Source organism: Magnolia sinica, chromosome 10 (assembly GCF_029962835.1).
Source record: "Magnolia sinica isolate HGM2019 chromosome 10, MsV1, whole genome shotgun sequence".
Classification (NCBI taxonomy): Eukaryota; Viridiplantae; Streptophyta; class Magnoliopsida; order Magnoliales; family Magnoliaceae; genus Magnolia; species Magnolia sinica.
This window is the reverse complement of record NC_080582.1, coordinates 88,487,431-88,541,654: the sequence shown is the minus strand read 5'-3', so window position 1 is coordinate 88,541,654 and position 54,224 is coordinate 88,487,431. Positions and strand designations below refer to the sequence as shown.

Here is a 54,224-nt window from a genome sequence, read left to right as displayed (position 1 = left end):
TTTCTAGTGATCCAAACCTTTGACATTGGCCATTTCGATGGATAAAAATCGTTGACATGCTTGAGCCATTCAGTGGATAAAAATTGTTCATATCATTGGGCTCATTCGATGATCCAAACTCATCATACGATTGAAGCTAACTTTTCATGATCCAAACTCAACATATGATTGAAGCTGCTTTTCATAATCCAAACTCATCATATGGTAGAAACTGCTTTTCATAATCCATGCAAGTGGTTGTGCTAAGTTGATTCATGCCTTAAAACCCTCTTCTATTCTATACGCAATTCAATCAATCAAATTTCCTTTTATAACGATCCAACTTCATATGATTCAGCCTATTTCTTGTGATCCAAACCTTTGACATTGGCCATTTCGATGGATAAAAATCATTGACATGCTTGAGCCATTCAATGGATCCAAATTGTTCATATGATTAGGCTCATATGGTGATTGAAGCTGCTTTTCATGATAAAAAAGCATCATATGCTTCAAGCTGCTTTTCATGATCCATGATAGTGGATATGCTAAGTTGATCCATGCGATAAAACCCTCTTCTGTTTAATAAACAATTTAATCAAGAAGGTTTCTTTTTACAACGATCTAAATAAATATGATTCGGCCCATTTCTAGTGATCCGAACCTTTGACATTGGCCATTTCAATGGATAGAAATCATTGACATACTTGAGCCATATGATCCAAACTCATCATACGATCAAGTTGCTTTTCATGATCGATGGCAATATATGATTGAAGCTGCTTTTCATGATCCAAACTCATCATATGGTAGAAGTTGCTTTTCATGTTCCATGGCAATGGATGTGCTAAGTTGATCCATGCCTTAAAACCCTCTTCTGTTCTATACACAATTCAATGAATCGGGTTTCCTTTTATAACAATCCAAATTAATATGATTTGGCCCATTTCTAGTGATCCAAACCTTTGACATTGGCCATTTCAATGGATAAAAATCATTGACATGCTTGAGCCATTCAGTAGGTCAAAATTGTTCATATAATTAGGCTCATTCGATGATCCAAAAACATCATACGATTGAAGCTGCTTTTCATGATCCAAACTTAAGATATGATTGAAGCTGCTTTTCATGATACAAACTCAACGTATGATTGAAGCTGCTTTTCATGATCCATGGCAATGGATGTGCTAAGTTGATTCATGCACTAAAACCCTCTTCTGTTCGATTACACGATTCAATCAATCAGGTTTCTTTTTTCGACGATCCAAATAAATATGATTCGGCCCATTTCTAGTGATCCAAACCTTTGACATTGGCCATTTTGATGGATAAAAATCATTGACATGTTTGAGCCCCTCAGTGGATAAAAATTATTCATAACTTTAGGCTCATTCGACGAGGCAAACTCAACATATGATTGAAGCTGCTTTTCATGATACAAACTCACGATTGAAGCTGCATTTCATGATCCATACCCAACATATGATTGAAGCTGCTAGTCATGATCCAAACTCATCATATGGTAGAAGTTGCTTTTCATGTTCCATGGCAATGGATGTGCTAACTTGATCCATGCATTAAAACCCTCTTCTGTTCTATACACAATTCAAACAATCAGGTTTCTTTTTACAATGATCCAAATTAATATGATTTGGCCCATTTCTAGTGATCCAAACCTTTGACATTGACCATTTTGATGGATAAAAATCATTGACATGCTTTAGCCATTCAGTGGATCCAAATTGCTCATATGATTAGGCTCATTTCGCGATCCAAATTCATCATACGATTGAGAGGATCCATGCGCTAAAACACTCTTCTGTTCGATTACACAATTCAATCAATCAGGTTTCTTTTTATAATGATCCAAATAAATTTGATTCGGCCCATTTCTATCATTAGGCTCATTCGTCAATCCAAACTCATCATACGATCGAAGATGCATTTCATGATCCAAACTCAACGTATGCTTGAAGCTACTTTTCATGATACAAACTCAACATATGATTGAAGTTGCTTTTCATGATCCATGGCAATGGATATGCTAAGGGGATCCATGCGCTAAAACCCTCTTCTGTTCGATTACACAATCCAATCGAACAGGTTTCTTTTTACAACGATCCAAATAAATATGATTCGGCCCATTTCTAGTGATCCAAACCTTTGACATTGGCCATTTCGATGGACGAAAATCATTGGCATGCTTGAGCCATTCTGTGGATAAAAATTGTTCATATCATTAGGCTCATTCGACGATCCAAACTCATCATAAGATTGAAGCTGCTTTTCATGATCCAAACTCAACATATGATTGAAGCTGCTTTTCATGATACAAACTCAACAAATGATTGAAGCTGCTTTTCCTGATCCATCGCAATGGATATGCTAAGTTGATCCATGTGCTAAAACCATCTTCTGTTGGATTACACAATTCAATCAATCCAGTTTCTTTTTACAACGATCCAAATAAATTTGATTCGGCCCATTTCTAGTGATCCAAACCTTTGATATTGGCCTTTTCGATGGATAAAAATCATTGACATGCTTGAGCCATTCAGTGGATAAAAATTGTTCATATCATTCAGCTCATTCGACGATCCAAACTCAACATATGATTGAAGCTGCTTTTCATGATCCAAACTCAACATATGATTGAACCTGCGTTTCATGATCCATGGCAATGGATATGCTAAGAGGATCCATGCGCTAAAACCCTCTTCTGTTCGATTACACAATCCAATCGAACAGGTTTCTTTTTACAACGATCCAAATAAATATGATTCGGCCCATTTCTAGTGATCCAAACCTTTGACATTGGCCATTTCGATGGACGAAAATCATTGGCATGCTTGAGCCATTCTGTGGATAAAAATTGTTCATATCATTAGGCTCATTCGACGATCCAAACTCATCATAAGATTGAAGCTGCTTTTCATGATCCAAACTCAACATATGATTGAAGCTGCTTTTCATGATACAAACTCAACAAATGATTGAAGCTGCTTTTCCTGATCCATCGCAAATGGATATGCTAAGTTGATCCATGTGCTAAAACCCTCTTCTGTTCGATTACACAATCCAATCGAACAGGTTTCTTTTTACAACGATCCAAATAAATATGATTCGGCCCATTTCTAGTGATCCAAACCTTTGACATTGGCCATTTCGATGGATGAAAGTCATTGACATGCTTGAGTCATTCAATGGATAAAAATTGTTCATATCATTAGGCTCATTCGACAATCCAAACTCATCATACGATTGAAGCTACTTTTCATGATCGAAACTCAGCATATGATTGAAGCTGCTTTTCAAGATCCAAACTCAACATATGATTGAAGTTGTTTTTCATGATCCATGGCAATGCGTATTCTAAGTTGATCCATGCGCTAAAACCCTCTTCTGTTGGATTACACAATTCAATCAATCATGTTTCTTTTTACAACGAGCCAAATAAATTTGATTCGGCCCATTTCTAGTGATCCGAACCTTTGACATTGGCCATTTCGATGGATAAAAATCATTGACATGCTTGAGCCATTCAGTGGATAAAAATTGTTCATATCATTAGGCTCATTCGACGATCCAAACTCATCATACGATTGAAGCTGCTTTTCATGATCCAAACTCAACATATGATTGAAGTTGCTTTTCATGATCCAAACTCATCATATGGTAGCTTTTCATGATCCATGCAATGGATATGCTAAGTTGATCCATGCCTTAAAACCTCTTCTATTCGATTACACAATTCAATCAATCGGGTTTCTTTTATAACGATCCAAATTAATATGATTCGGCCCATTTCTAATCCAAACCTTTGACATTGGCCATTTTGATGGATAAAAATCATTGACATGCTTGAGCGGTGGATCCAAATTGTTCATATGATTAGGCTCATTTCGAGATCCAAATTCCATCATATGATTAAGGCTGCTTTTCATGATCCAAACTCAACATATGATTGAAGTGCTTTTCATGATCCAAACTCAACATATGGTGAACTGCTTTTCATGATCCATGGCAATGGATATCTAAGTTGATCCATGCCTTAAAACCCTCTTTTTGTTGTATTACACAATTCAATCAATCAGGTTTCTTTTTACAACGATCCAAATAAATTTGATTTGGCCCATTTCTAGTGATCCAAACCTTTGACATTGGCCATTTTGATGGATAAAAATCATTGACATGCTTGAGTCATTCAATGGATAAAAATTGTTCATATCATTAGGCTCATTCGACGATCCAAACTCATCATACGATTGAAGTTGCTTTTAAACTCATCATACGATTGAAGCTGCTTTTCATGATCCAAACTCAACATATGATTGAAGCTGCTTTTCATGATCCATGGCAATGGATATGCTAAGTTGATCCATGCACTAAAACCCTCTTCTATTAGATTACACAATTCAATCAATCAGGTTTCTTTTTACAACGATCCAAATAAATATGATTCGGCCCATTTCTAGTGATCCAAACCTTTGACATTGGCCATTTCGATGGATAAAAATCATTGACATGCTTGAGCCATTCAATGGATAAAAATTGTTCATATCATTAGGCTCATTCGACGATCCAAACTCATCATACGATTGAAGCTGCTTTTCATTATCCAAACTCTGCTTTTCATGATCCAAACTCAACATATGATTGAAGCTGCTTTTCATGATCCAAACTCAACATATGATTGAAGCTGCTTTTCATGATCCATGGCAATGGATATGCTAAGAGGATCCATGCGCTAAAACCCTCTTTTGTTCGATTACACAATTCAATCAATCAGGTTTCTTTTTACAACAATCCAAATTAATATGATTTGGCCCATTTCTAGTGATCCAAACCTTTGACATTGGCCATTTGATGGATAAAAATCATTGACATGCTTGAGCCATTCGGATAAATTGTTCATATCATTAGGCTCATTCGCGATCCAAACTTCATCATACGATTGAAGCTTCCAAGATCCAAACTCAACATATGATTGAAGGCTTTTCATGATTCAAACTCAACATATGATTGAAGTTGCTTTTCATGATCCATGGCAAATGATATGCTAAGTTGATACATGACCTAAACCTTCTTCTGTTCTATACACAATTCAAAGAAAACGTTTCCTTTTATAACGATCTAAATTAATATGATCTAGCCCATCTCTAGTGATCCAAACCTTTGACATTGGCCATTTCGATGGATAAAAATCATTGACATGCTTGAGCCATTCAGTGGATCCAAATTGTTCGTATGATTAGGCTCATTCGTGATCCAAACTCAACATATGGTTGAAGCTGCTTTTCATGATCCAAACTCATCCTATGGTTGAAGCTACTTTTCATGATCCAAACTCATCGTATGATTGATGTTGCTTTTCGTGATCCATGCCAATGGATACTGTAAGTTGATCCATGCGCTAAAACCCTCTTCTGTTCGATTACACAATTCAATCAATCAGGTTTCTTTTTACAACGATCCAAGTAAATATGATTCGGCCCATTTCTATTGATCCAAACCTTTGGCATTGTCCATTTTGATGGATGAAAATCATTGACATGCTTGAGCCATTCAGTGGATAAAAATTGTTCATATCATTAGACTCATTCGACAATCCAAACTCTTCATACGATTGAAGTTGTTTTTCATTATCCAAACTCAACATATGATTGATGCTGCAACATATGATTGAAGCTGCTTTTCATGATCCATTGCAATGGATATGCTAAGTTGATCCATGTGCTATAACCCTCTTCTGTTCGATTACACAATTCAATCAATCAGGTTTCTTTTTACAACGATCCAAATAAATATGATTCGGCCCATTTCTACTGATCCAAACCTTTGACATTATCCATTTTGATGGATAAAAATCATTAACATGCTTCAGCCATTCAGTGGATAAAAATTGTTCATATCATTAGGCTCATTCGATGAAACTCATTCTACGATCCAAACTCAACATATGATTGAACATGCTTTTCATGATCCAAACTAGCCTTTCATGATCCAAGGTAATGATGGATATGCTAAGTTGATCCATGGGATAAAGTGGATTTTATAGAATCATCATGCCAAATTAATATGATTTACCCCATTTCTAGTGATCCAAACCTTTGACATTGGCCATGAATGGATAAAAATCATTGACATGCCATTCGCCATTAAAAATGGATAATTGTTCATATCGGCAGGCTATCATTCGATCGATTGAAGCTTTGCCAAACTCAACATATGATTGAACAAGTGCTTTTCATGATCCATGGCAATGGATTGCTAAGTTGATCCATGCGCTAAAACCCTCTTTTGTTCGATTACCTGTTCTATCGGTTTCTTTTTACAACGATCCAAATAAATATGATTCGTCCCATTTCTTGATGAACCAAACCTTTGACATTGGCCATGATGGATAAAAATCATTGACATTTGAGCCATTTAGTGGATAAAAATTGTTCATATCATTAGGCTCATTCGATCAGAACATTATACGATTGAAACCAAAACTCAACATATGATATCATTTTCATGATCTATTGAAGAGATATCTGTTTCTTTTCATGATCCCCATTTCTAGTGATCGAACCTTTGACATTGGCCACGATGGATAAAAATCATTGACATTCTTGAGCCATATTGAAGCTACTTTTCATGATCAATGGCAATGGATATGCTAAGTTGATCCATGCACTAAAACCCGCTTCTGTGACACAATTTAATCAATCAGGTTTCTTTTTACAACGATCCAAATAAATATGATTCGTCTCATTTCTAGTGATCCAAACCTTTGACATTGGCCATTTCGATGGATAAAAATCATTGACATGCTTGAGCCATTCAGTGGATAAAAATTGTTCATATCATTAGGCTCATTCGACGATCCAAACTCATCATAAGATTGAAGCTGCTTTTCATGATCCAAACTCAACATATGATTGAAGCTGCTTTTCATGATCTAAACTCAACATATGATTGAAGCTGCTTTTCATGATCCATGCAAATGGATATGCTAAGGGGATCCATGCGCTAAAACCCTCTTCTGTTCGATTACACAATCCAATCGAACAGGTTTCTTTTTACAACGATCCAAATAAATAAGATTCGGCCCATTTCTAGTGATCCAAACCTTTGACATTGGCCATTTCGATGGACGAAAATCATTGGCATGCTTGAGCCATTCTGTGGATAAAAATTGTTCATATCATTAGGCTCATTCGACGATCCAAACTCATCATATGATTAAAGCTTTTCATGATCCAAACTCAACATATGATTGAAGCTGCTTTTCATAATCCAAACTCATCATATGGTAGAAGCTGCTTTTCATGATCCATGCAAATGGTTGTGCTAAGTTGATCCATGCCTTAAAACCCTCTTCTGTTCTAAACACAATTCAATCAATCAGGTTTCCTTTTATAACGATCCAACTTAATATGATTCGGCCTATTTCTAGTGATCCAAACCTTTGACATTGGCCATTTCGATGGATAAAAATCATTGACATGCTTGAGTCATTCAATGGATCCAAATTGTTCGTATGATTAGGCTCATTTGCCAATCCAAATTTATCATATGATTGAAGTTGCTTTTCATGATCCAAACTCAACATAAAATTGAAGCTGCTTTTCATGATCCAATATGGTTGAAGCTGCTTTTCATGATCCACGGCAATGCATATGCTAAGTTGATCCATGCGATAAAACCCTCTTTTGTTCGATACACAATTCAATCAAGCGAGTTTCTTTTTACAACGATCCAGATAAATATAATTCGGCTCATTTCTAGTGATCCAAACCTTTGACATTGGCCATTTCGATGGATAAAAATCATTGACATGCTTGAGCTATTCAATGGATACAAATTGTTCATATGATTAGGCTCATTCGGCGATCCAAACTCATCATATGATTGAAGCTACTTTTTATTATCCAAACTCAACATAGGATTAAAGCTACTTTTCATGAAGCTCATTATATGGTTGAAGCTGCTTTTCATGATCCATGGCAATGGATATGCTAAGTTGATCCATGCCCTAAAACCCTCTTCTGTTATATACACACTTCAATCAATCATGTTTCTTTTTACAACGATCCAAATTAATATCATTAGGCCCATTTGTTGTTATCCAAACCTTTGACATTGACCATTTTGATGGATAAAAATCATTGACATACTTGAGCCATTCAGTGGATCCAAATTGTTCGTATGATTAGGCTCATTTCGCGATCCAAAAAAATCATACGATTGAAGCCGCTTTTCAAGATCTAAACTCATTATATGGTTGAAGCTGCTTTTCATGATCCATGGCAATGGATATGCTAAGTTGATCCATGATCCTCTTCTGTTATATACACACTTCAATCAATCATGTTTCTTTTTACAACGATCCAAATTAATATCATTAGGCCCATTTGTTGTTATCCAAACCTTTGACATTGGCTATTTCGATGGATAAAAATCATTGACATGCTTGAACTATTCAGTGGATCTAAATTGTTCATATCATTAGGCTCATTCGGCGATCGAAACTCATCATACGATTGAATCTGCTTTTCATGATCCAAACTCAACATATGATTGAAGCTGTTTTTCATGATCCAAACTCAACATATGATTGATCCATGGCAATGGATATGCTAAGAGGATCCATGCGCTAAAACCCTCTTCTGTTCGATTACACAATTCAATCAATCAAGTTTTTTTTACAACGATCCAAATAAATATGATTCGGCCCATTTCTAGTGATCCAAACCTTTGACATTGGCCATTTCGATGGATAAAAATCATTGACATGCTTGAGCCATTCAGTGGATAAAAATTGTTCATATCATTAGGCTCATTCGACGATCCAAACTCAACATACGATTGAAGCTACTTTTCATAATCCAAACTCATCATATGGTAGAAACTACTTTTCATAATCCAAACTCATCATATGGTAGAAACTGCTTTTCATAATCCATGCAAGTGGTTGTGCTAAGTTGATTCATGCCTTAAAACCCTCTTCTATTCTATACGCAATTCAATTCATCAAGTTTCCTTTTATAACGATCCAAATTAATATGATTCAGCCTATTTCTTGTGATCCAAACCTTTGACATTGGCCATTTCGATGGATAAAAATCATTGACATGCTTGAGCCATTCAATGGATCCAAATTGTTCATATGATTAGGCTCATTTGCCAATCCAAATTTATCATATGATTGAAGCTGCTTTTCATGATAAAAAATAATCATATGCTTCAAGCTACTTTTCATGATCCATGACAGTGGATATGCTAAGTTGATCCATGCGATAAAACCCTCTTCTGTTTGATAAACAATTTAATCAAGAAGGTTTCTTTTTACAACGATCTAAATAAATATGATTCGGCCCATTTCTAGTGATCCGAACCTTTGACATTGGCCATTTCAATGGATAAAAATCATTGACATGCTTGAGCCATTCAATGGATCTAATTTGTTCATATCATTAGGTTCATTCCACGATCCAAACTCATCATACGATTGAAGCTGCTTTCCATGATCCAAACTCATCATACGATCGAAGTTGCTTTTCACGATTCAAACTCATCATATGGTAGAAGTTGCTTTTCATGTTCCATGGCAATGGATGTGCTAAGTTGATCCATGCCTTAAAACCCTCTTCTGTTCTATACACAATTCAATGAATCGGGTTTCCTTTTATAACAATCCAAATTAATATGATTTGGCCCATCTAGTGATCCAAACCTTTGACATTGACCATTTTGATGGATAAAAATCATTGACATACTTGAGCCATTCAGTGGATCCAAATTGTTCGTATGATTAGGCTCATTTCGCGATCCAAATTCATCATACGATTGAAGCTGCTTTTCAAGATCCAAACTCAACATATGATTGAAGCTGCTTTTCATGATCCAAACTCAACATATGATTGAAGCTGCTTTTCATGATCCATGGCAATGGATATGCTAAGTTGATCCATGCGCTAAAACCCTCTTCTGTTCGATTGCACAATTCAATCAATCAGGTTTCTTTTTACAACGATCCAAATAAATATGATTCGGCCCATTTCTAGTGATCCAAACCTTTGACATTGGCCATTTCGATGGATAAAAATCATTGACATGCTTGAGCCATTCAGTGGATAAAAATTGTTCATATCATTAGGCTCATTCGACGATCCAAACTCATCATACGATTGAAGCTGCTTTTCATGATCCAAACTCAACATATGATTGAACCTGCTTTTCATGATCCATGGCAATGGATATGCTAAGAAAATCCATGCGCTAAAACCCTCTTCTGTTCGATTACAAAATTCAATCAATCAGGTTTCTTTTTACAACGATCCAAATCAATATCATTCGGCCCATTTCTACTGATCCAAACCTTTGACATTATCCATTTTGATGGATAAAAATCATTAACATGCTTCAGCCATTCAGTGGATAAAAATTGTTCATATCATTAGGCTCATTCGATGATCCGAACTCGTCATACGATTGAAGCTGCTTTTCATGATCCAAACTCAACAAATGATTGAACATGCTTTTCATGATCCATGGCAATGGATATGCTAAGAGAATCCATGCGCTAAAACCCTCTTTTGTTCGATTACACAATTCAATCAATCAGGTTTCTTTTTACAACGATCCAAATAAATATGATTCGGCCCATTTCTAGTGATCCAAACCTTTGACATTGGCCATTTCGATGGATAAAAATCATTGACATGCTTGAGCCCCTCGGTGAATAAAAACTATTCATATCTTTAGGCTCATTCGACGATGCAAACTCATCATACGATTGAAGCTACTTTTCATGATCCAAACTCAACATATGATTGAAGCTGCTTTTCATGATACAAACTCAACATATGATTGAAGCTGCTTTTCATGATACAAACTCAACATATGATTGAAGCTGCTTTTCATGATACAAACTCAACATATGATTGAAGCTGCTTTTCATAATCCATGGCAATGGATATGCTAAGTTGATCCATGCATTAAAACCCTTTTTCTTTCGATTACACAATTCAATCAATCATGTTTTTTTTACAACGATTCAATTAAATATGATTCGGCCCATTTTTCATGATCCAAACCTTTGACATTGGCCATTTCGATCGATAAAAATCATTGACGTGCTTGAGCAACTTAGTGGATAAAAATTGTTCATATCTTTAGGCTCATTCGACGATGCAAACTCATCACACGATTGAAGCTGCTTTTCATGATCCAAACTCAAGATATGATTGAAGTTGCTTTTCATGATACAAATTCAACATATGATTGAAGCTGCTTTTCATGATCCATGGCAATGGATATACTAAGTTGATCCATGCGCTAAAACCCTCTTCTGTTCGATTACACAATTCAATCAATCAGGTTTCTTTTTACAATGATCCAAATAAATATCATTCGGCCCATTTCTAGTGATCCAAACCTTTGACATTGTCCATTTCGATGGATAAAAATTATTAACATGCTTCAACCATTCAGTGGATAAAAATTATTCATATCTTTAGGCTCATTCGACGATGCAAACTCATCATACGATTGAAGCTGTTTTTCCTGATCCAAACTCAACATATGATTGAAGTTGCTTTTCATGATACAAACTCAACATATGATTGAAGCTGCTTTTCATGATCCATGGCAATGGATATGCTAAGTTGATCCATGCATTAAAACCCTCTTCCGTTCGATTACACAATTCAATCAATCTTGTTTTTTTTACAACGATCCAAATAAATATGATTCGGCTCATTTTTCGTGATCCAAACCTTTGACATTGGCTATTTCGATGGATAAAAATCATTGACATGCTTGAACTTTTCAGTGGATCTAAATTGTTCATATCATGATCAAAACTCAACATATGATTGATGCTGCTTTTCATGATCCAAACTCAACATATGATTGAAGATGTTTTTCATGATCCAAACTCAACATATGATTGAACCTGCGTTTCTTGATCCATGGCAATGGATATGCTAAGAAGATCCATGCGCTAAAACCCTCTTCTGTTCGATTACACAATTCAATCAATCAGGCTTTTTTTAACAACGATCCAAATAAATATGATTCGACCCATTTTTAGTGATCCAAACCTTTGACGTTGGCCATTTTGATGGATAAAAATCATTGACATGCTTGAGCCCCTCTGTGGATAAAAATTATTCATATCTTTAGGCTTATTCGACGATTCAAACTCATCATACGATTGAAGCTGCTTTTCATGATCCAAACTCAACATATGATTGAAGCTGCTTTTCATGATCCAAACTCAACATATGATTGAAGCTGCTTTTCATGATCCATGGCAATGGATATGCTAAGTTGATCCATGCATTAAAACCCTCTTCCGTTCGATTACACAATTCAATCAATCATGCTTTTTTTACAACGATCCAAATAAATATGATTCGGCCCATGTTTCGTGATCCAAACCTTTGACATTGGCCATTTCGATGGATAAAAATCATTGACATGCTTGAGCAACTCAGTGGATAAAAATTGTTCATATCTTTAGGCTCATTCGACGATACAAACTCATCACACGATTGAAGCTGCTTTTCATAAACCAAACTCAAGATATGATTGAAGCTGCTTTTCATGATCCATGGCAATGGATATGCTAAGTTGATCCATGCGCTAAAACCCTCTTCTGTTCGATTACACAATTCAATCAATTAGGTTTCTTTTTACAACGATACAAATAAATATGATTCGGCACATTTCTAGTGATCCAAACATTTGATATTGGCCATTTCTATAGATAAAAATCATTGACATGCTTGAGCCATTCAGTTGATAAAAATTGTTCTTATCATTAGGCTCATTTGACGATCCAAACTTATCATACGATTGAAGGTGCTTTTCACTATCCAAACTCAACATATGATTGAAGCTGCTTTTCATGATCCAAACTCATCATATGGCAGAAGTTGCTTTTCATGCTCCATTGCAAAGGATGTGCTAAGTTGATCCATGCCTTAAAACCCTCTTCTGTTCTATACACAATTCAATGAATCGGGTTTCCTTTTATAGCGATCCAAATTAATATAATTTAGCCCATTTCTAGTGATCCAAACCTTTGACATTGACCATTTTCATGGATAAAAATCATTGACATACTTGAGCCATTCAGTGGATCCAAATTGTTCGTATAATTAGGCTCATTTCTCGATCCAAATTCATCATACGATTTAAGCTGCTTTTCATGATCCATGGCAATGGATATGCTAAGTTGATCCATGCATTAAAACCCTCTTCTGTTCGATTGCACAATTCAATCAATCAGGTTTCTTTTTACAACGATTCAAATAAATATGATTTGGCCCATTTCTAGTGATCCAAACCATCATCATTGGCCATTTCGATGGATAAAAATCATTGACATGCTTGAGCCATTCAGTGGATAAAAATTGTTCATATCATTAGGCTCATTCGACGATCCAAACTCGTCATACGATTGAAGCTGCTTTTCATGATCCAAACTCAACATATGATTGAACCTGCTTTTCATGATCCATGGCAATGGATATGCTAAGAGAATCCATGCGCTAAAACCCTCTTCTGTTCGATTACACAATTCAATCAATCAGGTTTCTTTTTACAACGATCCAAATAAATATGATTCGGCCCATTTCTAGTGATCCAAACCTTTGACATTGGCCATTTCGATGGATGAAAATCATTGACATGCTTGAGCCATTCAGTGGATAAAAATTGTTCATATCATTAAGCTCGTTGGACGATCCAAACTCATCATACGATTGAAGCTGCATTTCATGATCCAAACTCAACATAAGATTGAAGCTGTTTTTCATGATACAAACTCAACATATGATTGAAGCTACTTTTCATGATCCATTGCAATGGATATGCTAAGTTGATCCATGTGCTAAAACCCTCTTTTGTTCGATTACACAATTCGATCTATCAAGTTTCTTTTTACAACGATACAAATAAATATGATTCGTCCCATTTCTAGTGATCCAAACCTTTAACATGGGCCATTTCGATGGATAAAAATCATTGACATGCTTGAGCCATTCTGTGGATAAAAATTGTTCATATCATTAGGCTCATTCGACGATCCGAACTCGTCATACGATTGAAGCTACTTTTCCTGATCCAAACTCAACATATGATTGAAGTTGCTTTTCATAATCCAAACTCATCATATGGTAGAAGCTGCTTTTCATGATCCGTGCAAGTGGTTGTGCTAAGTTGATCCATGCCTTAAAACCCTCTTCTGTTCTATATACAATTCAATCAATCAGGTTTCCTTTTATAACGATCCAACTTCATATGATTCGGCCTATTTCTAGTGATCCAAATCTTTGACATTGGCCATTTCCATGGATAAAAATCATTGACATACTTGAGCCATTCAATGGATCCAAATTGTTCGTATGATTAGGCTCATTTGCCAATCTAAAATTATCGTATGATTGAAGCTGCTTTTCATGGTCCCAACTCAACATATGATTGATGTTGCTTTTCATAATCGAAAAGCATCATATGCTTCAAGCTGCTTTTCATGATCCATGACAATGGATATGCTAAGTTGATCCATGCGACAAAACCCTCTTCTATTTGATACACAATTCAATCACGCAGGTTTCTATTTACAACGATCTAAATAAATATGATTCGGCCCATATCTAGTGATCCGAACCTTTGACATTGGCCATTTCAATGGATAAAAATCATTGACATGCTTGAGCCATTCAATGGATCAAATTTGTTCATATCATTAGGTTCATTCCGTGATCCAAACTCATCATACGATTGAAGCTGCTTTCCATGATCCAAACACATCATACGATTGAAGTTGCTTTTCACACTTCAAACTCAACATATGATTGAAGGAACTTTTCATGATCCAAACTCCTCATATGGTAAAAGTTGCTTTTCATGTTCTATGCCAATGGATGTGCTAAGTTGATCCATGCCTTAAAACCCTCCTCTTATATACACAATTCAATGAATCTGATTTCCTTTTATAACGATCCATATTAATATGATTTGGCCCATCTAGTGATCCAAACCTTTGACATTGACCATTTTGATGGATAATAATCATTCACATACTTGAGCCATTCAATGGATCCAAATTGTTCGTATGATTAGGCTCATTTCGCAATCCAAATTCAGCATACGATTGAAGCTGCTTTTCATGATCCATGGCAATGGATATGCTAATTTGATCCATGCGCTAAAACCCTCTTCTGTTGGATTACACAATTCAATCAATCAGGTTTCTTTTTACAACGATCCAAATAAATTTGATACGGCCCATTTCTAATGATCCAAACCTTTGACATTGGCCATTTCGATGGATAAAAAACATTGACATGCATGAGCCATTCAGTGGATAAAAATTGTTCATATCATTAGGCTCATTCAACGATCCAAACTCATCATACGATTGAAGCTGCTTTTCATGATCCAACCACAACATATGATTGAACCTGCTTTTCATGATCCAAACTCAACATATGATTGAACCTGCGTTTCATGAACCATGGCAATGGATATGCTAAGTTGATCCATGCGCTAAAACCCTCTTCTGTTCGATTACACAGTTCAGTCAATTAGGTTTTTTTTACAACGATACAAATAAATATGATTCGGCCCATTTCTAGTGATCCAAACCTTTGACATTGGCCATTTCGATGGATAAAAATCATTGACATGCTTGAGCCATTCAGTAGATAAAAATTGTTCTTATCATTAGGCTCATTCAACGATCCAAACTTATCATACGATTGAAGGTGCTTTTCACTATCCAAACTCAACATATGATTGAAGCTACTTTTCATGATCCAAACTCATCTTATGGTAGAAGTTGCTTTTCATGTTCCATGCCAATGGATGTGCTAAGTTGATCCATTCCTTGAAACCCTCTTCTGTTCTATACACAATTCAATGAATCAGGTTTCCTTTTATAACGATCCAAATTAATATGATTTAGCCCATTTCTAGTGATCCAAACCTTTGACATTGACCATTTTGATGGATAAAAATCATTCACATACTTGAGCCATTCAGTGGATCCAAATTGTTCTTATGATTAGGATCATTTCCCGATGCAAATTCATCATACGATTGAAGCTGCTTTTCAAGATCCAAACCCAACATATGATTGAACCTGCTTTTCATGATCCAATCTCAACACATGATTGAAGCTGCTTTTCATGATCCATGGCAATGGATATGCTAAGTTGATCCACGCGCTAAAACCCTCTTCTGTTGCATTACACAATTCAATCATTCAGGTTTATTTTTACAACGATCCAAATATATTTGATTCGGCCCATTTCTTGTGATCCAAACCTTTGACATTGGTCATTTCGATGGATAAAAATTATTGACATGCTTGAGCCATTCAGTGGATAAAAATTGTTCATATCCTTAGGCTCATTCGACGATCCAAACTCATCATACGATTGAAGCTGCTCTTCATGATCCAAACTCAACATATGATTGAACCTGTTTTTCTTGATCAATGGCAATGGATATCCTAAGTTGATCCATGTGCTAAAACACTCTTCTGTTCGATTACACAATTCAATTAATCAGGTTTCTTTTTACAATGATCCAAATAAATTTGATTCGGCCCATTTCATGTGATCCAAACCGTTGACATTGGCCATTTCGATGGATTAAAATCATTGACATGCTTGACCCATTCAGTGGATAAAAATTGTTCATATCTTTAGGCTCATTCGTCGATCCAAACTCATCATACGATTGAAGCTGCATTTCATGAATCAAACTCAACATATGATTGAAGCTGCTTTTCATGATACAAACTCAACATATGATTGAAGCTGCTTTTCATGATCCATTGCAATCGATATGCTAAGTCGATCCATGCGCTAAAACCCTCTTCTTTTCGATTACACAATTCAATCAATCAAGTTTCCTTTTACAACAATTCAAATAAATATGATTCGGCCATTTCTAGCAATCTAAACCTTTCACATTGGCCATTTCGATGGATAAAAATCATTGACATGCTTGACCCAACATATGATTGAAGCTGCCTTTCGTGATCCATGGCAATGGATATGCTAAGTTGATCCATGCGCTAAAACCCTCTTCTGTTCGATTACACAATTCAGTCAATTAGGTTTTTTTTTATAACGATACAAATAAATATGATTCGGCCCATTTATAGTGATCCAAACCTTTGATATTGGCCATTTCGATGGATAAAAATCATTGACATGCTTGAGCCATTCAGTAGATAAAAATTGTTCTTATCATTAGGGTCATTCGACGATCCAAACTTATCATACGATTGAAGGTGCTTTTCACTATCCAAACTCAACATATGATTGAAGCTGCTTTTCATGGTCCAAACTCATCTTATGGTAGAAGTTGCTTTTCATGTTCCATGCCAATGGATGTGCTAAGTTGTTCCATGCCTTAAAACCCTCTTCTGTTCTATACACAATTCAATGAATCGGGTTTCCTTTTATAACGATCCAAATTAATATGATTTAGCCCATTTCTAGTGATCCAAACCTTTGACATTGACCATTTTGATGGATAAAAATCATTCACATACTTGAGCCATTCAGTGGATCCAAATTGTTCTTATGATTAGGATCATTTCCCGATGCAAATTCATCATACGATTGAAGCTGCTTTTCAAGATCCAAACCCAACATATGATTGAACCTGCTTTTCATGATCCAATCTCAACACATGATTGAAGCTGCTTTTCATGATCCATGGCAATGGATATGCTAAGTTGATCCACGCGCTAAAACCCTCTTCTGTTGCATTACACAATTCAATCATTCAGGTTTATTTTTACAACGATCCAAATATATTTGATTCGGCCCATTTCTTGTGATCCAAACCTTTGACATTGGTCATTTCGATGGATAAAAATTATTGACATGCTTGAGCCATTCAGTGGATAAAAATTGTTCATATCCTTAGGCTCATTCGACGATCCAAACTCATCATACGATTGAAGCTGCTCTTCATGATCCAAACTCAACATATGATTGAACCTGCTTTTCATGATCCAAACTCAACATATGATTGAACCTGTTTTTCTTGATCAATGGCAATGGATATCCTAAGTTGATCCATGTGCTAAAACACTCTTCTGTTCGATTACACAATTCAATTAATCAGGTTTCTTTTTACAATGATCCAAATAAATTTGATTCGGCCCATTTCATGTGATCCAAACCGTTGACATTGGCCATTTCGATGGATTAAAATCATTGACATGCTTGACCCATTCAGTGGATAAAAATTGTTCATATCTTTAGGCTCATTCGTCGATCCAAACTCATCATACGATTGAAGCTGCATTTCATGATCCAAACTCAACATATGATTGAAGCTGCTTTTCATGATACAAACTCAACATATGATTGAAGCTGCTTTTCATGATCCATTGCAATCGATATGCTAAGTCGATCCATGCGCTAAAACCCTCTTCTTTTCGATTACACAATTCAATCAATCAAGTTTCCTTTTACAACAATTCAAATAAATATGATTCGGCCATTTCTAGCAATCTAAACCTTTCACATTGGCCATTTCGATGGATAAAAATCATTGACATGCTTGACCCAACATATGATTGAAGCTGCCTTTCGTGATCCATGGCAATGGATATGCTAAGTTGATCCATGCGCTAAAACCCTCTTCTGTTCGATTACACAATTCAATCAATCAGGTTTCTTTTTACAACGATACAAATAAATATGATTTGGCCCATTTCTAGTGATCCAAACCTTTGACATTCGCCATTTCGATGGATAAAATTCATTGACATGCTTGAGCCATTCGGTAGATAAAAATTGTTCTTATCATTAGGGTCATTCAACGATCCAAACTTATCATACGATTGAAGGTGCTTTTCACTATCCAAACTCAACATATGATTGAAGCTGCTTTTCATGATCCAAACTCATCTTATGGTAGAAGTTGCTTTTCATGTTCCATGCCAATGGATGTGCTAAGTTGATCCATGCCTTAAAACCCTCTTCTGTTCTATACACAATTCAATGAATCGGGTTTCCTTTTATAACGATCCAAATTAATATGATTTAGCCCATTTCTAGTGATCCAAACCTTTGACATTGACCATTTTGATGGATAAAAATCATTCACATACTTGAGCCATTCAGTGGATCCAAATTGTTCTTATGATTAGGATCATTTCCCGATGCAAATTCATCATACGATTGAAGCTGCTTTTCAAGATCCAAACCCAACATATGATTGAACCTGCTTTTCATGATCCAATCTCAACACATGATTGAAGCTGCTTTTCATGATCCATGGCAATGGATATGCTAAGTTGATCCACGCGCTAAAACCCTCTTCTGTTGCATTACACAATTCAATCATTCAGGTTTATTTTTACAACGATCCAAATATATTTGATTCGGCCCATTTCTTGTGATCCAAACCTTTGACATTGGTCATTTCGATGGATAAAAATTATTGACATGCTTGAGCCATTCAGTGGATAAAAATTGTTCATATCCTTAGGCTCATTCGACGATCCAAACTCATCATACGATTGAAGCTGCTCTTCATGATCCAAACTCAACATATGATTGAAGCTGCTTTTCATGATCCAAACTCAACATATGATTGAACCTGTTTTTCTTGATCAATGGCAATGGATATCCTAAGTTGATCCATGTGCTAAAACACTCTTCTGTTCGATTACACAATTCAATTAATCAGGTTTCTTTTTACAATGATCCAAATAAATTTGATTCGGCCCATTTCATGTGATCCAAACCGTTGACATTGGCCATTTCGATGGATTAAAATCATTGACATGCTTGACCCATTCAGTGGATAAAAATTGTTCATATCTTTAGGCTCATTCGTCGATCCAAACTCATCATACGATTGAAGCTGCATTTCATGATCCAAACTCAACATATGATTGAAGCTGCTTTTCATGATACAAACTCAACATATGATTGAAGCTGCTTTTCATGATCCATTGCAATCGATATGCTAAGTCGATCCATGCGCTAAAACCCTCTTCTTTTCGATTACACAATTCAATCAATCAGGTTTCCTTTTACAACGATACAAATAAATATGATTCGGCCCATTTCTAGCAATCTAAACCTTTCACATTGGCCATTTCGATGGATAAAAATCATTGACATGCTTGAGCCATTCAGTCGATAAAAATTATTCATATCATTAGACTCATTTGACGATCCAAACTCATCATTCAATTGAAGCTACTTTTCATGATCCAAACTCAACATATGATTGAAGCTGCTTTTCATAATCCAAACTCATCATATGGTGGAAGCTGCTTTTCATGATCCATGCAAGTGGTTGTGCTAAGTTGATCCATGCCTTAAAACCCTCTTCTGTTCTATACACAATTCAATCAATCAGGTTTCCTTTTATAACGATCCAACTTCATATGATTCGGCCTATTCCTAGTGATCCAAACCTTTGAAATTGGCCATTTCGATGGATAAAAATCATTGGCATACTTGAGCCATTCAATGGATCCAAATTGTTCGTATAATTAGGCTCATTTGCCAATCCAAATTTATCATTTGATTGAAGCTGCTTTTCATGATCCCAACTCAACATTTGATTGAAGCTACTTTTCATGATCGAAAAGCATCATATGCTTCAAGCTGCTTTTCATGATCCATGACAATGGATATGCTAAGTTGATCCATGCGATAAAACCCTCTTCTGTTTGATACACAATTCAATCAAGCAGGTATCTTTTTACAACGATCTAAATAAATATGATTCGGCCCATTTCTAGTGATCCGAACCTTTGACATTGGCCATTTCAATGGATAAAAATCATTGACATGCTTGAGCCATTCAATGGATCAAATTTGTTCATATCTTTAGGTTCATTCCGCGATCCAAACTCATCATACGATTGAAGCTGCTTTCCATGATCCAAACTCATCATACGATTGAAGTTGCTTTTCATGATTGAAACTCAACATATGATTGAAGCTGCTTTTCATGATCCAAACTCATCATATGGTAGAGGTTGCTTTTCATGTTCTATGGCAATGGATGTGCTAAGTTGATCCATGCCATAAAACCCTCTTCTGTTCTATACACAATTCAATGAATCGGGTTTCCTTTTATAACGATCCAAATTAATATGATTTGGCCCATCTAGTGTTCCAAACCTTTGACATTGACCATTTTGATGGATAAAATCATTGACATACTTGAGCCATTCAATGGATCCAAACTGTTCGTATGATTAGGCTCATTTCGCGATCCAAATTCATCATACGATTGAAGCTGCTTTTCAAGATCCAAACTCAACCATTGATTGGATCCGAGTGATTCTGGAGATGTATGGGCTGGTCTGTTTGCTGGGACAAGGCTTTGAGAATGTTGACGATGAGCTATTCTTTGAAGGGCTCATGGCATCTTGATGGATGATTTAGATTGATGATTCGACATTTCCTTTTTAAACGATCAGAACCATCCATCTTTTAGAACCTCGGGTCAGATAGGTTGACCGGGCAGTCCAAGATTGGAACATGGGATGGCTGGACCTGATTAATGATTGGAGATGGTGATGTTTCTTTGCCCGGGCAGCCTAGCTTAGCTTGGTCCTCTCCGGCGAAGGCCTACGCCCCTAAACTTGACCCTAGGGCTGGGCCCGACAATGAAATTTAGCCCCAGTATTTTGGCTTAGCTAATGGATGGTTTAAGACGGCGGCTGTTCAAAGAGATTGGTCTCTGGTGATGTTTCAATGATCCAAACTATTCATTTGCAAAGACTTGCTGCGGATGGCGTGTACCAAAAAAGAAAGAAAAATTCTAGATTGGGCTAATTCACACCTTTGATCATTTTAATTCTTTTTCTTTACTGCGGCGTGCCTCGACTATTTCGATCTTATTCCAGCCAAGCAACAATAAAAAGATTTTTTTTGTATAAAAAAATATATATATATTATTATTGTCAATAAATTACAAATAAAGAAGTCATCTGAACCTACCTGAGCAATGTAAGTTTTTGGGTTCCTAGTCATTGGGAGCAGCAGGCATTTCATGGCCTACCATACGAAATCGCACTGATTTGACATATCCTAATCAAATAAAATGGGGAAGCCGATGGGAGCAGATTAGGTGTTGCCCGGCTAACACCTTAGTGATTGTTACCATTACCTTTGGGCCCACCTTGGCGATGTGCTGTATATCCACTGTCCATCTGTTTTCCAGCACATTTTAGGACGTGGTCTTAAAATTAAGCAGATTCGAATCTCAGGTGGACCTCACCACAGGAAACAGTGGTGATCGAAAGCCCCGCCATTAAATTCTTCCTAATACCCATTGTAAGGTTTTCACAATGTTTATTTGCCATCCAAACTTTTGATAATATCAACTAGACCCGGATGAAGGGAAAATACAAAGATCAGCTTCATCCAAAACTTTTGGCCCACAAAATTTAAACACCTGAGATTTGGATCGGCTTTAGGTTTGTTATCTCATCCTAAAATGAGTTGAAAAAACAGATGGATGGCGTAGACATACAACATATTCATCAAGGTGGGCTCTACACGGTAACACCTACCCTGCTCCCTAAGTGGATTGCGTGGTGTGCCACATGCCACGACCTCGGTGGTGTGATGACGTCACCAAGTTCTGTGGACCCCACCATGATGTATATGTTATATCCAAACTTTGACACCACCAGGTACTATGTGCCCAACCATGCTTTATGTGTTATATCCAAAATGCCCGTCCAATTGGGGAGATGATTCAACGGCATAAGCCCAAAAATGAGGCAGTTCCAAAGCTCTGGTGGACCACACTACAGAAGGCAGTGGGGAATGAACGTCTACCATTGAAAACTTCTTTGGGCCCACAAAAGTTTTGCATCAAGCTGATATTTGTTTTTTTTCCCTTGGTCCAGGTTTAGGTGAACGTATTGGATGGCAAATAAACACCTTGGTGGTCCATAGGAAGGTTTTCAAAGGTGGGCATCAGTCCTCGCTACTCTGGGGTGTGGAGCTTTGGTTCTGCCTCATTTTTGAGTTCATGCCCTTAAATGATCTCACCAAACATATAGACGGTATGGATACAACAGATGCATCATGGTGGGGCCCACAGAACTTGATGACGTTGCGACGCAATCCACTTCCATAAAATGGATGGCAAGGGCGGTCCATATAAAAACTAGTCTAATCAGCAACTTGAGCCATGCATCTCTCGGGCCTGTCACGGATGCTTACGGTTCAGAAGATTCACTTTTATCAGGCCATTCATAACCATCCTATCCATGGCTTGGAAAACGGATGTGTGTGTGTGTCTGGATGATGTGATTTCTGCATGGAATGGGTGAAATGTGTGGGGGTACCAAATGACAGTCCATATCGGCCAATTGAAGCGTCCAAGTGTCCGCAAGCAACTAAAAGAGCACTGTAACTTTAATGACGACTCATTTGCTTCTCTTTTATAATTTTGGACCCACACCCCAATTTTATAATTAACAGCTAATCTCTTGCAACCAGCCAAGACTACCCTCTCTCTCTCTCTCTCTCTCTCTCTCTCTCTCTCACACACACACACACACACAAAATCAACTTCATTCCCTAAACAAAATGGAATATGGGAAAAAGATCTTATCAGATTCTCAATCTGAAACACTCCTACAAGCAGGCCCTAAATATCGCCCGTTAGCTCTTCACCTCCACTGATAAATGCCCACACTTCAGACAATCTTTTGGACCCACCAATAGTCCTCACCTGATGGTTCCGACTGTCTGGCAATGGAATGTGGGTGCTCCACTACTTGCCTGTAACATTTTCAGGATCCAACAAGCAATTCTAAGCTACAGGCAATCCAAGATGAGGCCCACTCACAATGACCCATGTCTTTTTTTCTTTTTTTCTTTTTCTTTTTTTACACACGCACACGCCCGCGCACACACTCACGCCGTAGTGGGCTTTCACCACCTATATGGATACTCGAACCCTTGACCGGGTGTTGAAACTCCTGGGAGTCTACCACCGAGCAAGAGCAAGGATCCCATGTCTCACTATAGCAGCCATATACTCATGTTCTTCATCTAAAGTTGGAACCACTGATACTCCATACAAAAGCTACTTGCTGTAGGATTTTCAATCCGAGTCCTCAAATGTGGCATATGTGACGAGATGTGAGCCATCTATCAACCGTTCCTTAATATGTAGTTGATGCACGAAAATATTGTGGACGGTTCCATACTATCTTCATCATCTCCAGTCATGGATTCTGATTCCATCAGTAAATTGGAAACAGCAAAACTACATACACTTTCTTTTTCCTTTTGGGTAAACGGCATATATATCAGTAAACAGACATACCTAAACCACATGGAGATGAGTTCAACAAAAGATTTATCACAAAGCGTAGCACTCCAGTGCGAGTCCAGTACCACCATAAGCTACAGTGCCACTGGATATGCGGGGCCCATGTGATGCTTGAATGAAATCCAAACCGTTCATGGTGAGCCCCCATGCCCAGCTATCACTACCCTGGGAATATTAGTACAGTTTAATGTTCACATAGAGAAACCTGTAAACACGATACACATAGCCATGTGGAGATACAAATGCTTGCATGCAGATTAGATGCCAAGCTACTACCCAATCATACATGCATGCACATGAGGGAACATGCATATTAAGCTTCTACATCATACATGGCGAATAATATCAAATGAATGTACATGCATGCATATGTATTATGCAACAAAAGGAAACAACAATTAAATCTGAAATTGAATTTCCTAAGCTAAGAGCAAAATCGCCAGCTCCAGGCATGGCCAGATGTGTTCACAGGACAAAGACTAATCTGGATTCAGCTGAGCCATTGGTTCTAATGGTTGTTATAACATTGTCATGTCAGTGGAACCCCCAAAAAGTCCACTAGCCATGAACCCCATATCGGCACTGGACTTGTTCCCCTTCTATAAGTTTCTCCACGGCATCCAAAGGAAGCCCAATCATCTCAAGTGTCTTTACCCATACCTTTTGAGAAGTCGCTACATTATGAGCCTCTTCTGATGCATTCATTGGCCGGCAGTCATGAGAGATGTATGCACAGACAGGCCATTCATCAGCCTTTAACACCCCACAATACTCAGGGACCTGTGGATCAGTGGCCGCAAAAAGCGCACTACGAGAACCTACAGTGAAACACGAACATGGCTAGATCTTTACCTTGAGTTCAGTGGAAGAATGTCACAAAAGATAGGAATTGCTGATTGAAAAGACTCACCTTCCTGAGCACTGAATATGAAATAGGGGATCAGATGATAAGCCGCTTGAACGATTTTAGGTAGATCTCTTGCCTGCAATTTACAAGTTGGAAATATCGAGTTGGTTTTTTATGCAGGAAACCTTTTAAATGGAGTGTAGCATCTTATGGCTGGACTGGTCAATCCTCGATCTAACTTTTGTCAGAATTATGCACGAACAAGTTATCACTTATCAGAGAGCTGACCTGAAGAACCCAATAATATCCAAAGAGAATTTTATATATATATATATATATATATATATATATATATATATATATATAGGGAAAAGGTACTATGAACCCTCATGCAAGTGGGACACACATAATGGATGGGCTGGATTTGCAAACCACATCTCGGTGGGCCCAAAAAACTGATTATGAATGTTTTAATGGTGCACGGCCCCTCCCCACTTCTGTATGTGGTGTGGCCCACACAAGTCACGGATTGACTTGATTTTTGAGACCTAGGCCCACGATGGAATGGTGCATCTGACTGATGGGTTAGATGTTCGAAACGCATCACGGTGGGGCCCACACAGCTCGACCTCATGGGAAGGACTCATGAGGTCAAGCGCATAGTACCTTTTCCCATATATATATATATATATATAGAATAAAGATGCAGGACCAAAAAAAAAAAAAGTTGGAACTTGTAGTTTGTCATAGGAGGGGGGTTTGGATGGATTGACATCCCCACCCTCTTGCTTATATTCACTCAAGTAATAAAACCAAAAATGCCCACAATGTCACGTGTATACCCAGCGTACCAAATATGACCAAGGGGCTACACAATAAAGAAAAGAGACTAGATGGACCATACGATTGTACAGCCCTTATTACACCCATCCACGTTCATCAACTTTAACAGAACTAAATAAATAGCTGGTTAAGTCATGATGGAAGCCAATAAAAAAATAAAATAATTTGAAGCTCTTCCTGATACTAGTGTCATTGTGAGCCAGCATGCATCCCCAACATACATGGGTTGAAGTGGCAAGTCTCTTAAGAATGCCATGCCCTTGTTAGATGATACATGTGGTACTAGAAACTCTCAAGTCCAACCAGTTGGACATCCAACCAGCTTAGATATTGGAGATTAGTTAATGGTAATAAATATGGCAAAGAGAAGAATTATTTCATATGACTTTTGGAAAAGGACGTCAGAGGCTTGGGTGGGCCCTACCTCAACCACCAGGTGCATACCAATATGTTAGGCCCATGACAAAAAATCAGCCCCATCCATGATTCAGGTAGACCACACGATTGGAAACAATGTACAGAGCAACACTCACCCTTCAAACTATTTCCTTGGAGTGGCCCACCTGAACCACGTATAGGCATGTGTTCCGTCCTCATGCCCAAGTTTTGGTGTGGCATATAATGGTTGGAGTGGATTTCATATAGTCATTTTTTTATCATCATGGTGGGTCTTGTAAAAAGCAAGGGTGGACATCTCTTTCCCAATTGTTTCCATTGATGTGATCCATCTAAATCGCAGGTTAGCCTAATTTGTTGGCCCTGTGCCTAATGTACGATCACACATCAAATGGTTAGTGGATTTCATATGCACATCATGATGGGCCCCTTAAAAAACAAAGACTGGGCATGTCTCTCATGGTTATTAAAAAAACAATGATATATTTTTTTTAAAAAAAATTATAGGACGCTCACCCTTAATTTTTTACGGGCCAGCTATGATGTGTATGTGAGATCCATTCTGACCATTAGATGTGTAATCCCACATTAGGCCCATGGACAAAAAAAATCAGGCTTACTTGTGATTTAGCCTAGGTGGGCCACAAGCCCACAGCGAGGGATACAGTTGGGAGAGAAATGTCCACCCTTGATTTTTACAGGGCCTACCATGATGATTATATGAAATTCACTCCAACAATTAGATGCCACACCAAACTTAGGCATGGGGCCCAAAAATCAGCCCATCCATGATTCAGGTGGGCCACACAAAGGGAAATAGTTTGGAGTGTGAGCATTGGCTTGTACACTATTTCCAATCGTGTGGTCCACTTGAATCACAAATGGGGTTGATTTTTGGGTGTTGGGCCTAACATGGGGTGACACGCCTAGTGGTTGGGGTGGATTCACATAAACACTATAGTGAGGCCCACCCGAGCCACCTAACCCTGATGGTCACCCCGCATCCCACAGGCTACCCCACTCGAGACCGGTGTGAAATGCCCCTGCATTTTCTAAGACCCATACTTAGCTTTAGTAAGACAATACTTTGCTTGTGCAAAATGGATAGGATTGGTCTGTTGGGCTTCCACACCTAGCCCTTTGTGGACGAGCTTGGCCCAGTTTTATAGGTCAATAGGTTGGGCCACAACCCAAACTTCATCCTGATTAACAAATGGGACAGACCTGGGCCCAGGTTTCTACTGAAGCGTGACCTTAGCCTGTGGCCTGGCACGTTTATGACAGTAATTAGTCAAGCGGGTCTGAATGTCAACCCTTAACCGGTCTAAGGGCTGACTTTTTTGCCCAATTAATAAACGGGCAGATCAGTCTGAACAGATTAATAAACACGCAGACCATGTGTGGCCCAAATCAAACCCATTGGTGCCTCTATGAATGGTCATCATCAATTTTGGGGGTCAGAACATGTAAAATGATCTTTAAAATAGAAGAAATAGGTTACAACCATAAAATGCATATTGTAATATGAAAGACTATTGATTAGATGACTTACAACATTTGTTTGTACAATCCCAGGCGATACACACATAACACTAACGCCAGCCTCTACAGGTATCCGCTTATGGAAGATGCTGTTAAACATGACCTGTGATCCAAACCCCATTCCCACCTCATCTTAGTGAAACTTCAAAAAGGTGATAAAAGGAGCTGTGAAGTCATTCATATAAAACCAAAGTGAGATATGCCACACCTGTGCAAGCTTGCTACTTGAGTAACCCACTAAACTTGTATATTTCCGTTTCCCGGAGATCACATTCATATCTTTCGTATCAACAAATCCCACGGCATGCATCTATTAGGAGAAAAAGAAAACGAATCAAGTTCAGTACTTGGTCATTCCAATATGAGAAAATACTTCGAAATCTACATAACCTTTCAAAGAAAATGATCAAATACTTTGATATTCTTAAAAGACCAAATTAATCCTGATCACATACAATTAGCAACACACTGCAGATTTCTTGGATATGATATGAGAAGTCCAATAAAAAATTCAATTATCAACTAAGTTTAATGAGTGTTCAAGAAAAAATAAATTCAACTAACCTTGCCATCAGTCAAGGTTACCCGAACAATTTAGTTATAAAGCAGACATGCAAAAGGAATCTTTTGCCGCATCCACTACTAACATGGCATCTCTGAATGAGCATGTAAGATCACCCCATGGAGATTCATCATTATCATCATCATGACATCAAAGCTTTATCCCAATTAATTGGGGTCGGCTACATGAATCTTGTTCCGTCATTCCACTCTATCAAGGGCCAGACCTTCAGTTAGACCATAGGTCTTCAAGTCTTTTCTTACTACCTCCATCCACATTCTTTCGGACCTTCTCCCCTTGCCCTTTTAGAGCCATTGACTTGTACCAACTCACTCGTAACTGACGCAGTTCTTGGTCTCTGTTGCACATGAGCAAACCATCTAACTCTACTTTCCCTCATCTTATTATTAGTGCACTGATTCGTGCACCTTGTTTGTCAATCACGTGAGTCCATGTGTCATATAGTCGGTTGAGCCCTTGGAAGTTGAAGCTGAAGACACAAGAGGACGTGGAGTATCAAGGAGCAAAGAACAGGTAAATAAGGTACCTTGCTGACCCTAACCTTGACCCAAAACAACCCTTAAACCTCTAAATGATTATGGCCTAATAGGTAAACCTTGTTTGATCATTCTTAGCCTTACGAGCCTAATTGAAACATGATAACATAGAATACAAAGGTCCCAAGCTGCTGGAAATCATACTGCCCAAACCAGTAGACTCATTAGTGTGCTCAAACAAAGCTCACTCGATCGAGTCGATCGACCGAACATGGCAAAAAACGTCCAGCAAGCACTGGCCTAAATATGATTTAGTTAGAGCACTCGAGGCACGAGCTCGATCGATCGAGGAATCTCTGATTCCTTTCAAGCGATCGAGCTCGATCGATCGAACATCGCCAAAACAGTCCAACGAGTTCACCAGACCATTTCCGGCCTAGCTCGATCGATCGAGCCTAGCCATTAGAGATTCGTTGGATCCTTCTTGTTATAAATAGTATTCGGATCTTTCGGTAATTCATGAATTTTGTCATTTTAAAGACCCTAGTGCATCTCAAGCTCTACCAAACCTCCTACGCTATATTACAATAAAATTGATGCTCTCTTCTTAGTGATTATTCACTCCAATGAGCATTCCAGACCATTAAAGTGTCCATCAAGGAGAATCCCCTAGGAGTTCAACTTTCCATTACTTATAGGAGATTCTACCCAACTCCCATCACCTTGGTCACTTCAAAGGAGTATCACATGCAAGTTATTTGATCTTGAAGCTGGAGCATTAGCAAAGCATCGGCGTCAACGATTGGAGAGCAAAAAATGAGTTGATTAAAGCATAGGAGAGCATAAATCAAGCAACCCGAGAAGGCACTACAAAATGGCTCAATCCGACAAGTTATTAATTGTAAGAGTCCTCACACTTCCTCCTTGTGTAAGATTGAGTGTAGAATTTGTAAACCAAACTTGCGTAGGTTCTTGTGTAGGACTATATCACCACTGACACGGGTGAGTACGTGTACAAGTCCTTGTGTAGGCCACCGACAAGGGTGTGTACATGGTAAGTCCTTATGTAAGCCACCGACACAACTGTGTACGTGGTAAGTCCATACGTAGGCCATCGACACGAGTACGTAGGTAAGTCCTTGTGTAGGCCTCCGGTGGGAATGTATGCTTGTAAAAGTTAGAGATGAACCTAATTTAAAACCTCTGATAGTGAAATCCGGTACACTTATTGTTGAGTGCGTCTGCCGGGAGTATAGTAGGGAAACCGAATCACTATATATGTTTGCGTTTGGGATTGTCATTTGAACACTTATTTAATTATGCTTATGTGATTGATTAGTGAATTATATGTATACATGATTAGATAAATGCTAGGAATTAATAGTTAGCACTTCCCACACACACACATGAACACTATCACTTATAGACTAGTTGTTTAGCATGTTGCATCTATTGTAGTCTATGTGATTGGACCCACTATTGGCTTGGAAGCCTTAGTGTTAAATTTCTTTACTTAGTTTAAATTGGCATATTAGTTTAAATAAGCAATTGTGTTAATTGGCACAAAATTTATTTGGTCCTAATCTCCCCCTGACATCATCATTCATTCATTAGCTCTATCAAGCTTCTTTGTATAGTTGTGGTAGATTATCTTATCCTATCACGTAATTTCAATTGGTATCAGAGCAAGTTCCTCCTGAAATGCTTAACCCCCCGGAGTGAGATCCGAAGGAGCCTTGGAATAATGTTTTCCTATAAGGGGAAAGCTAAGGTTATCCAAGAGCATGAACATATTTGTAAATCTAGTCTAGGTAAACCTATTGGGGACAATAGAGGATTTGAAATTGATATGGACCATGATATTATCTATGTTAGGTTTTTATCATGTAATTGAAATAGGGAGAGATTGCTAGTGCGCTAATTTGTGCACCTTGTTTCAATCACGCGAGTCCATGTGTCATGTAGTCGGTTGAGCCCTTAGAAGCTGAAGACCGAAGACATAAGAGGACATGAAGCATCAAAGAGCAAAAAACGGGTAAATGACGTACTTTCGTGACCCTAACCTCGACCCAAAGCAACCCTTAAACCTTTAGATGATCATGGCCTAATAGGTAAAAATTGTTTGATCACCCCTTAGCCTTAGGATCCTAATTGAAACATGATAAAATAGGCTATAGAAGTGTTGAGTTGTTGGAAATCATACTACCCAAACTAGCAGATTCATTGGTGTGCTCGAGCAAAGCTCGATCGATCGAGTCTATCGACCAAACATAGCCAAAAACGTCCAACAAGCATTGTCCTAAATATGATTTAGTTCGAGCGCTCGAGTTCAATCAATAGAGGAATCTTCGATTTCTCCCGAGCAACGATCGATTGAACATGGCCAAAACAGTCCAACGAGTTCACTGGACCATTTTCGACCTAGCTCAATCGATCAAGGGCTAGGCTCAATCGATCAAGCCTGACCGTTAGAGATCCATTGGAGCCTTCTTGTTATCTATTGCATTTGGATCTTTGGACAATTCATGAATTTGGCATTTTAGAGACCTAGTGCATCACAAGCTCTACTAAACCTCTTAGGCTCTATTTTAATGAGATTCATGCTCTCTTCTTAATAATTCTTCACTCTAATGAGCATTCCAAGCTCATCTACAAGAAGATCATGATCTCAAGCCTTCTCTAGAGTTTAGACACCAATTATATTGGTAAATCCTAGTATTTATCAACCTCTAGAGTGTCCATCAAAGAGAATCCCCCAGGAGTTCAACTTTCCATTAGTTGAAGGAGATTCTACCCAACTCCCATCCAAGGTGTCTGATCTTAGAGCTGAAGCATTGGCGTCAACGAACGGGGGAGCAAAAGAATGACTGATTAAAGCCCGAGAGACATCGATCAAACAACCTGAGAAGGCGCTACAAAAGGGCTCAATCCAACAAGTTGTCAATTGTAAGAGTCCTCACACTCCTTTTTGTAGGATTGAGTATAGAGTTTGTAAACCAAACTCGCGTAGATTCTTGTGTAGGATTGCATCGCCACTGACATGGGTGAGTATTTGTGCAAGTCCTTGTGTAGGCCAACGACATGAGTGTGTATGTGATAAGTCCTTGTGTAGGCCACCGACACGGAGTGTGTACGTGGTAAGTCCTTGCGTAGGGCACCAACACGGGTGAGTATGCGAGTAAGTCCTTGTGTGAGGCTCCGGTGGCGGTGAGAGTGTACGCTTGTAAAGATTAGAGGTGAACTTGATTTAAAACCTACGATAGTGAAATCCGGTGCAGTCATGGGTTGAGTGCATCTTCCGGGAGTGGAGTATGGAAACCGAACCACTATACATACTTGTGTTTGGGATTGTCATTTGAACACTTGTTTAATTATGCTTATGTGATTGATTAGTGAATTATATGTATGCATAATTAGATGAATACTAGAAGTTAGTACTTAGCACTTCCCACACACACATGTACACCATTGTTTATAGACTAATTTCTTAGTATGTGTATCTATTGTAGTCTATGTGATTAAACCCCCTATTAAGGTATTCCGTAACGGTAATGGTAGCCGTAATGGTCACCACTATTACTAATACGGGTATCGGCAATAGCTGTTGAAAATTTTCTTTTGCCCAAAAAATTTCTGAAAAAATATCTATAAAATCAAGAATAATGTAAATATTTCAAATATGTATTCATTTTTTGTTTTGAACATATTTATGATAGTGTAACAGTCCACTCTTTGGTGAGAGTGTTGTATTGGGTTGTCTAATGAATTGTTTCATATGATTATGACTCTAATATTTATACATCACAATCAAGCATTAGAACTAGAAATCAGAAAAAGGCATAAATACTGTTTTTTCAATTTTTTGAAAAAAAGGCCCTCGGAGATTCTATTCACTCAAATCACTTCAATCCACAGTTTTAATCTTAAAAACTATAGTAATAGTGGTCGAAATATGTTGTAAAATGATATAGGAGAGTTTTTGGAATGAGAAAAGTGAAAAAGAGGAGAAAATTGAATTTAAATATTTTTTTAATAAAAAAAAAGTGATCATTTTTCGACCGTTATGGGAGTAACGGTCATTATACCCTGTAATGGCCTTTACGGCCACCGTAACGGCTGATGCAGCCTCAAAAAACTAACTGCCCCGTTTCACCCCGTATCGCGTAACGGTCAAAGTTGTTACCTATAAGTATCGGCCTTTATGGGCATATCGTAACGGATATAAAACACCTTGCCCACTATTGGCTTAGAAGCCTTAGTGTTAAATTTCTTTACTTAGTTTAAATTGACCAAATAAATTTCTGTGTATAACCGTGGTAGATTATCTTATCCCACCACACCATTTCACTTATTACCTATTGGCGCTACTCCTAAGTTCCCTCGAATGCACTCATTCCTAATTCTATCCTTCTTCATCTTGCCACTCATCCATCTCAACATCCTGATTTCAGCTACACTCATACTATGAACAAGTTCTTTAACTGCCCAACATTTTGTGTCATAAAGCATAGCTGGCCTTATAGCTAACCAATAAAATTTCCCTTTTAGTTTGAGACTTTTGAGTTGTACAAAATGATCACATAAAATTGCAAAAGAAGCCTTTTACCTCTTATAGATTCTCTACTCCAAACCCTTTGACTGTACCTTTTAATTTGTTTTTGCAATGTGAACCATTAAGGTCCTTGAGAGCATTTTGAAATTGGTAACTGTTAGAGAAGAATTTCTTTCTTTCTCAGATTTGATCATGTTAGCTATTGTTCCAAGCTAGGCCTCATTAGGATGCTCCAGCTCGAGGGTAAGTTGTGAAAGGTTGATAGTTGAATAAGGCCTATTGAGCCCAAGTCTATGTAATCAGGCCCATTCATGTCTTTATTATTATAAATAAGAGTAGAGGGCTAGGTCTCTCTCTCTCTCTCTCTCTCTCTCTCTCTCTCTCTCTCTCTCTCTCTCATTGTTTCTCTCTTCCTTCTCCTTTCTTCTTCTTCTTCTTCTCATTGTAGCTTCTTATAGGCCCTCAAGATTAGCATCTCTCTCTCATTGTTTCTCTCTTCCTTCTCCTTTCTTCTTCTTCTTCTTCTCATTGTAGCTTCTTATAGGCCCTCAAGATTAGCACCATGTACTTGTTTAACATGGTATCAAAGCCTAAGTTCTCATAGGGTTTCTTATTCTATAGTTTCTTCTTCTCCTTCTTCTAGGGTTTTTTCTTCTTTTCTCTTCTTCTTTTCCCTTCAATTTTTTTTTTTTTTTTTTTGAGTTATTTTTCTTCAATTCTTTTTTTGAAGAACTTGCTGATTTTTGTGTTGCCTTGGCTAGGGTTTGCTGATTTTTTTTCTATTGAAGCAAATTTTTGTGTTGCATTGACTAGTGTTTGTTGAATTTTTTCCGTTGAAGCAGCTTTTTGTCTTGCATTAGCCAAGGTTTGCTGGATTTTTTCAGTTAAAGCAGATTTTTGTGTTGCCTTGGCTAAGGTTTATTGGATTTTTCCTGTTGAAGGCTTGAAGCAGACTTTTGTATTGTTTGGAAAAGGTTTACTAATTTTTTCTATTATGGCAATTTTTTTGTATTTTTTGTGTTTCCCTTCCTAATCCTCAATCGTTCCCTTCTTTTCCTTTTCCTTTTTCTTCTTTCTTTCCTTCTTCTTCCTCTTAACTCCATGAATTTTATTCTTCTAATCTTTCTCAACAAGTGGTGTTTCCATTCTTAATCTTTGGCAATTCCCTTATTTCCTTCCTAATCTTCTTGTCTTTCCTTTGTCTTTTCCTTCATCTTTCCCTCTTTCTTTCCTTACACAACAATATCTTCTTATTAACCATTTTCCCTTCACGCTTCATTCTTCAACAAGTGGTGGTTCCTTCCATCCCTACACAATAAAAACACCTTAGTAACCCTTTTTCCTTGACCATTCGTTCTTCCTTTTCATTGTTTTTCTGTTTTGAGAGTCATGAGGCCTTTTCCTCACTGACTCGTTGTGATTCGTGAAAAGGGGGTGGCTTGCAGTTGGATTTTTATGTTTATTTTTTGGATTTTGCATCATGTATTGCTGGATTTGAAATATTTTTAATATGCGGTTGAAGCCCTTGCTGATTTTTTTTTTTTGTTCGGTTGAAGATGTAACTGCAAATTCGTGTTCTATTCCATTTCTAAAGAATTTTTCGGAAGGATTTGTTATCTTTTGCTGAATGGTTGGAGATATTGCTGAATGTTCAGGTTGTAGGTATTTGATTAGATTGTCTCTTGCTGTGTGACATGTGCTCACATCTTCTCCACCACTCCCTTCGACGACTTAGCAGCTTTTTCGATTCAAGCTCTCCTTGCCAAGATGTGTAATGTGACCAATATTTATACCGAGTAGTTGGCCCGAACCCGTTTATGTACCGAACAATTGGTTCAGACTTGTTTGGACCAGTGTTCGAAGTATCATTATCACTACAAGTTTCGCCGGCCAGGTTTACGGAAATAATATCGATATCCGATATTGCCAATAATATCACTGATAACTGGAAATGTGCGGAAACATGGGGAAAACGGTGGAATTTTCAGCAAAACTTCAGGAAACGTTAAAATGCACATATTTGTATATTTAGAAATTTTAAAAAAAAAAAAAAATGCAAAAAGAATGCATACATAACAAGCTTCCATTTAATGAGGCCTTAAAAGCATGTGTTGTTGTAAGAAATCAGTCCAACCTTCCATCCAAACATCCATCGATATTGCAAAATATCAACAACACGATATTTCACCAAGAAATTATCAACAATTAGAAAGGAAAAGAAATATTGTGGTCTCAATATTGTGCATGTTGCGATATCGATAAGATCGAGATATTATAAATATTATCAATGACAAATTGAACACTACATACAACCATTTGCCTCGGAAAACAAAATTGAAATAATTTTTTTTCTAATAAACAAAATTTTGATGATTTCAATACGTTGGCAATATTATTGAAATATCGTCGATACACTAATGATACAAGCATTACCTAGAATTTACATCGTCAAAAATATTGGCGATGCATTGGCGACATTGATGCATTGGCAATACAAGCGACACCTAGAATTTACATAGTTGAAAATATTAGCGATTATATTAACAATATTGATACATTGGCGATACTTAGCGATACATTGCTAATACCTGGAATTTTTTATACTACCAGCGTTATGAGTATCGCTACTAGTGTTATCGGTGTCGCTGAGCTGGAAATAAAGATAATATCGGATATATTTCAATAATATCGGAGATAATTTGGACACTGGTTTGGACTAGGTGGTTGTCCCAGCCTTCTCAGACTTATGATTGTACTAGGTTAGTTTGCTATGAGCAGTTGGCACAGGCTCATTGTTTATATTGGATAGTTGGTCCATTCTTATTTGTTCCAAACAACTGTCTGGACTTATTCTTACGTTAGACAGTTTACCCAGCCTTAGTTGAGCTAGATAGTTGATCTAGACTCATTTGTTTATATTAGACAGTTAAACCCATTCTTATTTGTTCCAGATAGCTGTTTGGACTTATGGTTGTGTTGGACAGTTGGCCCTGCCTTGGTTGAGCTGGATAGTTGACCCAGACTCATTTGTGTATATTGGACACTTGGTCCATTCTTATTTGTTCCAAATAGTTTTCTGTACTTGTGGTTGTGTTGGGCAGTTGGCCCAACCTTGGTTAAGCTGGGAAGTTGATCCAAATTCATTTTTTGCCAGATGGTTGTTCTAGTGGCTCACATCACTAAAGTTACAGAAGTACATATTCGCCTAAAGGTATTGGTTGTCTCATCGCCTTCACTCTTATCCGCTCGCTCGCCTCTTGTCACGGCCAGTGCTACTCATCTCTGCAGCTATGCTACTTTTTCTGTTTTTAAGAAATCTTTTATATGCCTCTCCAAACTCAAGTTCCTCTTTTCAGAGCACCTTGAGTTTGAAGAGGGATGTTAGAGAAGAATTTCTTTCTTAGGTTTGACTATGTTAGCCCTTGTTCCAAGCAAGCCTCATTAGGATGCTCCAACTTGAGGGGGAGTGTTGAAAGGATAATAGTTGATTAAGGCCCATGAGGCCCAAGTCCATGTAATCAAGTCCATTCACATTTTTTCTATTATAATAAGAGTAGACGGCTAGGGTTTCAATACACCCTAAACATCTCATGTTCTCTCTCATGGTTTCTCTGTTCCATCTTTCTTCTCCTCCTTCTCATTGTAGCTTCTCATAGTCCCTCAAGCTTAGCACCATGTAGCCATGTAACAGTAACCAGAGAAACATGGAGAAAATGGCCCGTGTTAAATTAAATATTAAGGACATTGCATCTCCTTCCATACATTGTTAGTTCTCAAAAGATCTACAAGCAAAGAACCCTTAATGAAGATAATGCTGGTTTTGTGTGCCCTGGAAAGCCAATGATGACTATGATCATGGATCCAGATGACCACTTATGTTAGGAATACTTGCCACACAAGATGTGTGAAAACTATTATCATGATGGTTAAAACAGAGGCTTTCCTCCGTGTGTCCATTGGGAATATAAGAATAGACACAATAGGCGTTGGCCATGGGAAAGTTGTTGTCCATGGTTCTCAAGTACCCTAAATATCCATGATCAATTCAGCGGGTTTAGGCAACCTATGATCTAGGAGTGTGAGTGTTCATCATGTTTGCAAGTTTTTATGTTTAGGCTTGACTTGACACATGCTTAGAGAATCATATCAAGTCTGTGATCCGGGAGGCCCATCATGTCCGAATCATATTGACTTATCATGTTCTAGATTGGACTAATTCTTTTAATTGAGTACTCGTGGGGATTTTGATATCTTAGTTTTGTGAGCTTTGGATCACCCCATGAGGTTAGAATCGAGACTAACATATGGGGAAGCACAATCAGGCGCATCTAGTATAGGGTCAACAAAATTGTTTGAGTTTGTGTATGATTAATGAAACGGTATATACACATTTGTGTCTGTATTGCAATAGTGACTATTCAAGATCATGCTGATGGTTAGAAACAGGTGATACATGAAATCTTGATCAGAGAAAAAGGATTCTTTCGTAAATTAAAAGGGCGAGAGATGATTGGGTAATCTTCATATGCAGGTTGCTCCCATCATTTAAGAATCACATACAATATTTCCAATAAAAAAATTAAATTGGGACAATTCTGAAAATTTGAATGGTTTTGATCCATAACAGTTTACGAAAATTGAAGGCTTTTGGTCAATCCCTTGTTCCAAAACTAAGTCCACTTTCATCATTTACAAGATGTGTATCTTATAAGTTCACATGCTATGAGGAATTTGTCATTTTTTCTTATTTTACAAGAAGCAAATATTGACAATGCTATTTGGATAAATGGTGAGCAAGGAACTTACAATGGAATTCATATTAACAATTCGGCTGGGAGATCCTCTAATTAGAGATGGCAAAAGCAATATTGACAGCAAAGCTGGCGCCAGATGGTTCACTTGCATGTGTTCTTCATACCCATCTTTTGAAAAGCGCTGAGGCTCTGAATATGGGAGCTAAGACAAATTAGTTGAACCCAGTTATTGTATATCTTCTCCAGATTTAGATGCTAAAAAGACAAAAATGAGTTTACAGATGTTTTGTTTATAAAAGCCAAAGAGTAATAACTGATAAGGAACACACGTATAGTTGAGACAAGATTTTCCACAGTAATTGATTAAACAAATGAAGGGTTCTTAATCAGTATAGGGTTCTAGGAGAACAAAACAAGAAGGGGGGTGCTAAGGTTACTTTAGGGTTTGTTTGGTTGCACCAAATTACATAGATTAGTCATGAAATTTCATGATAATTTGGTGCAACCACTAAGGTTACTTTAGGGTGTGTTTGGTTGCACCAAATTTCACGAAATATCATGAAACTTTGCACCAAATTACATAGATTAGTCATGAAATTCATGATAATTTGGTGCAACCCCAGATGCAGTCTTATCTATAAAGAATAATATAAGAACATAAACAGCCAAAACACTCCATATAACATAAAGGTTTACCTTGTACATCCATGGAAGTGTTCGGAAATGAAATGTCAAGTACCTTGAAAAACAAATTTCATTTTTTTTCACTTGGGGATGAATTTATTGTAAATTTCAACTTTCGTTTTTTCTCTTTCCCATTATTGACCACGTAATAGGGATGCCTATCCAAACAAGAACAAAATAAACACGGAAACGATGCCACATTTTCCATTATTTTGGGTTACCAAACACCATGCCAAACATGAATTCTGATCTGGCAAATTGGGAAGAGTCAGATTTGGCTTCTTATTCTTATGTTTTTACATCTTTTCTGTTTTTTTTTAAATGTATGCCCTAGTTACATTTTAAAATAGATTTTTTTTTTTTTTTTTTTTTGAAAGGTTAAGAGCTTCAATTAAAAGCACCAAAGGCGCACATCAACATACAACCTTGCCTTCACAGACCAAACAATTGGTCGGAAGCATAAGAACATGTATCTGACTTTGCCCTCTGAAAAACATCTTGATCTGACACACTTTTATACCAGAAGCAATGGTTGCTTCTTCCCCCCACGAAGCCCAAATAATCACCAATAAAGCTAGCCACCACATGGACCACACCCACCTCCTCCCCATGCCATGCTAGAAACAGCCCATCAATGAATCTAGGAATCACCCAATAAATCTTACAACAAGCGATGAATCTATCCCACACCTTCCAAAAAAATAAACATAGTGGATGAATAAATAATTCACCGACTCCACATCTACCATACAAATGAGACAACAATTGGGGATTACCACCGATCTCCTTTGCAAGTTGTCAATTATTAGCACCCTATGCTTTCCCGCTAGCCATGCAAAATCCGCTACCTTCAAAGGGCTCCATAGGACCAAAGGACGTAGGAGCATGCATCCCACCCGAATGAAATCTAGCCAAAATATTGTATAAGGAATAAACAGAAAACTGACCGCATCTAGCCTTGGACCTCATCATCAAGTCGATAACTCCCAGAGGTAGCTTAACCCATTGGAGCCTCTCCGAGAGCTAAATGAATTTCATCTCCTCATCATCTGAAAGATTCCTCCTACAAGGAGGGGACCATGTCTCAGTGCCACTTGTAAATGAGAAACACTACGACATAGACACATTCCGATCTAGGGAGAGGTTGGTTATCAGTGAAAATTCCTCCTAGAGAGTAAGCTCACCAATCAAGAGACTTTGCCAAAATCGAATCCTTCTTCCATAACCTCAAGAAAACCCGACCCCTTCTTTGAACTCGCGTAACATTTTGTCAACCACCTTCCATAACCCCGAGACTATATATGAAGACGAATCCTTTACCCACCAACTCCCTTCCTGAACACCATATTTACTTGCAATCAGCTCCCTCCCCATCCTCACAATGTCCTTCCTAAATCCCCATAACCACTTTCGAAGCAGAGCAAGATTCATTTGGTCCAATTTCCTTATCCCCACTCCCCCTTCCCTATACAGCTTGCACACCTCACCTCGCCTTAAAAGATGGAAGTTTTTCTTCTCCTCAGCCCCTTGCCAAAGAAGATTGCATCTTAGCCTTTCCACTATTTCTAACACCGTCAATGGGCACTTGAAGAGTGACATGGTAATAAATCAGGAGATTGGACAATGCAACTTTAATTAACATGAGTCTGCCTCCCAATGGCATGTGTCGTCCTTTCCGCCTAGACAGCTTCCTTTCAACACTTTCAATAACCATGTCCCACAAGTGTTATGCAGGCTTACTTACACAAAGAGGGAGCCCAAGGTATTTTGATGGAAAATCTCTAGCCAGGCACCCAAACAACGTTGCTAGCCTTTCCACCTCTTCTTTAGTCATCTGAATGCCAAGCAACTCACTCTTGAGAATATTAATTTAACCCATAGACCACCTCAAAGCAACTCACAATCATCCTAAGATTATCCACCATCCCTTCATCGACATTGCAAAAGGTGATCATTACATTGGCAAACTAAAGATGGGAAATCTGGAAATTGGCGTTCTCCACCCTAAAGCCACTAATCAACCCAAATGACTGACCTTTTAACAACATATTGCTCAAAGCTTCTACCACCACCATGAACAGAAATGGAAATAGTGAATTTCCTTGCATGAGGCCTCTTAATGTCTAAAGGGAGCTTTTAAGAGAACCATTTATGAGCACTAAGAACCTGGACAAGCTCATGCATCTTTGGATCCATCTTCTCTATTTTTAACTGCTGCCTAACCTCCCTAACATGTAGTCCAAAAAGTCCCAACCCATGTGATCATAGTCTTTCTCAATATCTAACTTACAAATAACACCATTCTTCCTTCACGTATGTCTCAAATCCATGCAGTCATGAGCAATAAGAGCATTATCCAAAATCTACCTTCCTGCTATGAACACGCCTTAGGGCTCGGAAATAATGTTGCTAAGCACTGCCCAAAACCTTCAAGCTAATATTTTGACAAGGATCTAGTAGGGCTTCCCCTATTGACTAATAGGTCTAAAATCCCACGAGCACTTAGCTCATTCGACTTTGGGATGATGGCTATAACACCAAACTCCTATGATATCCAATGGTCCAACCCCTAACAAAGCTTTGATTTCCACCATGGAGAATGGTTTTTCTAATGCTTCAGCTTCTTCCCCAACAAGCCACATCTTTCATTCCTCCACAAACAATGGCTTTCTAAACCCTCAACTTCTTCACCCACAAGCTGGTTAAAGGGCAGAGTATCCAGCTGAGGACGAACCCACCCTTCATTTGTTAGCAACTCCGCAACTCTTTATAGAACTTCACATTTTTCTCGCACACTTGGCTCTTTTCTTCCACGTGACTTCCATTCACTATCATACTATGGATCATATTGTTCCACGACTGCAATTCTATAGAAAATTTTAGTGTTTTCGTCTCTTGCCAAGTAGCCTAAGAGTGATGCCTCCATTTTATCTCTTCTTCTTTGAGGCACTTCAAGTAATCTACCACGAGACTAACAAGCTCCGCCTTTTTGCTTCCGAGATCTTCCGCACTCCCCCTTTAGATTTATAGCTTGGGTTTTCTGAAGAATGGTCTCCCCATCTTCCTCCTCCCTCACCCTCGGCACCTCCCTCTTCCATTCAATAATCTTGCCTTTCAAGAGCTTTAATTTTTGAAATAATCTGAACCCGGCATAACCTTTGACATGGAAAGATTTCCACCAATCCCTCACTAACTTGAGAAATCCCTTCACCTCAAGACAAATTAGCTCAAACCAAAACAGTTTGGGCCCCAAATCCTCTTCGGCAACCTCCAATAATATTGGGCGATGGTTGGATATCGGTCTTGGAAGGCCACGTTGTCCACCAATCCCTCACTAACTCAAGAAATCCCTTCACCTCAAGCCAAATTAGCTCGAATCGAAATGGTTTAGGCCCCAAATTCTACTCAACAACCTCCAATAATATTGGGCAAAGGTTGGATATCGGTCTTAGAAGGCCACGTTATCACACAAGAGGGTACTTGTCAAACCACTGAAGAAACTAGGAACCTATCCAACTTCTCTTTCTTGCCCGTTCGTCGAAGTAAATTTTACCCCATCTATTAGAAGATGCACCATATCATTTCTAATCACCCAATCGGAGAATTCACGCATACTCCTCGTGATTTGACCTCCACTGGTTTTCTCATATGTAAATCCGATCACATTGAAGTCACCCCCCACACACCATGAATGGTGCCACCTCCATCGAATGCCATCCAACTCACCCCGCCCCCCCCAACAAAAAAAAAAAAAGCCGATCATTGCACAACCCTATTCAAATATATACGACAGTAAGAATCCATCTAAAACCCAACAACACCTCTTCATAGCACTAACAAAGTGAACTCCCAGCACTAGCTAGTGTCCTTCCATAGCGACGAGTTCCATATCACCACCCAAGAAAAGAAAAAAAAAACTAAGGCTATTCTCCACCAAATGGGAACTAGCAACACTCCACAGAAGAGAAGAGGGGAAGAGAACATCTCAAGAAGAGAAAAGGATTTAAGATGGAGCCACACATGTAGAAGCTTAAGTGAAGAGGCACATGAACTAGGGACACCAGAGAGATCACACGCTCAAGGAGCATTCACGGGTCAAATCCTCCACTCATGCTCTTTCTTGGACATGTATTGGCTCGTCCGGGACAGCTTCGAACTAGATGCTTCCATGAACTAACCACCCAGTGCTCCTTTGAGCCACCACTACATTCATCTAGAGCGGCAGCAATACCGAGCCTCTACCCTGTTGCCACTGTCCTTAATCACCACCTATCTCCCAAACCACCTGATGATCGGCACCATGTATACTCCAAGTCAGGCCACCTGGTAGCCTTTCATCGCCATGCACTAACCATGAGTCCGCCACCTACTCTTGGCCTCACTAGGGACACGGTCACCCTCTTACTATCTACCCCCCCCCCCCCCCCCCCCCGACACGGCCTTGCCAACCTCCCATGGTCCACGGGTGCATGCACATTCATCTTCCTCCGCCACCAATTATCCTCCTCCAGCCCTCTGTCTGCATCTCCGGCAATCCTTTAGACTTCCCTCTTCTATCCTCCGATCCTCCCTTATCACGTTGAGTCGTTGACCTCAACTCTCACTTCCCTTATCACTAAAGAAACACGACTAAGAATACTTCTGCACACAGACCCTCGCCGCGCTCAGCTCCATCCATGATTCCATAACCAGATAAATAGCAAACACTTCCCCACAACAAGAGCCCACCTCCACGAGGACTTCCTTGAACCAAAGCTCAAGTAGGAGCTCCCACAACAAGATCCACACCACCACCTTGCCAAACTTTGCCCTATCAGACCACGTTTTGATGGACACAACTAGATTGTCTTTGAACAATGGTCCCATGAAAATTATCTTGTCCAAGTTCTTAGTTTGTTTTAAAGTCACCTAGACCTCGATCGAGCTTAGAGGTCTGGGTATCTTGCCTTCTTCTCGAAGGCCGCAGCAAGAGGAGAGCCACTCACCAAGGTCTATCAGTGAGGAGACCTTCTTCAACAAAGCCACCAAGCTCCATTGAAGAGCCTACCGTGCATGCATCACCAACCTCGGATGGACACCAACGTCTGGCTTCTCACTCAAAACCTCCTACATCTACCTTTCAATCGCTTGTTCTTCTTCTACCGCCTCTCTAGTGGTGTCAATGCCACCCGAAGCCCCCTCAGATTTTATGTGCATGCATTATGTAATTATCATTGGGAAAAAAAAGAAGGCAACAGTGTATAACCAGCAAATTGCCTCTTCTTATAATTAATGATCTGTCACTTTCTAGATGAACAATAATCACACCAATAAGATGAAGCAACTAATAAAACTATCAGACTTCCTGATTTTATTTTATTTTTCCAGCTAAGGCTGTAATAGGTTATGTCATCAAGAAACATGAATAGTCAAGTAGAAAAAGGAGTCAAAGAAGCTATGAATAGGATAAGAATAAAATTTCCCCTTTTCTTGTGTGAAAGATCTAATGAATTAGAATATAGAGGATTAGGAATCACTGAAAAGTCAAGAAGAATTACAAGTAGAACTAACAAACTAACAATGTCCGCCTATCAAAAAACGAAATTGTACAAGTTCCAGAATCTAAGAGTAGAAACAGTACAAGGCAGAGTTTACAAAACAGCAGATAGTCAAAATATTACGGTCCATACAGACCTCCTATTGAAAAGATGCCAGCATTATTGATCAAAACATGCAACGGAGCTAAACGTGCATTCCACGCTTCAGCAAATCTTACAACTGAGCCAAGCGAGAGAAGATCAAGTTCCATCACCTTGATAAGAGTAACAATTTTAGTGTTAGTCGTCCTGCAAGTGGAAAAATATGGAATAGTGGATATAGTATTCAAGAACTGTCTCATGATTGCTGTTAGAGAGAAGAACACTCGGATGCAAACAGCCTTATATTATATTAGGTAAATATAGGTTCCTGTACAATCATGGTTCCTTGTTGTGTCAGAGCTCAGTTTTCCAAAAGGAGCATGGTCCTTAGGGGCAGTTGGACAGGAATCTAATCACAATAGAGGAGTCCCCTAGACAAGATCAGCAAGTAGGGAAAATGGGGAGCTCCAACACCAAGTTTCAAGAGAAGGGATAAAATACCAATCATCTGCTTGACTGGTCTTGCCTGTCAATAGGTTTGCAGGTCCATCATTGGAGGGGCCAGCATAGCAGTGCAGGAGAATCGTATCAGGTATTTGTCTACTCAAACCCTTCACACAAAAAGGAGCTAGAAGTGTTGAGTATCCTTTGTCCCTCAGTTTGATCGTCAGGAAACAGGTACAGATGCAACATGAGGGGAGGTGCATCACATGGGCGGTCATAGACAGATAATGGTGTGACATGTGGATCACATTTGCAGCATGAGAAGGGATGAAACATGCCAAATGCTTCACACTAGGGGTGCAACTCGCGCATGTTGACTCGGGTTTGGGGTCAACCCAAGTCCAATCCGACATCAAGACCAAATCTGCAACCTGACCCGATCCGCATTCCAACCTTGGGCGCCCAACCTAAACCCAACCGAAGTCCTCTATACTCAATCCAACTTGATCTAACCCAACCTGACCTGACCGACCCAACCCAACCAAAATACATGTGACAATTCCCGACCTGAATTTGCTCAACCAGAACTCAAATCAGGTTGGCATTTTTCAACTTGAGCCCAACCCGAGGACCTTGACAATGCCGCCCACCCCGACCTGAACTCGAACCCAAGCTGCCTGCCCTACTTCACACCTCTCCTCCTCCTCATCATCAGCTAAGCCTTATCCCAACTAATTGGGGTCAGCTACATGAATCTTGTTCCACCGTTCCACTATCACAGACCATAGCTCTCATGCATGCCACAAATGGATCCTACCAATAGTGTTATAAAAGAGACAGCCACCTTGATCAGTTCTGAAGCATATGTAATGTGCGTAACATGCATATATAGTATATGGTAACTGGTATATGCAAGTACATGTGTACGTGTGTGCACAATGAGATCCACTATTAGAAGCACAGTTTTCATGCCTCCACTTTCTATGTCATGCATGTGGTGTGCATATGATGATACAATATGGCTCCATAACTAGAACACAGTCCAAAAATCACAATGATCAGAATCCTTGCCATGTAAAAGATGGAGTGCAAACATTATTGGCCGGGTAGTAATTTTTGTGTGCTACTTTTTAATGATTAGCATTGTCCAATCATCGTAACTTTTGGTCTATATGATCCATTCATGGTTTTTCCCAATGAATGTACAATTCAGATCATCACATGAATGTGATGCATATACAATATAGAAAGTAGATAAACAAACATTTTGTGCTTCACAAAGTGGTGGATCTCATCCCTATATATGTACATTCACATGCAAATGTACATTACTTACAGTTAATAGATACCTCAACATTAAGGGGCGCCCCAATTCCAGACCATTCATTCTGCCACTTCTGAATCAAATCATGAGCTGCTTTCGGGTTCCTCACTGCCATGACAACATGTGCCCCTGACTCTGCCAATTGCCTGTTTTAGTGAGAGCAAATTTCTAATTAAAGTAAGCAAAAACTTCTCGAAAAGAATGACAAGAAAAGTTACAAACCTCTCAGGCAGAAATTCTACTTGGCATGTAACAAGGACAGTCCATTTTTTAAAAGATTTCTGTTCTTAACACTGTCCACACCCACATCAAGCAAACATCAATATGGTAATTCAAGATAAACCCTATTTATATTTTTTTCCTGTTGATCGTTACTTATATGGTCTAAAGCTTGCACACAGTGTAAGGCATGCAGACGGAGGGAAAGTGTGATCAAGGAAGCATTTGTCTCAAAGTGTTGGCAAGTACAAAAGCCTACAAAGCAAAAGCAGAGCATGAGTGCAAATAGTGAATTCAAAGTGATACCTTAGTTCTCAAATTGGGTGGAAAGGCATGACATGGTGGATATTCCATTGGGAGAAGTTAAATTTAATTGGACGAACTCGCAAGAAAGGATGGTCCTGTCCAAAATTGATAGGTTCTTGGTCTCGGCTTAGTACGTGGGTGGAGAAGTTTCCGTTAGTGCATCAATGAGGTCTTCCAAGGCCAATGTCTAAACACTATCTGACTATATTGGAAGGTGAGGAGGAGAATTGGGGTCCAAGACCATTTAGATTTGAGCTTATGTAGGTATAAGTAAAGGGTTTTTTATTGAGGGTCAAATATTGCATAATATCCCCCATTTATATCTTGGTTTTATCAACATGATAAGGTTTAATGTCTTATTTTACTCATATTTGTGTTGCAAGGTGAATTTAAGAGCTTGGATTGGAAAAGGTGTTAAAAGCATGAATTTGATGCTTAAAGATCACCAAGGCAAGGGATGGATCTTAGGAGACAAAGATTGAACAATTCACATGCCAAAGATCCAAGGAAACCGAGTGATGAAGGAAGAGAATCGAAGACTTGAAGTGAAGAAAAGGAATCTTGAATTATGGGACCAGAAAAGTCTAATTCTGAAAAACTGCCAGAACAAACTTCAATTCTATCGAAGATCGTTAGATAGTATCGAAGACCATATCAAAGACACTTTGATAGAATCGAGAATTTCATGATTTTGAGGCCAAACTCGCTGGACAGTTCTAGACCAACCTTCGATTCAATCAAAGATTGTTCGCTAGAATCGAAGGACATATCGAAGACACTTCGATAGAATCGAAACTACGTAAATTTGAGGCAGTTTCTAGATTTTTCCAAGTCAGTGCGACAGGAGGTGTTGCACAACTATAAATAGGGTTTGGAGGAGCAAAGCACAAGGGTGGAGAGCCATCGTTAAGCGTTTTTTTTCTCTTTCTCCTTAGTTTTTCATGTTTTCCTCTAAGGTTTTAGATCCAATCATGTCTATGGTTGACTAAACCTCTTAGCTAGGGCTAAGAGGTGAAGCTTGTAGCATGATGGGTTGTTTCTATTACTTTGATTCATATTTATGATGAACCTTTATAAATTTTAATTTGGTATTTAAGGAATACTTTCAGTTTTTAATGATTTATTGTGACTCAAATTACAGTAGATTTGCAATAACTTTAAGTATCTTCTTTTCCTGATTTGAGACTGTAAATTTAGTAAGTCTTGTTGTTCACCATCGTCCCTTGGGCATGGTAGGGTGATGGAATCCTTCCTAATCTTCACAATTCTCCTGTTCTGAGATTATAGAATTGGTAAATCCGGTTGTTTGTCATTGCCTCCTGTGCATGGTTTGGTAATGGAATCCCTGCCAATTATCATAGTTCTCCTTCATTGAGAATTAGGTCAATGGAAGTTCAGATTTAGTTTTATTGATATATCTTCCAATTGGATAGGATAGGACTTCAATTCCAATTGTGTTACGTGAATCAAGAAAGAGGGCTCCCTTATCACTACAAGTGAATCCTTGGAAACCCTAGTTCCCACCTTTGAATTTCTTAAGTTTCTAATTAAATCTCTCACAATTACTTCCTTTTATTTCAGATTTAGATTCATATCTTTTTCTAGTTCTACTTCTAGTTGCTTTCAGAATACTCACGAGATTAGTCCCTATGGATTCGACTTCAGTCTCACGGAGATTATTACTACATCACGACCCTACACTTGGGGTTGTGAACATTTTTCAAATTTGGTGAGAGAGTGATGGAAGTCCTTTGGGGTGGAGGGTTATGCAAGGTTCAAATTAAGTCAAAAACTCAAACTCTTATAAGGCAGGATCAACGTATGGAAGAGGGAGGTGCTGGGGAGTTAGGAGGATGAAGTTAAAAACACTCATAGGGGTATTCAGGCCATTGATATCAAAGCGGAAGGGGAGAAGTTATCAAAGGATGAGATAACAACGAGGATGAAATTATCTCTTGATTACACGAACTGCCGTAAGGAAGAGAAAAAGGAATTATTTGGATTGCTACAAAACCATTTAGCTTCTTACATACTGACACTACCATTTGTTACATAAACTAAAAGGTACTAAAAATTTATCCAGAATTGGTTTAGTGTTTACAGAAATCCTTCTGCTCATAAAATTTTCATCTGCCAATTAAAAATAATAAGAAGGTTACTTATAAAAGGAAAACAGCATAGCAAAAAGATATCCATAAAGATAAACACCCACTCATCAACAGATAAAGACCCACATCATAATTTATCAAAATACATTATATCTATGAAGAAATGCATATAAATACAAGTCCACCACTCAAATTAACAAAGATGTACGCATCATGATAACAAAGTGATTGTTTACAAAATTCAACCTACATCCAAATTCTTCCCAATATCAATCATAAAGAACAACCTCCTCATCAAAGCAGATAAAACCACTTCACATCTCAAAAAATGATAAAACAAAAACCAAGGTTCAAAATATCGTATCTCATTATCAAAGTATCCCAATAAAATCATCCCGCGATTGCAGAGATTCATATCACAACACAGGTATGGATTGGAAAATATTGCTTGTATTGTCAATATATTCCACCACGAATGTGAAGTATGATACAAATGGAGTCCAAAATCACACAGAGATTTAAAATAATAATAATAATAATAATCAAATGTATCATCTCATATTGTGATAAATTCCTGCCATGATACTGCACAATATTTCAAACCCTGATAGAGAAAACTGTGGAAATTCATAAACATCAAAACCAGCCTCATCACATTTCATTTTATTTTATTAAAAAAAAAAAAAAACAAAACAAAACAAAACAAACGAAATGGTCGAATTCATTTGGAAAAACCAACTTTCCCATATCATAAAAAAAAAATTAAAAATAATAATAAGTCAACAAATGTGATCAACAGTGATATCACACAATATTTCGAACCTTGAGGAAAAACCATGGATACCTATAAATCTCAAAAACACCAACGATGAAATTTCATTTTAAAAAAAAAAAAAAAAAAATCAAACAAAACCCAAAAAAGAAATTGTCAAATTTATTCAGAAAATCAACTTTTCCATATTAAAAGGAAAAAAAAAAAAAAAAAGACGAATGTGACAGATGGAATGATCATCTATGGACAATGCCGACATCCCACACATAAAAAAATCTAGAAAAAAGAGCAATAAAGCTAGCAAGAATCAACATCATAGAAGAAGATGAATGGAGGGCAAAAGAGGTAGATACCTGGCGATTTCGAGGCCAATTCCACTGGTGGAACCGGTAACGATGCAAGTGAGATCGGGGAGAGGGGACAAATCAAGAGGGTTGGGGATATGGCTGGCAGTGATCCGCTGGAAGAGCATCTCGTAAATTACGTAAAACCAACCTCTCAGCCATTCCATCCATCCCAGCCCTTTCTTCTCCGTTGTTGTTATTGTGGTTGTTGTGGTTGTAGTGGTTGCTGTTGTGCTTGATGAACCCATCTTCCTCTCTCAGCCTCTCTCTACACCTGCAGCAAATGCCACTATGCCAGTCAAAGTGGGGGAATCGCTTGTCTGGGGGAATTGCTGAGCTGGTGTAGAAGTTGCGAGCTCGGGTCCACTCGTTTCTAAGGCCCACGGTCATAAAATACCAGCCTGGTCAATAGGCCGGGTAGCCCACCAACCTACTCTCTTGGCCCATGGGCCCAGCTTGGGTCTTAAAATGCAGGGCGGGCAGAGCCCGGACTAACCCGTGACCACCCCTAGTTTTCAGTTTGGACCGGTATTCTAAAACCTGATACTGACTGTGAACTAGTTTGGGCCAGAGCCGCTGCATGAAACAAAGCCGCATGCATATATATATATATATATATATGGGAAATGGTACTATGCGGTCCAGCGCATGCAAGATTAATATAAAATTCACAAACAGATTAACCTTTCTCTGAACTGCTAGCATGCTTTGCAAGGCAGTTGCATCTTTATGCATGTATCTCATCTTACCTGCAACTCCAGTTGCAATGCCCTCAAATACAGAGTGAAAACAGAGGGCAACAATCAGCAAAACGCTATCACCGAATGAACCTGTAGGCAGTGGTTTTATAAATTGAGTTTCCCTTCCATCATTGACCTGTAGAGACATGCATGCCAAAAGGAACGTTCAGAAGTAATAGGCTAAGCAGTGGATACCTGATTACACATCTACTATCAGAATTATGGTATCAATTGATTCAATTCACTAATGCCTTGAACAAAATAATCACTAATCATTCAAATATGTAGCGTGTTATCGGAAGATTAAAACCTGTGCCATTCTATAATTACTCTGTGAAATCTATTATGCATGCCATAACAGTAGCGAGCACTTCAAAATCAAAATCAAAAGATTTCTGGCAAAATGTAATAGTAAAGGTGGGTCACACATCAATTGAGTTGTAATATCTGGGATTACCACTTTCTTATGATTTCTTAATCTACTTTGAAAATCAGTGACAACCCATAATTAGGAAGCATAGACAAGAGTCCTGCAACAGACATGCATATAATTATTTCACGGGCTTTCCGACATAGTTTCAGATATTGATCAGACACTAGAAAGACTTGCAGACCAGCATCATCACAATCAAATATTGGGACGGAAGCAAAAGTTCTATAAAAAGTTCAAAACATATGGAAATTGAAAAGTACAAATAAAACTCACCACCTTCTAGACTTGACTGCATTACATAACTCAAGAAACTGGATGACTTAGTCAAACTACTCCCATCTGGTTTGGGAATCAAGCCCTCAGTACAGGGATGTATGGTGGTATACATTAGGATTATAAAGGATTGAATTCTGATTCAATAAAGGGCACCATGATGAATTTATATAAGTCATGGCTGACTTGGTCAACTTTAGATGGAAAGATCCAAATATTTAGGAATAGGCAAGTCACTCTATCACTCCATGATGGGTGCGCATCAATAATACAAAATGCACGCTTTTTACAAGTATGCACATCAAACACAGAGGCATATGCATTTACACAGCATATGTAAGCACATATAATTTTGCTGGTAATCTGAGCTGCAACACTGAAAATGCAGCAGAACAGTGAAGTATTTTTGCATGTATCAAGTTGTGTAGAAATGTGGATTATTGGTGTATCTCTTCTTAACCATCAATCTGTGGGGTAAGATTGAAATATAAGATCTTCTAATATGGGATTTTTGGTATATTTATACCAATCAGATCGAAGGTTTGGATTGCCCAAACCATGTTTCCCAATTGTGTGGAATCTCGTACATCAGAGAGTGTAACTCTCATAGATGAATATAAAGCTAGTAAAAACAAATTGTAATCTCACCAATCAAATGTCAGTTACATGTATTTGTTCACATCAACAACAATCTCACTACAGAAAGAGAAGCACAAGTGCCAATCTGGTTTCTAAGCTTTCCATCAGGTAGGCCATAGTGCATTATTTCTTCTTTCTAAACACCTCTCTCATTCACTGCTCAGGTGGGCCATTGTGTACAAATCAAATGGACGGATTAAAATAAATAAAAGGAAATTTCAGCTGTGTTCTGCGAATCAATATATTGTGGCCCACCTGAGAAGTTAAACAGCCCGATGTCTAGTCCAAAAGATCTAAAGATCTAATAGAAAGCTCCGATGTAACATACACTTGTAAATTTATGTTTATAAGATGATGAAAAACAAAGAGAAATGAAGCTAACCGGTCCCCATTAACAACAACGATGATAAACGGCCACGATTCTCCGCCCTAGCGGCTGCAAGTAGATTAGCACAAGGACTAGAGCAATGACCACTATGACCACTACTGGAGTAGCAGCTTGGCCCTGATCTGCAGCAGCTGGCGCATTCACCACTTGTGCTAGAGGCTATTCACCCTATCAACAGATGTAAACAGTAAATCAGAAACACAAAAAGTTTAAACTAATCCTATAATTCAGGTAGGAATGGTGTGTTAGACTTACAAGGCAGATCTTGTAATCGGATCTGCCTTGTACTAGAGGCTATTGTGATTATATCGACAAGTCTCAGAGTCCCGTTAGTCAGATACAATGGAAAATGATGGAATGCAGCATATATGCTAAAACAACGGCTAACTAGATAAGGTTTCTGTTGGACAAGATCTAATTATATCGATAAGCCACAAAGCATACACCCGCCAATAAGGTGTAAGAAAGCAATGAAAAAATGCACTATGATACTGATGTATGTGAGGAGCAAGGAGGTTGATAGAGGAATGAATGTTGCACGATGCTAATGCGCTGATCTGATGAGACTAATAAAAGCTTGAACGGTTGGATGAACGATAGTGTTGCAAGGCTAAATTAAGTGGCTTAAATTTGAACTTAGGTGGCTCAGGAGGCTTGGACTCTAGTTATGATAAGCTAGACCAAGGTTGGGCTCTCTCTCTGTCTCACTCTCACTCTCCTTGGTGGAGGGATGCTTCTTTAACTTCTTCTTGATGATTCGAAATGTTTGAAATGAGGAGGGAATTAGGCTATTTATAGTCTCTCGACCCGATTTTTTAATAATTCCCGGTGATCCTAGGAGCAAACAATTGTTGAAGGGTTGTGATTGGAGATTACCACATGGAAACATCTCGTGAGTTAGATGAGGTGGTAAAAGGATAATTTCGGGTAATGAGATATGCATCGGAGTAAATGCACCTAAACCACACACTTAGGACTTGAAAAAGAAGAGTTCCACATGCTTGAGGAACGTTGCCCCAAAGAGGGGGAGTGTCACGTGGTCAGCGGCAACCTGGCTACCGTCGGTCCCCACTTGGACTCCCTGCTTTGACAGGCAACATCATCCAAGTGTGTGGGCTCTATTGTGAGGGTTGTTGCTTTGAGGTTTCGACCATTTCTCCGATTGGGCTTGGGTTCATGCTTGGTTTTGGGCTTAAATAGGTGAGTAGACTGGGTTGTGAGGTTGTGTAAGCTGATCGGGTGAGTTGACATAGTGAGTTAATCGAGCAAGTTGACTCACCAAGCCGACTCATGGCTCTAGGGTTTTGGGTTCCTAGGATTTTTGGTTAGGCTGACTGGGTTGACTGGGTTAGATGGGCTGAGTTTTAGGGTTTGTGATAGGGGTTCTTAGGGTTTAGGCTTCTAGGTTAGGGTTTAGGATTGGAGTTCAGTTGTTCATCCATCCATTCAAACTCAATCAGCTTATTAGCCTGGGGTAGGGTGTCTACGGATGCCCCTCTTTGGCAGAGGTTGTGAACAACCAAATGCTAAAGCGAGTGGATACCCTGCCTTTGCCAATCAACCATGAATTACAATATGGATTCATTACCTTTTTTTG

The 54,224-nt window shown here is 38.5% G+C and overlaps 1 protein-coding gene across 2 annotated transcripts; it reads right to left on the bottom strand.

Moving 5' to 3' along the window:
* Positions 1 to 24,612: 24,612 nt before the first annotated feature.
* On the bottom strand, positions 24,613 to 52,795 carry LOC131217692 (dehydrogenase/reductase SDR family member FEY-like). Of its 2 annotated transcripts, none has more exons than XM_058212672.1 (10): positions 52,622 to 52,795; positions 50,839 to 51,030; positions 50,164 to 50,428; positions 46,431 to 46,551; positions 44,693 to 44,810; positions 38,388 to 38,524; positions 28,179 to 28,280; positions 27,981 to 28,073; positions 25,253 to 25,325; positions 24,613 to 25,160 (listed from the first exon to the last, which is right to left on the bottom strand). In XM_058212672.1, exons 3-10 carry the CDS (start codon positions 50,400 to 50,402, stop codon positions 24,901 to 24,903), a joined length of 1,143 nt encoding a protein of 380 aa, XP_058068655.1. In that variant the 5' UTR covers positions 50,403 to 50,428; positions 50,839 to 51,030; positions 52,622 to 52,795; the 3' UTR covers positions 24,613 to 24,900. The 2 variants fall into 2 exon arrangements, with proteins under 2 accessions (XP_058068655.1, XP_058068654.1); XM_058212671.1 differs by having other exon boundaries at positions 50,904 to 51,030.
* Positions 52,796 to 54,224: the final 1,429 nt, after the last annotated feature.

Excerpts from the sequence above, each read along its gene's own strand:
- LOC131217692 (XM_058212672.1), bottom strand. The coding sequence starts at position 50,402 with ATGGGTTCATCAAGCACAACAGCAACCACTACAACCACAACAACCACA. Across the intron at positions 44,811-46,430 it reads GGGCGCCCCTTAATGTTGAG|GTGATGGAACTTGATCTTCT; the intron begins GTATCTATTAAC and ends ACTCTTATCAAG. Across the intron at positions 38,525-44,692 it reads TGGCATCTTTTCAATAGGAG|AGCCTCAGCGCTTTTCAAAA; the intron begins GTCTGTATGGAC and ends TCCCATATTCAG.